Source organism: Balaenoptera physalus (assembly GCF_965194825.1).
Source record: "Balaenoptera physalus genome assembly, contig: HAP1_SCAFFOLD_1962, whole genome shotgun sequence".
Lineage (NCBI taxonomy): Eukaryota > Metazoa > Chordata > Mammalia > Artiodactyla > Balaenopteridae > Balaenoptera > Balaenoptera physalus.
Genome location: NW_028124842.1, coordinates 14,119 through 86,207, shown reverse-complemented (window position 1 = coordinate 86,207; position 72,089 = coordinate 14,119). Strand labels below are relative to the sequence as shown.

Genomic DNA, 72,089 nt, shown 5'->3' with positions numbered 1-72,089 from the left:
GGAAATCATTGCAACATTTCTTACAGACGTTCATTAATATAATTAACTAACAGTTACTTATATTCTACAGAGTATTCTATTTTATGTATCATATACTTAGAGCTATATAGATCTTATTTAACTAGTATCCTTAGGAAGGAAAGAGCCATGTAGTTTGAACTATTACAGTTGTAACTTGGTTAAAGAGCAGGGTGAAGTTTGTTGAGTGTACCCTGTGGAGAATGTTGTGGTCCAAGGCTCTTCTCTTTTAGTTTCTTCTCCTTGACTCCTACCTTCCTTGGGCTGGGCTAGGCTGGGGGCCAGGTTGGACTTGCGACTTAACATTTCTCTTCCGCTTTCTTTTTTTTTTTTTTTTTTCTTCCATTATGGGCATTGCTTCTAGGACAAGCCTTGATCTTGCATTGGATGTTCCTTCCTGTCAACTTCCAGCAGCAGGAGTCTTCTTTTCAGTGCTTGATGCTTCACGAAATAGACTCTGCCCATTGGCAGCAAATACCAGAGAGCCAGGAGACAGAGCTGGTTGCAGACCTTTCCTCTTCCAGCCTTTGGTTGCAATTGTTTTGCCCATGATTTGCTAGCTCTAGTTCCTTGGGCCACACAGGTATCCTGCCATCCAGCTCTTTTTATATGTGAGAAACATTCTGAACACTGTCCCTCTTTCTTTGCACAGAAGTATATACAGTGTGGCAGTTACCGTAATCTCCTCCCCCTTGCAAACAGCCCCTCTAGAATCTCGGACCTCTAGGACTCTCTGTCTTGCATGCTTGGGTGCAAGGCCAAGCACAATGAAGAGGAGAATAATTAGAGAAAGAGGAGGACATTGGTGGAGAACTGGGAGCAGGTAAGGTGAAAGGGCACCGGAGAAAAGAGATGCATGTAGGTTTTTTGGTTTCTGTGGGAAACAAGTTGACACACTTGGGCCTCATTTTGTATTAACAGAACAGAGAGTTGTAGATATAAGTAGCTAGATCGTGCAGCAACTGCCATGAAGTCTGTACACTGAAGAGAACAGTCTCACATCTAGTTTTCATTTTGTTTTATGTCATATTACCTTATTTATAGCATTCACTGGTATGTTTGTAGAACGCAGATGTTTTCAAATGCTCTGGTTTTGTCTACATGGTTATTTCCTTGTCCTATTTGTAAGGAATCCAACATTGTAAGACATATTGCATGTTTTTCTCTTGACGATTGTTTACCTTGAAGCGTCATGAGCTAACTTGAGCTGTTGGATTTTGTGGAGAAACTTTAAAAAGGGTCTGTGAAAAAGGCATTGTGGTGAGTCGCATTATGCACCCGAGCGTAAGGAGCAGATATCTGCCACCAGCCCAGCTTGGCCTGGATTGCCTCTGTGTTAGTTCCCCTGGTTAGTGCTTTTCTCCCTAACCACTCTTGTGACTGTGATAATGTGAGTTAAGGGCTGAGTTGCTAGTGATTTATGTGTGAGGTAGGCTGGTTTGAGGGAGGAAATCTATGGACCTAGTCATTTTCCTTGGTGGTAAGCTTTCAGGGGTGCAAAGATCGATCTTCCTGGGGACTTTTCTGGTACCAGGAAGATATCGCATAGATGGGACCTCCAAAGACACACATTTAATTTTTAGGCCTGTTGTTCCTATTATGGGATGTGAGTTTCTTCACTGATGGGGATGCTGCTTATCTGAGAAGAAACTGTGAAAGGTGGTGTAGTATAGAGGTGTGGCTTAAGCTTTTAAGTTTTCTTCAAGGTTTTTCCCCTAAGCTTCATACTTCAGACGGCCTACTTACATGAGACTAGTATGTGATGTCAGGCTAACAACTTCCTAAATACCTGCAAGCCAGATCAGTGTCTCTTTTCTCTATATTCCCATGGAAATCAAGGGTCCCGCCGAATTTTCCATCGAAACAGTTGATTTGTGCTGTCTCTAGGAATTCTACAGGGCGTACCGTTGCTTCCTAACCGGTGTCATTTGGGAGATCCACCTCTGTACGTTCAAATGATTAATTTTGAGACTCTGCTCATGTGTGCAGTAAACCCTTTAATTCCCTAAGACCTTCCTTTCCTCCATCTCATACCCCATGAAGCCCGCTTCAGTTTATCTCCTGAATTTCTTTGGAATCTGTCAGCTCTCCCTCAACATCCTAATACTGAACTTGCCTGTCTGTTGCGATTAGGTCCTAACTAGTGTCCATATATCTTGTTTCCCTCCAATCCATTCTTCACACAAGAAAGCTTCAAAGCAAGTTGGAACATTGCTCATAAACATCGCTCACAAACATTGTTTTGAGAATAGAAAACACACTGGTGGCCTTTAAGACTCTGCGTGCTCTAGAATCCTCTCTGCTTCTCTAGCCCCATCTTGTGCCACGTTTGCCCTCACTTTCTATGCTTCAGATACACTGAATTAACCTTAGTTCTCACTCATCTGACAGAAGTCAGTTGAGAAATTATTTTTCACTGTGATTCCTAGCATTAAGGAATTTGATGATCAGGTTTTGTATGAGGACTAAAACTAAACTGGGAAGTGGAAGAATTGCGTTTCAACTGTTTCAGTCAACACGCATGTATTAATGATACCTAAGTATTGAACACCGGGCTAGGTTTCATGAGGGATACAGAAGTTCTGGCCATCTCTGGTTTTGGGTATCCCTTATTTGTTGAGACCTTTGCGTTGTTTGGTTGCCTTTTGTCTGTTTTCCAGATGGGAAAACAGGAACAAGGGAAGTATAGGTTATTACTAGGTGGGGTTGAACAAGTGGAGCAGCAAACTGCAAAGCAGAAAGAAGAGGGACGTACTATAGAGGGATGTGATTTCCATTTTCAAGGCGCCTGCGTCCTGTGCAGGGAGACAGCCTAACATAAAATGTGCCTAACAAAAGATCTATTGACTTCTTACTAAAAATCTCCAGTTCATATAACCCAGGGGTTTATACCTTCTCCTTTAAAAGTTCTATTCCTGGGACTTCCCTGGTGGTCCAGTGGTGAAGACTCTGCGCTTCCAATGCAGCAGGCGTGGGTTCAATCCCTGGTTGGGGAGCTAAGATCCCACATGCTGCGCAGCCAAAGAAATTTTTTTCAAAAGTTATACTCCTGTGTTGTTGAATTTAGTGGTTTAGATTTTGTTTGAATGTTAAGAAGATTTCAGTTTATTTACCAGGAACAAACAAAACATAATGTAAAAATAGTTTCCCAGAAACGATTTCCATCGTTCTCTTCTTCCCTTTCTCCCGCAGACTGACTGGTGTTTCATCTTGACAAGTTCTCTGAAGTTCTCTGTCATTCCATAGGAAAGCGGTCTGGCTTGGAGGTTGCAATCCCAGGGAATTTTTCATCAGCGGGGAAGTCTCCATCACTACAGAGGAATCAAGGTTGAAGTCAGTCCCGGCTAAGTGAGATGCTCCCCCTAAACACCAACACAGCAGTCGTGTACCTTTCAAGGGGTTCAGGGGCAAGATGGGCAAGGCATTTCTACTAACTCTTCTTAAGGATCATGGACAGTGTGCCCTATGCTACGAGGTAAGCGGTGACTGTTGTAATTCTTACTGGTGATCATTTCATGTCACTGATCCTTGGCTCTCTTTGTATCTCATAGGACTGTTGTTAAGTCCAATACAAAATGAGTCTTCTTTTTAAAAAACTGAAATGTTTTACAAAGCCTAGCATTCTCATAGAGAGTCCTTTGAATTCTCCCCACTTTCCCGAGAGGCTAAGAACACTTCACACCATGAACTAGGAGAGGGGGTAGAGCCCTTTCTGATGAAATATAGAAACAAAGACAGAGTCTTAGCCTGCTTGCTCTCTGGACAGGATCTCGGACCACAAGGTCTTAAATCCTGGTATAAATGACGGAAGTGAGGACAGTTCAACTGGCACTCTCATAACAAGAGTTCTGAAACACCTTCCAAAGAGACTGTAGCGGTAGACGAGGGAAGGGAGTGCTACAGTGTGGTAGTACAGGGGGAATGCTCGGCTACAGCAGTGAAAAATGTGGTACCTATTGGTGTGCTCTCGGGGTTCTTGTACATGTAGCATAGATGACCTTTACAGTGTCCCTCCCACCTTCCCACCTGCATTAGGTGTTCTGTTTTTTTGTTTGTTTGTTTGTTTTTAATTTACGTTTATTGATTGATTGATTGATTGAACTTATTTATTCTACGTATTTATTTTTTTGGCTGCACTGGGTCCTCATTGCTGTGCACGGGCTTTCTCTAGTTGCGGCTAGCGGGGTCTACTCTTGGTTGCGGTGTGCGGGCTTCTCATCGCGGTGGCCTCTCTTGTTGCGGAGCATGGGCTGTAGGCGCGTGGGCTTCGGTAGTTGCGGCTCACGGGCTCTGGAATGCAGGCTCAGTCGTTGTGGCACATGCGCTTAGTTGCAGCACGGCATGTGGGATCTTCGCAGACCGGGGCTCGAAGCCGTGTCCCCTGCATTGGCAGGCGCCACCAGGGAAGCCCTAGCTGTTCTTACATAGAGTCTAAAAACAGAGAGCACTGAGAGAAGGTAGTGGTTATTAAAGGCTCAGGATCTAAATTCTACCTGTCTCTACACCCCTTCCCAGCTGTCGATTTGACCCCGTTTGTGAATGCCGACCTCATTCTTCAACTTGCTCTGCCGTTTGTATACTCACCTTGAAAACTTGTTTCTGTGATGCGTTGAGCAGACACAGGGTGGCAGATTGCAGAGGTGGAAGCTGGTGGTCGGATATTTGCGGGCTGAATCTCCTTCAGTCCCATTCCCATTTCTGGTTGCGCAGAGGCCCTACTTCCTGTGTATGACGCGGAGCCATAGGATTGCGGGCAGGAGCCAAGTTCTCCATACAGTGAAGACCCCAGTGTGCCTTGGTTATAGTAATATACCTGGCTTCCTTCCTGGTAGGGAAGTGACAGGCGGCTATGCCCCTGATTTGTTCGTGGGCCTCCTGATGCAGCAGTTCCCTTGGCTCTGGCCCTGTCGTCAGCTGCCCCTAGGAGGACTCTGAGCCCTAGCTACTTCTCTGGTAGATTTGCCTATTCCCCCACTATAATCACACCTGAATAAGGCAACTCAAACCTTTCAGAGATGTGTCGTGAACCTCTTGTTTTCTGAAATACCTATCTGGTGGTTGTGAGACTTAAGGCCAACCTCCCCGAGAGACTTTGTTTCTATTTCTCCTAGTAAACCTAGACTCATCTCCTGTCACCTTCAACTCTACTCCAATTGTGTTCTTTCAACCCAGACCCCTGACCCTGCTTTTTGCTTCTGCCATTTCATCCTCACTCCTGCTTCCTTTCCTAAATCCATACGTCTCTTTTGGCCTTCCTAGCCCTGGGCCAAGTTCCTTCCTCTTTCCTCAGTTTTTACCCCTTTCCTTCATTCTCCCATCCAACTTTCAGGCCTTCCTTTCTCACGCCCCAGTTAGCAGCATCTCAAAATTCGAAAGGTTTATTACTCATCTATTAATTCTATTCCATTTACTTATTCGGTTCTATACCTATCTTACCTATGTATGGAAGAACCGCTGGTAGCCAAGGTGGCAGCAAGAATCCTAGCAGCTGTCACCTGACGTATCCGTAGTAGTCAGCAATTTCCATTTCTTTGTCCCTCTGGGTGAAAAATTGCAGCTTCCCCGAAGAGGTGTATCTGGCAGCATTCTCCCGTTGTTGTTGAGCCCGCCTCTTCATGGCCTCTCGCTCTGGCCTCTGCTCTTGTTCGATGGGCTTTGACATGACTGGCTCAGGCACGTTGGGTTCCCTCCATGGAACTCGTTGCTTGCTGAAGTCTTGGAGTAGAAGTTGGGTTTGGAGCTTGGGTGGGGACTGGCGCTTAGTCACAGCAGGGGGAACAGGCTCGCGCTGGAGAGAAGCGCCAGATGAAGTTTTGTAGGGTGCAGGCCTAGGAGCAGCAGGCTGAGGGACACGAGGCTGGGTATGGTTGGTCCAAGCCGGTTGGGTTGGGTTGGCCACAGTTGGCTGAGCTGGTTTGGCGGGACCTGGCAAAGAGGCAGGAGCTGGCTGGGATGAATTGACTGCAGCAGGTTGAGCTGAGTCAGTAGAACCAGGCTGGGCACGGTAAGCCACAGCAGGCCGATGTGAGGCCAGAGACTGTGGCCTCCGAGGAGCGGGTCGAGCTTGAGGCTTGTCCCAGGCAGAAAAAGGCAGAGGTATCAACTTGACCTTCCCAGGAGGAGGCCGCTCACACTGGGATGGAGATGGACACTCTGTTTCAGCACTGCTGTCTGGTTTCTGGGCTTGGACTTGCGTTTTCTCAGGCCTCTTACCCTCACGTGGGGTATGCCGCCGTGGCTGGATCGCTGGGGGTGGCTGGGGGTCTTTGGGGTTGCTTGAATTTCCCAAGAGCCGACAGGAAGAGAGCCCAGTTTTCGTCTCATTCTTCTTCCCCAGCGCATGAAGAACCTTCACAGACTCCAGCATGCGCACGCCAAGGGAGGTTCGAGGCTTTTGAAAGCTCTCTTGGCGAAGCTCAGTTTGGTGTTCCTTTCGCTTCGTGTTGGGGATTGCTGGCTTGTCTTCTGCCTTGACTTTGTTCCCTGACTGCTTGTTCTCTTCAGCCTTGTTTCTTCCTCTGGTCCTTTTGGTCTTTTCCTGCCCATGGCTCTCAGTTTTGCTGATCTTTCCGGATGCAGCTTTCTGAGGTTTGCCTTGAGAGTGCTTGGCCGTGTTCGCAGGAGCCCTGTCACTGACTGCAGCAGTGCATATAACCGCTTCTCCCCCTAACAGGCACTCTGGATCCTTTGGCTGGATTTTGGCCTTGGGAGCACCACCGATAGGCTCAGAGGCTTTCTGTTTGTTCTTCCTGGGTTGATCAGAGGGAACCTTTACGACACTTGGCTTTTCCTGCACCTGATTCACCTTAATGGCTCTGGTGTCTTCAGCTTTGATCACGTTGGGACCTTGGGATCGATCAAGATCTTTCCAAGAATTAAAGAGCTGGGGAAGGTGAATATCCTCCGCCAGTGTAGTAATGTCTGCAAGACCACTGCTAGGTTCAGTCCCATTTTCAAGTGTCCCTAGGTCCTGACGACTCAGGCTGTTCTCTCCCAGATCAGCATTTTCAGAACCAGGCTGCTCCTCTTGGCTGAGGGGATCGGTGCAGGCCAGCGGCTGGGGAATATCAGGGATTCCTAAAGGGAGTAGTGGAGGATCTTGGTTTTCTATTGGGATCTGGTAGGCCTCCAGAGGCTTTGACAGCTTGGTTTTGATATCCTCCACGTTCTTACTCTCTGTTTGTCCCTGGCTTGGAGCTGGAGGCAGGGCCAGGAGACGCCTGGCACTCTGGACTGGAGCTGTCACTGAAATGTCCCCAAGTTCAGATGGTGGGTTACTCTCAAGTATGTGACTGTTTCTGCTACTGCAGGACTTGGGGAGTTCTTGAGTTTGTGTCACACAAAACGTCTGGCTTGGAGGTTGCAATCCCAGGGAATTTTTCATCACCAGGGAAGGCTCCATCACTACAAAGGGATCAAGGGAGAAGTCAGTCCCTGGTAAATGAGATGCTCCCCCTAAACACCAACACAGCAGTCGTGTACCTTTCAAGGGGTTCAGGGGCAAGATGGGCAAGGCATTTCTACTAACTCTTCTTAAGGATCATGGACAGTGCCCTATGCTACGAGGTAAGCGGTGACTGTTGTAATGCTTAACTGGTGATCATTTCATGTCACTGATCCTTGGCTCTCTTTGTATCTCATAGGACTGTTGTAAGTCCAATACAAAATGAGTCTTCTTTTTAAACAACTGAAATGTTTTACAAAGCCTAGCATTCTCATATAGAGTCCTTTCAATTCTCCCCACTTTCCCGAGAGGCTAAGAACACTTCACACCATGAACTAGGAGAGGGGGTAGAGCCCTTTCTGATGAAATACAGAAACAAAGACAGAGTCTTAGCCTGCTTGCTCTCTGGACAGGATCTCGGACCACAAGGTCTTAAATCCTGGTATAAATGACGGAAGTGAGGACACTTCAACTGGCACTCTCATAACAAGAGTTCTGAGACACCTTCCAAAGAGACTGTAGCAGTAGACGAGGGAAGGGAGTGCTACAGTGTGGTAGTACAGGGGGAATGCTCGGCTACAGCAGTGAAAAATGTGGTACCTATTGGTGTGCTCTCGGGGTTCTTGTACATGTAGCATAGATGACCTTTACAGTGTCCCTGCCACCTTCCCACCTGCATTAGGTGTTCTTTTTGTTTTTTTGTTTTTTTTAATTTACGTTTATTTATTGATTGATTGTTTGAACTTATTTATTCTACGTATTTATTTTTTTAGCTGCACAGGGTCTTCATTGCTGTGCACGGGCTTTCTCTAGTTGCGGCTAGCGGTGTCTACTCTTGGTTGCGGTGTGCGGGCTTCTCTTGTTGCGGAGCATGCGCTCTAGGCGCGTGGGCTTCGGTAGTTGCGGCTCACGGGCTCTAGAATGCAGGCTCAGTCGTTGTGGCACATGGGCTTAGTTGCTCCACGGCATGTGGGATCTTCCCAGACCAGGGCTCGAACCAGTGTCCGCCGCATTGCATTGGCAGGCGGATTCTTAACCACGGCGCCACCAGGGAAGCCCTAGGTGTTCTTATATAGAGTCTAAAAACAGAGGGCACTGAGCGAAGGTAGTGGTTACTAAAGGCTCAGGATCTAAATTCTACCTGTCTCTACACCCCTTCCCAGCTGTCGATTTGACCCCATTTGTGAATGCCGACCTCATTCTTCAACTTTCTCTGCCGTTTGTATACTCACCTTGAAAACTTGTTTCTGTGATGCGTTGAGCAGACACAGGGTGGCAGATTGCAGAGGTGGAAGCTGGTGGTCGGATATTTGTGGGCTGAATCTCCTTCAGTCCCATTCCCATTTCTGGTTGCGCAGAGGCCCTACTTCCTGTGTATGACGCGGAGCCATAGGATTGCGGGCAGGAGCCAAGTTCTCCATACAGTGAAGACCCCAGTGTGCCTTGGTTATAGTAATATACCTGGCTTCCTTCCTGGTAGGGAAGTGACAGGCGGCTATGCCCCTGATTTGGAATCTGAGATGGTGCTCCCTGAGCAAGCCTGGCAGAAAGTGATGGATATAGAGGGACCATGTTATTGGCGTCTGAAGTTTTATCATACTGGGCTGCCATAAACATGGAGGAAGCAGCTGGGTGCCGGTCAGTGAGTGCCAGAGTAAAGTCTCCGAGTGAAGAGGAATTCTTTTCAGTGCTTCCTGTGATGTCCCACTCAAGAACACCTGGATAGGAAGGAGCTGAAGTGGAGATCTGGCTGTGGTCAGTAACTCCAGATAACATAGTCGTGCTGGAATGTTGGTAAAGGTAGGCACTACCCATGAGTGTCTGGAAAGAGGTACCGGTAGCCGATGCCGAACTGACGGCAGGGGCAGAGACTCTGGAGAAGTTGCAGACACTTCGTGTTAGGGAAGTTGCATTGCTCACCACAGGAAGACAATGCTGCAGAGAATTTAGAGTTCCAAGTAGAGATGGATTTTGGAAATTTTCTGTAAGAACAAGAGGGTCATGAAAAACTCAGGGAGGTTGAGAAATTCTCACTACGTTTGAGGAACAGCATTATCTTAAGGTTCTTGCTCTCAGGACACCTCTACTATCGACCCTTCCTGAGAAACCCAAAATCAGGCAGTTAATGATGGCTGTAAGGACTGAGCAGTTTTCCACTCTTCTGTATTAACTGCCTGTGCTCCCATCTTGGGCACAGATGGGCAGAAGAGCCAAGTGGTATGGTTCAGACATTGTTCTCTAGGCTGGAAGCAACCTTCTCCCTGCCCTGTCTTTCCCTTCAGCCTGCACTCGTATTGACTTCTATGCTATTTCCTAGACTGGAAGCATTTTAGAACTAGGAGGCCCTTAGAGAACTTTCTCTTTTTTCAGTCTCATTTCACGAGTAAGGAAACTGAGGCTCAGAGAGGTCGGGTTGACTTGTTCAGGTTCTCTCATTATGTTAGTGTCATTACCAGGTTTCAGAACCTAAGTATCCTGACTTCCTTGCCAGGACTCCACTCTGAGCATGATAGTGCCAGAAAGCAGGAGAAATAGAACTTATAATATAAGCATTTTTTTTGTCCATTAGAAAACAGTACGGCCATTACCATTGTCATCTTCAGTGTCTCCCTTTGCTTGTGCAGTTCCCACGCTATTACCTAGAGTTGACGTATAGCTCAGTCCAACTGGTGAACTGAAAGAGTCATTTTTGCCCTCTTCAAGCCTGGTTTCTCATCCTACCTCAAAATGATTACCCGAAAGTGGATTTCTTAAGTGCTTTTGGAAAGAGAAAAGTTATCTGATTACTTCAGATTACTCATCTATAAAGTGGTTATAACACCACCACCAATAATAATAGCAGTAATAATTAATAGATGAATAAGCTGATCTATTGCGTATGATTTATATGGAGGAAGATACAATAAGTTCTAGAAAGACAAAGAAAAATCATGAAAAACATGTTACGTAACGAAAAAGAAATCCATAGATATTAATGAAAACTGGGGTATGTGGGCAAGTATCAAAGCCTAATGAATTTACTAACAAATGACATTCTGTACCATACATGCAATATTATGAAAGTGAATTTTGCCCACTCTATTTTAGTGAATACTATTAACCAAAAAACACGATGGAGGTGATAGAGGTGAATGAATTCCTAGCCAATGCATACAGACAGAGACGATAAATCAGTAAAAAATGCACAACAAGCAACAGAATGCAACAAATGTGAATGTATAGGTAGCCACAACATATATAGACAAGTATTTCAATGAAAACCGGTACAAAGCAGACAGCAAAATAGTAAGTGTAAAAGAGTTTCATTATTGTGCTCATTCATATTTTTACCCAGCAAGTAACAGGTATTAAGCCTAGGAGAAATATATCTTTCCATGAATATAACTCATATAATAAGCAGAAAGGAAGCTTAAAAAGTATCAAGAAGGTTTTTGTATTTATCCTAGAACTTAGAATCATCTTCCACATCCAAGAAGATGACATCCCAAGACCTCAAAAAACCATCATCCCTAGAATCCAATTAAAAAAGATTTTCAAATGTAAGAAAATCCAAAGGACTCCACAACATTGTTTTAGATAAATGTGGATGTTTGTGTTTTCTTTTTTTCTTTTGCCGCGCCGCGTGGCCCTGGCCGTGAAAGCACCGAGTCCTAAAGCGCTGGACCGCCAGGGAATTCCCTAAATGGGGAATTAGAGATGTGGGGCTTGACTTTTTCTTTTTCTTCTCCGGTAGCTAAGATCTACAAGCGAACGATGGCTGTTGATCAATGTGCTCTCTGTGTTAGGAAGGAAATAACTGTAAAAATGAAAAGCAACCTTGCCTTAGAAGCTACATATCACACAAAGGAAATAGTCCTTCTGATTCAATGTAGAAGATATCATTTAAAATGTTTAATTGGTCAAATGTCTACCTAGTTTAAAAATTAGAAAGAATAGAACACTGAAAAGCAGCCCCCTAGATAACCACTTTGGTTTCTGGTTTCTAGGAAGCATCATTTCTAAAACATACTTCTAAAATGTTTCTATTCCAAACTGTCAAGTGCCAGCTGTATTCAGAGAGGCAATAAAAGAAAGAAAACGGAGTATGACTTTTCTGATAGGCTGCCCTTCCTGGTGATCCCCTGTTCTGGCCTTACTTTCCTTCTTAGTCTGTTAACGTAAGGATTTGCTACCATCAGCTTTGTTTTGCCCTGCTCTGAGCAGATTTCCCTCTGTGCTGTTTCTGCTTTAATTTAAAATCTTTGGCTCCCATCAACATTCCATGGCAAACTGCCTCTTTCTTGAGAGCTCCTCTATGCTTTCCCTCTTCATTCTTATATTTTTTTCCCATCTCTTGGTTCCTGTTGGCCTGTGCTAATGAAAACAATCCTAAACTTGCTTACGTTTGACTCTGTGCCTCCCTATATAGCCCAGTACTCTCCATCCTCTCTCCCTATTCTCTCTTTTCAACTAGTCGAAATACTAGTGGAGGGAGACCATTGGAGATGAAACATCTTGGTATATATCGCTAGTTTTCTGTGTCACCTGGCTTTTCTATGTTTCTGTTGAAACACTCTTTTGAGAAGTCTCTGATTTCATTTTCTACATGGGTACCCTTTAAGGCTCAATATTGGAAAAGAAGGGGATCAGAGTGATCAACCCAATGTGGTATCCTAACGTAACAGATAAGGAAAGCAGCAGGCTTTGTGAGGCAGTCAGTGATTTGTCCAAAGTCACACAGACAGTAAACGTCAAAGTCAAAACTGAAATTAGGTCTCCAGACTTGTAGTTCAATACTTTCCCTCATTATTCCACGCTATTTTGAATCTCCTCCTCAATTTAGGGGCAAAAGAAATCGAACGCAAAACTTTCCAAAGTTTCTTTTCTTACCTGACATGGTCAGAGAAGAGGAGACATCAACTGCAGGTACAAGGGATGAGGAGACAACACTAGAGGATGTCTGAGTGGCTGCAGCTGAACGGCGCACGTGTCCAGTACAAAGGTCACTGGTTACTGGTCCAAACGGCTCCACGGAAACCCCAAGACCTCTACCAAGTGGTAGTAGGTTTGGTAGGAGAGTGATGTCACAAAGCAGGCAGTTGAAAGGTATGAGCTAGCCAATAGGGAGGTCCGATCCCCAACAGGAGGGCGGGCTTGGGTGAAGAGAGCGTAGGAGAGCTAAAACAACCCCTCAATTTCTGAGCTCTGGGGAGGAAATCCTAGAAGACAGATTTACCTCCCCCAGGCTCTTCCATTAGGGAAATCATTGCAACATTTCTTACAGACGTTCATTAATATAATTAACTAACAGTTACTTATATTCTACAGAGTATTCTATTTTATGTATCATATACTTAGAGCTATATAGATCTTATTTAACTAGTATCCTTAGGAAGGAAAGAGCCATGTAGTTTGAACTATTACAGTTGTAACTTGGTTAAAGAGCAGGGTGAAGTTTGTTGAGTGTACCCTGTGGAGAATGTTGTGGTCCAAGGCTCTTCTCTTTTAGTTTCTTCTCCTTGACTCCTACCTTCCTTGGGCTGGGCTAGGCTGGGGGCCAGGTTGGACTTGCGACTTAACATTTCTCTTCCGCTTTCTTTTTTTTTTTTTTTTTTCTTCCATTATGGGCATTGCTTCTAGGACAAGCCTTGATCTTGCATTGGATGTTCCTTCCTGTCAACTTCCAGCAGCAGGAGTCTTCTTTTCAGTGCTTGATGCTTCACGAAATAGACTCTGCCCATTGGCAGCAAATACCAGAGAGCCAGGAGACAGAGCTGGTTGCAGACCTTTCCTCTTCCAGCCTTTGGTTGCAATTGTTTTGCCCATGATTTGCTAGCTCTAGTTCCTTGGGCCACACAGGTATCCTGCCATCCAGCTCTTTTTATATGTGAGAAACATTCTGAACACTGTCCCTCTTTCTTTGCACAGAAGTATATACAGTGTGGCAGTTACCGTAATCTCCTCCCCCTTGCAAACAGCCCCTCTAGAATCTCGGACCTCTAGGACTCTCTGTCTTGCATGCTTGGGTGCAAGGCCAAGCACAATGAAGAGGAGAATAATTAGAGAAAGAGGAGGACATTGGTGGAGAACTGGGAGCAGGTAAGGTGAAAGGGCACCGGAGAAAAGAGATGCATGTAGGTTTTTTGGTTTCTGTGGGAAACAAGTTGACACACTTGGGCCTCATTTTGTATTAACAGAACAGAGAGTTGTAGATATAAGTAGCTAGATCGTGCAGCAACTGCCATGAAGTCTGTACACTGAAGAGAACAGTCTCACATCTAGTTTTCATTTTGTTTTATGTCATATTACCTTATTTATAGCATTCACTGGTATGTTTGTAGAACGCAGATGTTTTCAAATGCTCTGGTTTTGTCTACATGGTTATTTCCTTGTCCTATTTGTAAGGAATCCAACATTGTAAGACATATTGCATGTTTTTCTCTTGACGATTGTTTACCTTGAAGCGTCATGAGCTAACTTGAGCTGTTGGATTTTGTGGAGAAACTTTAAAAAGGGTCTGTGAAAAAGGCATTGTGGTGAGTCGCATTATGCACCCGAGCGTAAGGAGCAGATATCTGCCACCAGCCCAGCTTGGCCTGGATTGCCTCTGTGTTAGTTCCCCTGGTTAGTGCTTTTCTCCCTAACCACTCTTGTGACTGTGATAATGTGAGTTAAGGGCTGAGTTGCTAGTGATTTATGTGTGAGGTAGGCTGGTTTGAGGGAGGAAATCTATGGACCTAGTCATTTTCCTTGGTGGTAAGCTTTCAGGGGTGCAAAGATCGATCTTCCTGGGGACTTTTCTGGTACCAGGAAGATATCGCATAGATGGGACCTCCAAAGACACACATTTAATTTTTAGGCCTGTTGTTCCTATTATGGGATGTGAGTTTCTTCACTGATGGGGATGCTGCTTATCTGAGAAGAAACTGTGAAAGGTGGTGTAGTATAGAGGTGTGGCTTAAGCTTTTAAGTTTTCTTCAAGGTTTTTCCCCTAAGCTTCATACTTCAGACGGCCTACTTACATGAGACTAGTATGTGATGTCAGGCTAACAACTTCCTAAATACCTGCAAGCCAGATCAGTGTCTCTTTTCTCTATATTCCCATGGAAATCAAGGGTCCCGCCGAATTTTCCATCGAAACAGTTGATTTGTGCTGTCTCTAGGAATTCTACAGGGCGTACCGTTGCTTCCTAACCGGTGTCATTTGGGAGATCCACCTCTGTACGTTCAAATGATTAATTTTGAGACTCTGCTCATGTGTGCAGTAAACCCTTTAATTCCCTAAGACCTTCCTTTCCTCCATCTCATACCCCATGAAGCCCGCTTCAGTTTATCTCCTGAATTTCTTTGGAATCTGTCAGCTCTCCCTCAACATCCTAATACTGAACTTGCCTGTCTGTTGCGATTAGGTCCTAACTAGTGTCCATATATCTTGTTTCCCTCCAATCCATTCTTCACACAAGAAAGCTTCAAAGCAAGTTGGAACATTGCTCATAAACATCGCTCACAAACATTGTTTTGAGAATAGAAAACACACTGGTGGCCTTTAAGACTCTGCGTGCTCTAGAATCCTCTCTGCTTCTCTAGCCCCATCTTGTGCCACGTTTGCCCTCACTTTCTATGCTTCAGATACACTGAATTAACCTTAGTTCTCACTCATCTGACAGAAGTCAGTTGAGAAATTATTTTTCACTGTGATTCCTAGCATTAAGGAATTTGATGATCAGGTTTTGTATGAGGACTAAAACTAAACTGGGAAGTGGAAGAATTGCGTTTCAACTGTTTCAGTCAACACGCATGTATTAATGATACCTAAGTATTGAACACCGGGCTAGGTTTCATGAGGGATACAGAAGTTCTGGCCATCTCTGGTTTTGGGTATCCCTTATTTGTTGAGACCTTTGCGTTGTTTGGTTGCCTTTTGTCTGTTTTCCAGATGGGAAAACAGGAACAAGGGAAGTATAGGTTATTACTAGGTGGGGTTGAACAAGTGGAGCAGCAAACTGCAAAGCAGAAAGAAGAGGGACGTACTATAGAGGGATGTGATTTCCATTTTCAAGGCGCCTGCGTCCTGTGCAGGGAGACAGCCTAACATAAAATGTGCCTAACAAAAGATCTATTGACTTCTTACTAAAAATCTCCAGTTCATATAACCCAGGGGTTTATACCTTCTCCTTTAAAAGTTCTATTCCTGGGACTTCCCTGGTGGTCCAGTGGTGAAGACTCTGCGCTTCCAATGCAGCAGGCGTGGGTTCAATCCCTGGTTGGGGAGCTAAGATCCCACATGCTGCGCAGCCAAAGAAATTTTTTTCAAAAGTTATACTCCTGTGTTGTTGAATTTAGTGGTTTAGATTTTGTTTGAATGTTAAGAAGATTTCAGTTTATTTACCAGGAACAAACAAAACATAATGTAAAAATAGTTTCCCAGAAACGATTTCCATCGTTCTCTTCTTCCCTTTCTCCCGCAGACTGACTGGTGTTTCATCTTGACAAGTTCTCTGAAGTTCTCTGTCATTCCATAGGAAAGCGGTCTGGCTTGGAGGTTGCAATCCCAGGGAATTTTTCATCAGCGGGGAAGTCTCCATCACTACAGAGGAATCAAGGTTGAAGTCAGTCCCGGGTAAGTGAGATGCTCCCCCTAAACACCAACACAGCAGTCGTGTACCTTTCAAGGGGTTCAGGGGCAAGATGGGCAAGGCATTTCTACTAACTCTTCTTAAGGATCATGGACAGTGTGCCCTATGCTACGAGGTAAGCGGTGACTGTTGTAATTCTTACTGGTGATCATTTCATGTCACTGATCCTTGGCTCTCTTTGTATCTCATAGGACTGTTGTAAGTCCAATACAAAATGAGTCTTCTTTTTAAAAAACTGAAATGTTTTACAAAGCCTAGCATTCTCATAGAGAGTCCTTTGAATTCTCCCCACTTTCCCGAGAGGCTAAGAACACTTCACACCATGAACTAGGAGAGGGGGTAGAGCCCTTTCTGATGAAATATAGAAACAAAGACAGAGTCTTAGCCTGCTTGCTCTCTGGACAGGATCTCGGACCACAAGGTCTTAAATCCTGGTATAAATGACGGAAGTGAGGACAGTTCAACTGGCACTCTCATAACAAGAGTTCTGAAACACCTTCCAAAGAGACTGTAGCGGTAGACGAGGGAAGGGAGTGCTACAGTGTGGTAGTACAGGGGGAATGCTCGGCTACAGCAGTGAAAAATGTGGTACCTATTGGTGTGCTCTCGGGGTTCTTGTACATGTAGCATAGATGACCTTTACAGTGTCCCTCCCACCTTCCCACCTGCATTAGGTGTTCTGTTTTTTTGTTTGTTTGTTTGTTTTTAATTTACGTTTATTGATTGATTGATTGATTGAACTTATTTATTCTACGTATTTATTTTTTTGGCTGCACTGGGTCCTCATTGCTGTGCACGGGCTTTCTCTAGTTGCGGCTAGCGGGGTCTACTCTTGGTTGCGGTGTGCGGGCTTCTCATCGCGGTGGCCTCTCTTGTTGCGGAGCATGGGCTGTAGGCGCGTGGGCTTCGGTAGTTGCGGCTCACGGGCTCTGGAATGCAGGCTCAGTCGTTGTGGCACATGCGCTTAGTTGCAGCACGGCATGTGGGATCTTCGCAGACCGGGGCTCGAAGCCGTGTCCCCTGCATTGGCAGGCGCCACCAGGGAAGCCCTAGCTGTTCTTACATAGAGTCTAAAAACAGAGAGCACTGAGAGAAGGTAATGATTATTAAAGGCTCAGGATCTAAATTCTACCTGTCTCTACACCCCTTCCCAGCTGTCGATTTGACCCCGTTTGTGAATGCCGACCTCATTCTTCAACTTGCTCTGCCGTTTGTATACTCACCTTGAAAACTTGTTTCTGTGATGCGTTGAGCAGACACAGGGTGGCAGATTGCAGAGGTGGAAGCTGGTGGTCGGATATTTGCGGGCTGAATCTCCTTCAGTCCCATTCCCATTTCTGGTTGCGCAGAGGCCCTACTTCCTGTGTATGACGCGGAGCCATAGGATTGCGGGCAGGAGCCAAGTTCTCCATACAGTGAAGACCCCAGTGTGCCTTGGTTATAGTAATATACCTGGCTTCCTTCCTGGTAGGGAAGTGACAGGCGGCTATGCCCCTGATTTGTTCGTGGGCCTCCTGATGCAGCAGTTCCCTTGGCTCTGGCCCTGTCGTCAGCTGCCCCTAGGAGGACTCTGAGCCCTAGCTACTTCTCTGGTAGATTTGCCTATTCCCCCACTATAATCACACCTGAATAAGGCAACTCAAACCTTTCAGAGATGTGTCGTGAACCTCTTGTTTTCTGAAATACCTATCTGGTGGTTGTGAGACTTAAGGCCAACCTCCCCGAGAGACTTTGTTTCTATTTCTCCTAGTAAACCTAGACTCATCTCCTGTCACCTTCAACTCTACTCCAATTGTGTTCTTTCAACCCAGACCCCTGACCCTGCTTTTTACTTCTGCCATTTCATCCTCACTCCTGCTTCCTTTCCTAAATCCATACGTCTCTTTTGGCCTTCCTAGCCCTGGGCCAAGTTCCTTCCTCTTTCCTCAGTTTTTACCCCTTTCCTTCATTCTCCCATCCAACTTTCAGGCCTTCCTTTCTCACGCCCCAGTTAGCAGCATCTCAAAATTCGAAAGGTTTATTACTCATCTATTAATTCTATTCCATTTACTTATTCGGTTCTATACCTATCTTACCTATGTATGGAAGAACCGCTGGTAGCCAAGGTGGCAGCAAGAATCCTAGCAGCTGTCACCTGACGTATCCGTAGTAGTCAGCAATTTCCATTTCTTTGTCCCTCTGGGTGAAAAATTGCAGCTTCCCCGAAGAGGTGTATCTGGCAGCATTCTTCCGTTGTTGTTGAGCCCGCCTCTTCATGGCCTCTCGCTCTGGCCTCTGCTCTTGTTCGATGGGCTTTGACATGACTGGCTCAGGCACGTTGGGTTCCCTCCATGGAACTCGTTGCTTGCTGAAGTCTTGGAGTAGAAGTTGGGTTTGGAGCTTGGGTGGGGACTGGCGCTTAGTCACAGCAGGGGGAACAGGCTCGCGCTGGAGAGAAGCGCCAGATGAAGTTTTGTAGGGTGCAGGCCTAGGAGCAGCAGGCTGAGGGACACGAGGCTGGGTATGGTTGGTCCAAGCCGGTTGGGTTGGGTTGGCCACAGTTGGCTGAGCTGGTTTGGCGGGACCTGGCAAAGAGGCAGGAGCTGGCTGGGATGAATTGACTGCAGCAGGTTGAGCTGAGTCAGTAGAACCAGGCTGGGCACGGTAAGCCACAGCAGGCCGATGTGAGGCCAGAGACTGTGGCCTCCGAGGAGCGGGTCGAGCTTGAGGCTTGTCCCAGGCAGAAAAAGGCAGAGGTATCAACTTGACCTTCCCAGGAGGAGGCCGCTCACACTGGGATGGAGATGGACACTCTGTTTCAGCACTGCTGTCTGGTTTCTGGGCTTGGACTTGCGTTTTCTCAGGCCTCTTACCCTCACGTGGGGTATGCCGCCGTGGCTGGATCGCTGGGGGTGGCTGGGGGTCTTTGGGGTTGCTTGAATTTCCCAAGAGCCGACAGGAAGAGAGCCCAGTTTTCGTCTCATTCTTCTTCCCCAGCGCATGAAGAACCTTCACAGACTCCAGCATGCGCACGCCAAGGGAGGTTCGAGGCTTTTGAAAGCTCTCTTGGCGAAGCTCAGTTTGGTGTTCCTTTCGCTTCGTGTTGGGGATTGCTGGCTTGTCTTCTGCCTTGACTTTGTTCCCTGACTGCTTGTTCTCTTCAGCCTTGTTTCTTCCTCTGGTCCTTTTGGTCTTTTCCTGCCCATGGCTCTCAGTTTTGCTGATCTTTCCGGATGCAGCTTTCTGAGGTTTGCCTTGAGAGTGCTTGGCCGTGTTCGCAGGAGCCCTGTCACTGACTGCAGCAGTGCATATAACCGCTTCTCCCCCTAACAGGCACTCTGGATCCTTTGGCTGGATTTTGGCCTTGGGAGCACCACCGATAGGCTCAGAGGCTTTCTGTTTGTTCTTCCTGGGTTGATCAGAGGGAACCTTTACGACACTTGGCTTTTCCTGCACCTGATTCACCTTAATGGCTCTGGTGTCTTCAGCTTTGATCACGTTGGGACCTTGGGATCGATCAAGATCTTTCCAAGAATTAAAGAGCTGGGGAAGGTGAATATCCTCCGCCAGTGTAGTAATGTCTGCAAGACCACTGCTAGGTTCAGTCCCATTTTCAAGTGTCCCTAGGTCCTGACGACTCAGGCTGTTCTCTCCCAGATCAGCATTTTCAGAACCAGGCTGCTCCTCTTGGCTGAGGGGATCGGTGCAGGCCAGCGGCTGGGGAATATCAGGGATTCCCAAAGGGAGTAGTGGAGGATCTTGGTTTTCTATTGGGATCTGGTAGGCCTCCAGAGGCTTTGACAGCTTGGTTTTGATATCCTCCACGTTCTTACTCTCTGTTTGTCCCTGGCTTGGAGCTGGAGGCAGGGCCAGGAGACGCCTGGCACTCTGGACTGGAGCTGTCACTGAAATGTCCCCAAGTTCAGATGGTGGGTTACTCTCAAGTATGTGACTGTTTCTGCTACTGCAGGACTTGGGGAGTTCTTGAGTTTGTGTCACACAAAACGTCTGGCTTGGAGGTTGCAATCCCAGGGAATTTTTCATCACCAGGGAAGGCTCCATCACTACAAAGGGATCAAGGGAGAAGTCAGTCCCTGGTAAATGAGATGCTCCCCCTAAACACCAACACAGCAGTCGTGTACCTTTCAAGGGGTTCAGGGGCAAGATGGGCAAGGCATTTCTACTAACTCTTCTTAAGGATCATGGACAGTGCCCTATGCTACGAGGTAAGCGGTGACTGTTGTAATGCTTAACTGGTGATCATTTCATGTCACTGATCCTTGGCTCTCTTTGTATCTCATAGGACTGTTGTAAGTCCAATACAAAATGAGTCTTCTTTTTAAACAACTGAAATGTTTTACAAAGCCTAGCATTCTCATATAGAGTCCTTTCAATTCTCCCCACTTTCCCGAGAGGCTAAGAACACTTCACACCATGAACTAGGAGAGGGGGTAGAGCCCTTTCTGATGAAATACAGAAACAAAGACAGAGTCTTAGCCTGCTTGCTCTCTGGACAGGATCTCGGACCACAAGGTCTTAAATCCTGGTATAAATGACGGAAGTGAGGACACTTCAACTGGCACTCTCATAACAAGAGTTCTGAGACACCTTCCAAAGAGACTGTAGCAGTAGACGAGGGAAGGGAGTGCTACAGTGTGGTAGTACAGGGGGAATGCTCGGCTACAGCAGTGAAAAATGTGGTACCTATTGGTGTGCTCTCGGGGTTCTTGTACATGTAGCATAGATGACCTTTACAGTGTCCCTGCCACCTTCCCACCTGCATTAGGTGTTCTTTTTGTTTTTTTGTTTTTTTTAATTTACGTTTATTTATTGATTGATTGTTTGAACTTATTTATTCTACGTATTTATTTTTTTGGCTGCACAGGGTCTTCATTGCTGTGCACGGGCTTTCTCTAGTTGCGGCTAGCGGGGTCTACTCTTGGTTGCGGTGTGCGGGCTTCTCTTGTTGCGGAGCATGCGCTCTAGGCGCGTGGGCTTCGGTAGTTGCGGCTCACGGGCTCTAGAATGCAGGCTCAGTCGTTGTGGCACATGGGCTTAGTTGCTCCACGGCATGTGGGATCTTCCCAGACCAGGGCTCGAACCAGTGTCCGCCGCATTGCATTGGCAGGCGGATTCTTAACCACGGCGCCACCAGGGAAGCCCTAGGTGTTCTTATATAGAGTCTAAAAACAGAGGGCACTGAGCGAAGGTAGTGGTTACTGAAGGCTCAGGATCTAAATTCTACCTGTCTCTACACCCCTTCCCAGCTGTCGATTTGACCCCATTTGTGAATGCCGACCTCATTCTTCAACTTTCTCTGCCGTTTGTATACTCACCTTGAAAACTTGTTTCTGTGATGCGTTGAGCAGACACAGGGTGGCAGATTGCAGAGGTGGAAGCTGGTGGTCGGATATTTGTGGGCTGAATCTCCTTCAGTCCCATTCCCATTTCTGGTTGCGCAGAGGCCCTACTTCCTGTGTATGACGCGGAGCCATAGGATTGCGGGCAGGAGCCAAGTTCTCCATACAGTGAAGACCCCAGTGTGCCTTGGTTATAGTAATATACCTGGCTTCCTTCCTGGTAGGGAAGTGACAGGCGGCTATGCCCCTGATTTGGAATCTGAGATGGTGCTCCCTGAGCAAGCCTGGCAGAAAGTGATGGATATAGAGGGACCATGTTATTGGCGTCTGAAGTTTTATCATACTGGGCTGCCATAAACATGGAGGAAGCAGCTGGGTGCCGGTCAGTGAGTGCCAGAGTAAAGTCTCCGAGTGAAGAGGAATTCTTTTCAGTGCTTCCTGTGATGTCCCACTCAAGAACACCTGGATAGGAAGGAGCTGAAGTGGAGATCTGGCTGTGGTCAGTAACTCCAGATAACATAGTCGTGCTGGAATGTTGGTAAAGGTAGGCACTACCCATGAGTGTCTGGAAAGAGGTACCGGTAGCCGATGCCGAACTGACGGCAGGGGCAGAGACTCTGGAGAAGTTGCAGACACTTCGTGTTAGGGAAGTTGCATTGCTCACCACAGGAAGACAATGCTGCAGAGAATTTAGAGTTCCAAGTAGAGATGGATTTTGGAAATTTTCTGTAAGAACAAGAGGGTCATGAAAAACTCAGGGAGGTTGAGAAATTCTCACTACGTTTGAGGAACAGCATTATCTTAAGGTTCTTGCTCTCAGGACACCTCTACTATCGACCCTTCCTGAGAAACCCAAAATCAGACAGTTAATGATGGCTGTAAGGACTGAGCAGTTTTCCACTCTTCTGTATTAACTGCCTGTGCTCCCATCTTGGGCACAGATGGGCAGAAGAGCCAAGTGGTATGGTTCAGACATTGTTCTCTAGGCTGGAAGCAACCTTCTCCCTGCCCTGTCTTTCCCTTCAGCCTGCACTCGTATTGACTTCTATGCTATTTCCTAGACTGGAAGCATTTTAGAACTAGGAGGCCCTTAGAGAACTTTCTCTTTTTTCAGTCTCATTTCACGAGTAAGGAAACTGAGGCTCAGAGAGGTCGGGTTGACTTGTTCAGGTTCTCTCATTATGTTAGTGTCATTACCAGGTTTCAGAACCTAAGTATCCTGACTTCCTTGCCAGGACTCCACTCTGAGCATGATAGTGCCAGAAAGCAGGAGAAATAGAACTTATAATATAAGCATTTTTTTTGTCCATTAGAAAACAGTACGGCCATTACCATTGTCATCTTCAGTGTCTCCCTTTGCTTGTGCAGTTCCCACGCTATTACCTAGAGTTGACGTATAGCTCAGTCCAACTGGTGAACTGAAAGAGTCATTTTTGCCCTCTTCAAGCCTGGTTTCTCATCCTACCTCAAAATGATTACCCGAAAGTGGATTTCTTAAGTGCTTTTGGAAAGAGAAAAGTTATCTGATTACTTCAGATTACTCATCTATAAAGTGGTTATAACACCACCACCAATAATAATAGCAGTAATAATTAATAGATGAATAAGCTGATCTATTGCGTATGATTTATATGGAGGAAGATACAATAAGTTCTAGAAAGACAAAGAAAAATCATGAAAAACATGTTACGTAACGAAAAAGAAATCCATAGATATTAATGAAAACTGGGGTATGTGGGCAAGTATCAAAGCCTAATGAATTTACTAACAAATGACATTCTGTACCATACATGCAATATTATGAAAGTGAATTTTGCCCACTCTATTTTAGTGAATACTATTAACCAAAAAACACGATGGAGGTGATAGAGGTGAATGAATTCCTAGCCAATGCATACAGACAGAGACGATAAATCAGTAAAAAATGCACAACAAGCAACAGAATGCAACAAATGTGAATGTATAGGTAGCCACAACATATATAGACAAGTATTTCAATGAAAACCGGTACAAAGCAGACAGCAAAATAGTAAGTGTAAAAGAGTTTCATTATTGTGCTCATTCATATTTTTACCCAGCAAGTAACAGGTATTAAGCCTAGGAGAAATATATCTTTCCATGAATATAACTCATATAATAAGCAGAAAGGAAGCTTAAAAAGTATCAAGAAGGTTTTTGTATTTATCCTAGAACTTAGAATCATCTTCCACATCCAAGAAGATGACATCCCAAGACCTCAAAAAACCATCATCCCTAGAATCCAATTAAAAAAGATTTTCAAATGTAAGAAAATCCAAAGGACTCCACAACATTGTTTTAGATAAATGTGGATGTTTGTGTTTTCTTTTTTTCTTTTGCCGCGCCGCGTGGCCCTGGCCGTGAAAGCACCGAGTCCTAAAGCGCTGGACCGCCAGGGAATTCCCTAAATGGGGAATTAGAGATGTGGGGCTTGACTTTTTCTTTTTCTTCTCCGGTAGCTAAGATCTACAAGCGAACGATGGCTGTTGATCAATGTGCTCTCTGTGTTAGGAAGGAAATAACTGTAAAAATTGAAAAGCAACCTTGCCTTAGAAGCTACATATCACACAAAGGAAATAGTCCTTCTGATTCAATGTAGAAGATATCATTTAAAATGTTTAATTGGTCAAATGTCTACCTAGTTTAAAAATTAGAAAGAATAGAACACTGAAAAGCAGCCCCCTAGATAACCACTTTGGTTTCTGGTTTCTAGGAAGCATCATTTCTAAAACATACTTCTAAAATGTTTCTATTCCAAACTGTCAAGTGCCAGCTGTATTCAGAGAGGCAATAAAAGAAAGAAAACGGAGTATGACTTTTCTGATAGGCTGCCCTTCCTGGTGATCCCCTGTTCTGGCCTTACTTTCCTTCTTAGTCTGTTAATGTAAGGATTTGCTACCATCAGCTTTGTTTTGCCCTGCTCTGAGCAGATTTCCCTCTGTGCTGTTTCTGCTTTAATTTAAAATCTTTGGCTCCCATCAACATTCCATGGCAAACTGCCTCTTTCTTGAGAGCTCCTCTATGCTTTCCCTCTTCATTCTTATATTTTTTTCCCATCTCTTGGTTCCTGTTGGCCTGTGCTAATGAAAACAATCCTAAACTTGCTTACGTTTGACTCTGTGCCTCCCTATATAGCCCAGTACTCTCCATCCTCTCTCCCTATTCTCTCTTTTCAACTAGTCGAAATACTAGTGGAGGGAGACCATTGGAGATGAAACATCTTGGTATATATCGCTAGTTTTCTGTGTCACCTGGCTTTTCTATGTTTCTGTTGAAACACTCTTTTGAGAAGTCTCTGATTTCATTTTCTACATGGGTACCCTTTAAGGCTCAATATTGGAAAAGAAGGGGATCAGAGTGATCAACCCAATGTGGTATCCTAACGTAACAGATAAGGAAAGCAGCAGGCTTTGTGAGGCAGTCAGTGATTTGTCCAAAGTCACACAGACAGTAAACGTCAAAGTCAAAACTGAAATTAGGTCTCCAGACTTGTAGTTCAATACTTTCCCTCATTATTCCACGCTATTTTGAATCTCCTCCTCAATTTAGGGGCAAAAGAAATCGAACGCAAAACTTTCCAAAGTTTCTTTTCTTACCTGACATGGTCAGAGAAGAGGAGACATCAACTGCAGGTACAAGGGATGAGGAGACAACACTAGAGGATGTCTGAGTGGCTGCAGCTGAACGGCGCACGTGTCCAGTACAAAGGTCACTGGTTACTGGTCCAAACGGCTCCACGGAAACCCCAAGACCTCTACCAAGTGGTAGTAGGTTTGGTAGGAGAGTGATGTCACAAAGCAGGCAGTTGAAAGGTATGAGCTAGCCAATAGGGAGGTCCGATCCCCAACAGGAGGGCGGGCTTGGGTGAAGAGAGCGTAGGAGAGCTAAAACAACCCCTCAATTTCTGAGCTCTGGGGAGGAAATCCTAGAAGACAGATTTACCTCCCCCAGGCTCTTCCATTAGGGAAATCATTGCAACATTTCTTACAGACGTTCATTAATATAATTAACTAACAGTTACTTATATTCTACAGAGTATTCTATTTTATGTATCATATACTTAGAGCTATATAGATCTTATTTAACTAGTATCCTTAGGAAGGAAAGAGCCATGTAGTTTGAACTATTACAGTTGTAACTTGGTTAAAGAGCAGGGTGAAGTTTGTTGAGTGTACCCTGTGGAGAATGTTGTGGTCCAAGGCTCTTCTCTTTTAGTTTCTTCTCCTTGACTCCTACCTTCCTTGGGCTGGGCTAGGCTGGGGGCCAGGTTGGACTTGCGACTTAACATTTCTCTTCCGCTTTCTTTTTTTTTTTTTTTTTTCTTCCATTATGGGCATTGCTTCTAGGACAAGCCTTGATCTTGCATTGGATGTTCCTTCCTGTCAACTTCCAGCAGCAGGAGTCTTCTTTTCAGTGCTTGATGCTTCACGAAATAGACTCTGCCCATTGGCAGCAAATACCAGAGAGCTAGGAGACAGAGCTGGTTGCAGACCTTTCCTCTTCCAGCCTTTGGTTGCAATTGTTTTGCCCATGATTTGCTAGCTCTAGTTCCTTGGGCCACACAGGTATCCTGCCATCCAGCTCTTTTTATATGTGAGAGACATTCTGAACACTGTCCCTCTTTCTTTGCACAGAAGTATATACAGTGTGGCAGTTACCGTAATCTCCTCCCCCTTGCAAACAGCCCCTCTAGAATCTCGGACCTCTAGGACTCTCTGTCTTGCATGCTTGGGTGCAAGGCCAAGCACAATGAAGAGGAGAATAATTAGAGAAAGAGGAGGACATTGGTGGAGAACTGGGAGCAGGTAAGGTGAAAGGGCACCGGAGAAAAGAGATGCATGTAGGTTTTTTGGTTTCTGTGGGAAACAAGTTGACACACTTGGGCCTCATTTTGTATTAACAGAACAGAGAGTTGTAGATATAAGTAGCTAGATCGTGCAGCAACTGCCATGAAGTCTGTACACTGAAGAGAACAGTCTCACATCTAGTTTTCATTTTGTTTTATGTCATATTACCTTATTTATAGCATTCACTGGTATGTTTGTAGAACGCAGATGTTTTCAAATGCTCTGGTTTTGTCTACATGGTTATTTCCTTGTCCTATTTGTAAGGAATCCAACATTGTAAGACATATTGCATGTTTTTCTCTTGACGATTGTTTACCTTGAAGCGTCATGAGCTAACTTGAGCTGTTGGATTTTGTGGAGAAACTTTAAAAAGGGTCTGTGAAAAAGGCATTGTGGTGAGTCGCATTATGCACCCGAGCGTAAGGAGCAGATATCTGCCACCAGCCCAGCTTGGCCTGGATTGCCTCTGTGTTAGTTCCCCTGGTTAGTGCTTTTCTCCCTAACCACTCTTGTGACTGTGATAATGTGAGTTAAGGGCTGAGTTGCTAGTGATTTATGTGTGAGGTAGGCTGGTTTGAGGGAGGAAATCTATGGACCTAGTCATTTTCCTTGGTGGTAAGCTTTCAGGGGTGCAAAGATCGATCTTCCTGGGGACTTTTCTGGTACCAGGAAGATATCGCATAGATGGGACCTCCAAAGACACACATTTAATTTTTAGGCCTGTTGTTCCTATTATGGGATGTGAGTTTCTTCACTGATGGGGATGCTGCTTATCTGAGAAGAAACTGTGAAAGGTGGTGTAGTATAGAGGTGTGGCTTAAGCTTTTAAGTTTTCTTCAAGGTTTTTCCCCTAAGCTTCATACTTCAGACGGCCTACTTACATGAGACTAGTATGTGATGTCAGGCTAACAACTTCCTAAATACCTGCAAGCCAGATCAGTGTCTCTTTTCTCTATATTCCCATGGAAATCAAGGGTCCCGCCGAATTTTCCATCGAAACAGTTGATTTGTGCTGTCTCTAGGAATTCTACAGGGCGTACCGTTGCTTCCTAACCGGTGTCATTTGGGAGATCGATCCCCCTCTGTACGTTCAAATGATTAATTTTGAGACTCTGCTCATGTGTGCAGTAAACCCTTTAATTCCCTAAGACCTTCCTTTCCTCCATCTCATACCCCATGAAGCCCGCTTCAGTTTATCTCCTGAATTTCTTTGGAATCTGTCAGCTCTCCCTCAACATCCTAATACTGAACTTGCCTGTCTGTTGCGATTAGGTCCTAACTAGTGTCCATATATCTTGTTTCCCTCCAATCCATTCTTCACACAAGAAAGCTTCAAAGCAAGTTGGAACATTGCTCATAAACATCGCTCACAAACATTGTTTTGAGAATAGAAAACACACTGGTGGCCTTTAAGACTCTGCGTGCTCTAGAATCCTCTCTGCTTCTCTAGCCCCATCTTGTGCCACGTTTGCCCTCACTTTCTATGCTTCAGATACACTGAATTAACCTTAGTTCTCACTCATCTGACAGAAGTCAGTTGAGAAATTATTTTTCACTGTGATTCCTAGCATTAAGGAATTTGATGATCAGGTTTTGTATGAGGACTAAAACTAAACTGGGAAGTGGAAGAATTGCGTTTCAACTGTTTCAGTCAACACGCATGTATTAATGATACCTAAGTATTGAACACCGGGCTAGGTTTCATGAGGGATACAGAAGTTCTGGCCATCTCTGGTTTTGGGTATCCCTTATTTGTTGAGACCTTTGCGTTGTTTGGTTGCCTTTTGTCTGTTTTCCAGATGGGAAAACAGGAACAAGGGAAGTATAGGTTATTACTAGGTGGGGTTGAACAAGTGGAGCAGCAAACTGCAAAGCAGAAAGAAGAGGGACGTACTATAGAGGGATGTGATTTCCATTTTCAAGGCGCCTGCGTCCTGTGCAGGGAGACAGCCTAACATAAAATGTGCCTAACAAAAGATCTATTGACTTCTTACTAAAAATCTCCAGTTCATATAACCCAGGGGTTTATACCTTCTCCTTTAAAAGTTCTATTCCTGGGACTTCCCTGGTGGTCCAGTGGTGAAGACTCTGCGCTTCCAATGCAGCAGGCGTGGGTTCAATCCCTGGTTGGGGAGCTAAGATCCCACATGCTGCGCAGCCAAAGAAATTTTTTTCAAAAGTTATACTCCTGTGTTGTTGAATTTAGTGGTTTAGATTTTGTTTGAATGTTAAGAAGATTTCAGTTTATTTACCAGGAACAAACAAAACATAATGTAAAAATAGTTTCCCAGAAACGATTTCCATCGTTCTCTTCTTCCCTTTCTCCCGCAGACTGACTGGTGTTTCATCTTGACAAGTTCTCTGAAGTTCTCTGTCATTCCATAGGAAAGCGGTCTGGCTTGGAGGTTGCAATCCCAGGGAATTTTTCATCAGCGGGGAAGTCTCCATCACTACAGAGGAATCAAGGTTGAAGTCAGTCCCGGGTAAGTGAGATGCTCCCCCTAAACACCAACACAGCAGTCGTGTACCTTTCAAGGGGTTCAGGGGCAAGATGGGCAAGGCATTTCTACTAACTCTTCTTAAGGATCATGGACAGTGTGCCCTATGCTACGAGGTAAGCGGTGACTGTTGTAATTCTTACTGGTGATCATTTCATGTCACTGATCCTTGGCTCTCTTTGTATCTCATAGGACTGTTGTAAGTCCAATACAAAATGAGTCTTCTTTTTAAAAAACTGAAATGTTTTACAAAGCCTAGCATTCTCATAGAGAGTCCTTTGAATTCTCCCCACTTTCCCGAGAGGCTAAGAACACTTCACACCATGAACTAGGAGAGGGGGTAGAGCCCTTTCTGATGAAATATAGAAACAAAGACAGAGTCTTAGCCTGCTTGCTCTCTGGACAGGATCTCGGACCACAAGGTCTTAAATCCTGGTATAAATGACGGAAGTGAGGACAGTTCAACTGGCACTCTCATAACAAGAGTTCTGAAACACCTTCCAAAGAGACTGTAGCGGTAGACGAGGGAAGGGAGTGCTACAGTGTGGTAGTACAGGGGGAATGCTCGGCTACAGCAGTGAAAAATGTGGTACCTATTGGTGTGCTCTCGGGGTTCTTGTACATGTAGCATAGATGACCTTTACAGTGTCCCTCCCACCTTCCCACCTGCATTAGGTGTTCTGTTTTTTTGTTTGTTTGTTTGTTTTTAATTTACGTTTATTGATTGATTGATTGATTGAACTTATTTATTCTACGTATTTATTTTTTTGGCTGCACTGGGTCCTCATTGCTGTGCACGGGCTTTCTCTAGTTGCGGCTAGCGGGGTCTACTCTTGGTTGCGGTGTGCGGGCTTCTCATCGCGGTGGCCTCTCTTGTTGCGGAGCATGGGCTGTAGGCGCGTGGGCTTCGGTAGTTGCGGCTCACGGGCTCTGGAATGCAGGCTCAGTCGTTGTGGCACATGCGCTTAGTTGCCGCACGGCATGTGGGATCTTCGCAGACCGGGGCTCGAAGCCGTGTCCCCTGCATTGGCAGGCGCCACCAGGGAAGCCCTAGCTGTTCTTACATAGAGTCTAAAAACAGAGAGCACTGAGAGAAGGTAGTGGTTATTAAAGGCTCAGGATCTAAATTCTACCTGTCTCTACACCCCTTCCGAGCTGTCGATTTGACCCCGTTTGTGAATGCCGACCTCATTCTTCAACTTGCTCTGCCGTTTGTATACTCACCTTGAAAACTTGTTTCTGTGATGCGTTGAGCAGACACAGGGTGGCAGATTGCAGAGGTGGAAGCTGGTGGTCGGATATTTGCGGGCTGAATCTCCTTCAGTCCCATTCCCATTTCTGGTTGCGCAGAGGCCCTACTTCCTGTGTATGACGCGGAGCCATAGGATTGCGGGCAGGAGCCAAGTTCTCCATACAGTGAAGACCCCAGTGTGCCTTGGTTATAGTAATATACCTGGCTTCCTTCCTGGTAGGGAAGTGACAGGCGGCTATGCCCCTGATTTGTTCGTGGGCCTCCTGATGCAGCAGTTCCCTTGGCTCTGGCCCTGTCGTCAGCTGCCCCTAGGAGGACTCTGAGCCCTAGCCACTTCTCTGGTAGATTTGCCTATTCCCCCACTATAATCACACCTGAATAAGGCAACTCAAACCTTTCAGAGATGTGTCGTGAACCTCTTGTTTTCTGAAATACCTATCTGGTGGTTGTGAGACTTAAGGCCAACCTCCCCGAGAGACTTTGTTTCTATTTCTCCTAGTAAACCTAGACTCATCTCCTGTCACCTTCAACTCTACTCCAATTGTGTTCTTTCAACCCAGACCCCTGACCCTGCTTTTTACTTCTGCCATTTCATCCTCACTCCTGCTTCCTTTCCTAAATCCATACGTCTCTTTTGGCCTTCCTAGCCCTGGGCCAAGTTCCTTCCTCTTTCCTCAGTTTTTACCCCTTTCCTTCATTCTCCCATCCAACTTTCAGGCCTTCCTTTCTCACGCCCCAGTTAGCAGCATCTCAAAATTCGAAAGGTTTATTACTCATCTATTAATTCTATTCCATTTACTTATTCGGTTCTATACCTATCTTACCTATGTATGGAAGAACCGCTGGTAGCCAAGGTGGCAGCAAGAATCCTAGCAGCTGTCACCTGACGTATCCGTAGTAGTCAGCAATTTCCATTTCTTTGTCCCTCTGGGTGAAAAATTGCAGCTTCCCCGAAGAGGTGTATCTGGCAGCATTCTCCCGTTGTTGTTGAGCCCGCCTCTTCATGGCCTCTCGCTCTGGCCTCTGCTCTTGTTCGATGGGCTTTGACATGACTGGCTCAGGCACGTTGGGTTCCCTCCATGGAACTCGTTGCTTGCTGAAGTCTTGGAGTAGAAGTTGGGTTTGGAGCTTGGGTGGGGACTGGCGCTTAGTCACAGCAGGGGGAACAGGCTCGCGCTGTAGAGAAGCGCCAGATGAAGTTTTGTAGGGTGCAGGCCTAGGAGCAGCAGGCTGAGGGACACGAGGCTGGGTATGGTTGGTCCAAGCCGGTTGGGTTGGGTTGGCCACAGTTGGCTGAGCTGGTTTGGCGGGACCTGGCAAAGAGGCAGGAGCTGGCTGGGATGAATTGACTGCAGCAGGTTGAGCTGAGTCAGTAGAACCAGGCTGGGCACGGTAAGCCACAGCAGGCCGATGTGAGGCCAGAGACTGTGGCCTCCGAGGAGCGGGTCGAGCTTGAGGCTTGTCCCAGGCAGAAAAAGGCAGAGGTATCAACTTGACCTTCCCAGGAGGAGGCCGCTCACACTGGGATGGAGATGGACACTCTGTTTCAGCACTGCTGTCTGGTTTCTGGGCTTGGACTTGCGTTTTCTCAGGCCTCTTACCCTCACGTGGGGTATGCCGCCGTGGCTGGATCGCTGGGGGTGGCTGGGGGTCTTTGGGGTTGCTTGAATTTCCCAAGAGCCGACAGGAAGAGAGCCCAGTTTTCGTCTCATTCTTCTTCCCCAGCGCATGAAGAACCTTCACAGACTCCAGCATGCGCACGCCAAGGGAGGTTCGAGGCTTTTGAAAGCTCTCTTGGCGAAGCTCAGTTTGGTGTTCCTTTCGCTTCGTGTTGGGGATTACTGGCTTGTCTTCTGCCTTGACTTTGTTCCCTGACTGCTTGTTCTCTTCAGCCTTGTTTCTTCCTCTGGTCCTTTTGGTCTTTTCCTGCCCATGGCTCTCAGTTTTGCTGATCTTTCCGGATGCAGCTTTCTGAGGTTTGCCTTGAGAGTGCTTGGCCGTGTTCGCAGGAGCCCTGTCACTGACTGCAGCAGTGCATATAACCGCTTCTCCCCCTAACAGGCACTCTGGATCCTTTGGCTGGATTTTGGCCTTGGGAGCACCACCGATAGGCTCAGAGGCTTTCTGTTTGTTCTTCCTGGGTTGATCAGAGGGAACCTTTACGACACTTGGCTTTTCCTGCACCTGATTCACCTTAATGGCTCTGGTGTCTTCAGCTTTGATCACGTTGGGACCTTGGGATCGATCAAGATCTTTCCAAGAATTAAAGAGCTGGGGAAGGTGAATATCCTCCGCCAGTGTAGTAATGTCTGCAAGACCACTGCTAGGTTCAGTCCCATTTTCAAGTGTCCCTAGGTCCTGACGACTCAGGCTGTTCTCTCCCAGATCAGCATTTTCAGAACCAGGCTGCTCCTCTTGGCTGAGGGGATCGGTGCAGGCCAGCGGCTGGGGAATATCAGGGATTCCCAAAGGGAGTAGTGGAGGATCTTGGTTTTCTATTGGGATCTGGTAGGCCTCCAGAGGCTTTGACAGCTTGGTTTTGATATCCTCCACGTTCTTACTCTCTGTTTGTCCCTGGCTTGGAGCTGGAGGCAGGGCCAGGAGACGCCTGGCACTCTGGACTGGAGCTGTCACTGAAATGTCCCCAAGTTCAGATGGTGGGTTACTCTCAAGTATGTGACTGTTTCTGCTACTGCAGGACTTGGGGAGTTCTTGAGTTTGTGTCACACAAAACGTCTGGCTTGGAGGTTGCAATCCCAGGGAATTTTTCATCACCAGGGAAGTCTCCATCACTACAAAGGGATCAAGGGAGAAGTCAGTCCCTGGTAAATGAGATGCTCCCCCTAAACACCAACACAGCAGTCGTGTACCTTTCAAGGGGTTCAGGGGCAAGATGGGCAAGGCATTTCTACTAACTCTTCTTAAGGATCATGGACAGTGCCCTATGCTACGAGGTAAGCGGTGACTGTTGTAATGCTTAACTGGTGATCATTTCATGTCACTGATCCTTGGCTCTCTTTGTATCTCATAGGACTGTTGTAAGTCCAATACAAAATGAGTCTTCTTTTTAAACAACTGAAATGTTTTACAAAGCCTAGCATTCTCATATAGAGTCCTTTCAATTCTCCCCACTTTCCCGAGAGGCTAAGAACACTTCACACCATGAACTAGGAGAGGGGGTAGAGCCCTTTCTGATGAAATACAGAAACAAAGACAGAGTCTTAGCCTGCTTGCTCTCTGGACAGGATCTCGGACCACAAGGTCTTAAATCCTGGTATAAATGACGGAAGTGAGGACACTTCAACTGGCACTCTCATAACAAGAGTTCTGAGACACCTTCCAAAGAGACTGTAGCAGTAGACGAGGGAAGGGAGTGCTACAGTGTGGTAGTACAGGGGGAATGCTCGGCTACAGCAGTGAAAAATGTGGTACCTATTGGTGTGCTCTCGGGGTTCTTGTACATGTAGCATAGATGACCTTTACAGTGTCCCTGCCACCTTCCCACCTGCATTAGGTGTTCTTTTTGTTTTTTTGTTTTTTTAATTTACGTTTATTTATTGATTGATTGTTTGAACTTATTTATTCTACGTATTTATTTTTTTGGCTGCACAGGGTCTTCATTGCTGTGCACGGGCTTTCTCTAGTTGCGGCTAGCGGGGTCTACTCTTGGTTGCGGTGTGCGGGCTTCTCTTGTTGCGGAGCATGCGCTCTAGGAGCGTGGGCTTCGGTAGTTGCGGCTCACGGGCTCTAGAATGCAGGCTCAGTCGTTGTGGCACATGGGCTTAGTTGCTCCACGGCATGTGGGATCTTCCCAGACCAGGGCTCGAACCCGTGTCCCCCGCATTGCATTGGCAGGCGGATTCTTAACCACGGCGCCACCAGGGAAGCCCTAGGTGTTCTTATATAGAGTCTAAAAACAGAGGGCACTGAGCGAAGGTAGTGGTTACTAAAGGCTCAGGATCTAAATTCTACCTGTCTCTACACCCCTTCCCAGCTGTCGATTTGACCCCATTTGTGAATGCCGACCTCATTCTTCAACTTTCTCTGCCGTTTGTATACTCACCTTGAAAACTTGTTTCTGTGATGCGTTGAGCAGACACAGGGTGGCAGATTGCAGAGGTGGAAGCTGGTGGTCGGATATTTGTGGGCTGAATCTCCTTCAGTCCCATTCCCATTTCTGGTTGCGCAGAGGCCCTACTTCCTGTGTATGACGCGGAGCCATAGGATTGCGGGCAGGAGCCAAGTTCTCCATACAGTGAAGACCCCAGTGTGCCTTGGTTATAGTAATATACCTGGCTTCCTTCCTGGTAGGGAAGTGACAGGCGGCTATGCCCCTGATTTGGAATCTGAGATGGTGCTCCCTGAGCAAGCCTGGCAGAAAGTGATGGATATAGAGGGACCATGTTATTGGCGTCTGAAGTTTTATCATACTGGGCTGCCATAAACATGGAGGAAGCAGCTGGGTGCCGGTCAGTGAGTGCCAGAGTAAAGTCTCCGAGTGAAGAGGAATTCTTTTCAGTGCTTCCTGTGATGTCCCACTCAAGAACACCTGGATAGGAAGGAGCTGAAGTGGAGATCTGGCTGTGGTCAGTAACTCCAGATAACATAGTCGTGCTGGAATGTTGGTAAAGGTAGGCACTACCCATGAGTGTCTGGAAAGAGGTACCGGTAGCCGATGCCGAACTGACGGCAGGGGCAGAGACTCTGGAGAAGTTGCAGACACTTCGTGTTAGGGAAGTTGCATTGCTCACCACAGGAAGACAATGCTGCAGAGAATTTAGAGTTCCAAGTAGAGATGGATTTTGGAAATTTTCTGTAAGAACAAGAGGGTCATGAAAAACTCAGGGAGGTTGAGAAATTCTCACTACGTTTGAGGAACAGCATTATCTTAAGGTTCTTGCTCTCAGGACACCTCTACTATCGACCCTTCCTGAGAAACCCAAAATCAGACAGTTAATGATGGCTGTAAGGACTGAGCAGTTTTCCACTCTTCTGTATTAACTGCCTGTGCTCCCATCTTGGGCACAGATGGGCAGAAGAGCCAAGTGGTATGGTTCAGACATTGTTCTCTAGGCTGGAAGCAACCTTCTCCCTGCCCTGTCTTTCCCTTCAGCCTGCACTCGTATTGACTTCTATGCTGTTTCCTAGACTGGAAGCATTTTAGAACTAGGAGGCCCTTAGAGAACTTTCTCTTTTTTCAGTCTCATTTCACGAGTGAGGAAACTGAGGCTCAGAGAGGTCGGGTTGACTTGTTCAGGTTCTCTCATTATGTTAGTGTCATTACCAGGTTTCAGAACCTAAGTATCCTGACTTCCTTGCCAGGACTCCACTCTGAGCATGATAGTGCCAGAAAGCAGGAGAAATAGAACTTATAATATAAGCATTTTTTTTGTCCATTAGAAAACAGTACGGCCATTACCATTGTCATCTTCAGTGTCTCCCTTTGCTTGTGCAGTTCCCACGCTATTACCTAGAGTTGACGTATAGCTCAGTCCAACTGGTGAACTGAAAGAGTCATTTTTGCCCTCTTCAAGCCTGGTTTCTCATCCTACCTCAAAATGATTACCCGAAAGTGGATTTCTTAAGTGCTTTTGGAAAGAGAAAAGTTATCTGATTACTTCAGATTACTCATCTATAAAGTGGTTATAACACCACCACCAATAATAATAGCAGTAATAATTAATAGATGAATAAGCTGATCTATTGCGTATGATTTATATGGAGGAAGATACAATAAGTTCTAGAAAGACAAAGAAAAATCATGAAAAACATGTTACGTAACGAAAAAGAAATCCATAGATATTAATGAAAACTGGGGTATGTGGGCAAGTATCAAAGCCTAATGAATTTACTAACAAATGACATTCTGTACCATACATGCAATATTATGAAAGTGAATTTTGCCCACTCTATTTTAGTGAATACTATTAACCAAAAAACACGATGGAGGTGATAGAGGTGAATGAATTCCTAGCCAATGCATACAGACAGAGACGATAAATCAGTAAAAAATGCACAACAAGCAACAGAATGCAACAAATGTGAATGTATAGGTAGCCACAACATATATAGACAAGTATTTCAATGAAAACCGGTACAAAGCAGACAGCAAAATAGTAAGTGTAAAAGAGTTTCATTATTGTGCTCATTCATATTTTTACCCAGCAAGTAACAGGTATTAAGCCTAGGAGAAATATATCTTTCCATGAATATAACTCATATAATAAGCAGAAAGGAAGCTTAAAAAGTATCAAGAAGGTTTTTGTATTTATCCTAGAACTTAGAATCATCTTCCACATCCAAGAAGATGACATCCCAAGACCTCAAAAAACCATCATCCCTAGAATCCAATTAAAAAAGATTTTCAAATGTAAGAAAATCCAAAGGACTCCACAACATTGTTTTAGATAAATGTGGATGTTTGTGTTTTCTTTTTTTCTTTTGCCGCGCCGCGTGGCCCTGGCCGTGAAAGCACCGAGTCCTAAGCGCTGGACCGCCAGGGAATTCCCTAAATGGGGAATTAGAGATGTGGGGCTTGACTTTTTCTTTTTCTTCTCCGGTAGCTAAGATCTACAAGCGAACGATGGCTGTTGATCAATGTGCTCTCTGTGTTAGGAAGGAAATAACTGTAAAAATTGAAAAGCAACCTTGCCTTAGAAGCTACATATCACACAAAGGAAATAGTCCTTCTGATTCAATGTAGAAGATATCATTTAAAATGTTTAATTGGTCAAATGTCTACCTAGTTTAAAAATTAGAAAGAATAGAACACTGAAAAGCAGCCCCCTAGATAACCACTTTGGTTTCTGGTTTCTAGGAAGCATCATTTCTAAAACGTACTTCTAAAATGTTTCTATTCCAAACTGTCAAGTGCCAGCTGTATTCAGAGAGGCAATAAAAGAAAGAAAACGGAGTATGACTTTTCTGATAGGCTGCCCTTCCTGGTGATCCCCTGTTCTGGCCTTACTTTCCTTCTTAGTCTGTTAATGTAAGGATTTGCTACCATCAGCTTTGTTTTGCCCTGCTCTGAGCAGATTTCCCTCTGTGCTGTTTCTGCTTTAATTTAAAATCTTTGGCTCCCATCAACATTCCATGGCAAACTGCCTCTTTCTTGAGAGCTCCTCTATGCTTTCCCTCTTCATTCTTATATTTTTTTCCCATCTCTTGGTTCCTGTTGGCCTGTGCTAATGAAAACAATCCTAAACTTGCTTACGTTTGACTCTGTGCCTCCCTATATAGCCCAGTACTCTCCATCCTCTCTCCCTATTCTCTCTTTTCAACTAGTCGAAATACTAGTGGAGGGAGACCATTGGAGATGAAACATCTTGGTATATATCGCTAGTTTTCTGTGTCACCTGGCTTTTCTATGTTTCTGTTGAAACACTCTTTTGAGAAGTCTCTGATTTCATTTTCTACATGGGTACCCTTTAAGGCTCAATATTGGAAAAGAAGGGGATCAGAGTGATCAACCCAATGTGGTATCCTAACGTAACAGATAAGGAAAGCAGCAGGCTTTGTGAGGCAGTCAGTGATTTGTCCAAAGTCACACAGACAGTAAACGTCAAAGTCAAAACTGAAATTAGGTCTCCAGACTTGTAGTTCAATACTTTCCCTCATTATTCCACGCTATTTTGAATCTCCTCCTCAATTTAGGGGCACAAGAAATCGAACGCAAAACTTTCCAAAGTTTCTTTTCTTACCTGACATGGTCAGAGAAGAGGAGACATCAACTGCAGGTACAAGGGATGAGGAGACAACACTAGAGGATGTCTGAGTGGCTGCAGCTGAACGGCGCACGTGTCCAGTACAAAGGTCACTGGTTACTGGTCCAAACGGCTCCACGGAAACCCCAAGACCTCTACCAAGTGGTAGTAGGTTTGGTAGGAGAGTGATGTCACAAAGCAGGCAGTTGAAAGGTATGAGCTAGCCAATAGGGAGGTCCGATCCCCAACAGGAGGGCGGGCTTGGGTGAAGAGAGCGTAGGAGAGCTAAAACAACCCCTCAATTTCTGAGCTCTGGGGAGGAAATCCTAGAAGACAGATTTACCTCCCCCAGGCTCTTCCATTAGGGAAATCATTGCAACATTTCTTACAGACGTTCATTAATATAATTAACTAACAGTTACTTATATTCTACAGAGTATTCTATTTTATGTATCATATACTTAGAGCTATATAGATCTTATTTAACTAGTATCCTTAGGAAGGAAAGAGCCATGTAGTTTGAACTATTACAGTTGTAACTTGGTTAAAGAGCAGGGTGAAGTTTGTTGAGTGTACCCTGTGGAGAATGTTGTGGTCCAAGGCTCTTCTCTTTTAGTTTCTTCTCCTTGACTCCTACCTTCCTTGGGCTGGGCTAGGCTGGGGGCCAGGTTGGACTTGCGACTTAACATTTCTCTTCCGCTTTCTTTTTTTTTTTTTTTTTTCTTCCATTATGGGCATTGCTTCTAGGACAAGCCTTGATCTTGCATTGGATGTTCCTTCCTGTCAACTTCCAGCAGCAGGAGTCTTCTTTTCAGTGCTTGATGCTTCACGAAATAGACTCTGCCCATTGGCAGCAAATACCAGAGAGCCAGGAGACAGAGCTGGTTGCAGACCTTTCCTCTTCCAGCCTTTGGTTGCAATTGTTTTGCCCATGATTTGCTAGCTCTAGTTCCTTGGGCCACACAGGTATCCTGCCATCCAGCTCTTTTTATATGTGAGAAACATTCTGAACACTGTCCCTCTTTCTTTGCACAGAAGTATATACAGTGTGGCAGTTACCGTAATCTCCTCCCCCTTGCAAACAGCCCCTCTAGAATCTCGGACCTCTAGGACTCTCTGTCTTGCATGCTTGGGTGCAAGGCCAAGCACAATGAAGAGGAGAATAATTAGAGAAAGAGGAGGACATTGGTGGAGAACTGGGAGCAGGTAAGGTGAAAGGGCACCGGAGAAAAGAGATGCATGTAGGTTTTTTGGTTTCTGTGGGAAACAAGTTGACACACTTGGGCCTCATTTTGTATTAACAGAACAGAGAGTTGTAGATATAAGTAGCTAGATCGTGCAGCAACTGCCATGAAGTCTGTACACTGAAGAGAACAGTCTCACATCTAGTTTTCATTTTGTTTTATGTCATATTACCTTATTTATAGCATTCACTGGTATGTTTGTAGAACGCAGATGTTTTCAAATGCTCTGGTTTTGTCTACATGGTTATTTCCTTGTCCTATTTGTAAGGAATCCAACATTGTAAGACATATTGCATGTTTTTCTCTTGACGATTGTTTACCTTGAAGCGTCATGAGCTAACTTGAGCTGTTGGATTTTGTGGAGAAACTTTAAAAAGGGTCTGTGAAAAAGGCATTGTGGTGAGTCGCATTATGCACCCGAGCGTAAGGAGCAGATATCTGCCACCAGCCCAGCTTGGCCTGGATTGCCTCTGTGTTAGTTCCCCTGGTTAGTGCTTTTCTCCCTAACCACTCTTGTGACTGTGATAATGTGAGTTAAGGGCTGAGTTGCTAGTGATTTATGTGTGAGGTAGGCTGGTTTGAGGGAGGAAATCTATGGACCTAGTCATTTTCCTTGGTGGTAAGCTTTCAGGGGTGCAAAGATCGATCTTCCTGGGGACTTTTCTGGTACCAGGAAGATATCGCATAGATGGGACCTCCAAAGACACACATTTAATTTTTAGGCCTGTTGTTCCTATTATGGGATGTGAGTTTCTTCACTGATGGGGATGCTGCTTATCTGAGAAGAAACTGTGAAAGGTGGTGTAGTATAGAGGTGTGGCTTAAGCTTTTAAGTTTTCTTCAAGGTTTTTCCCCTAAGCTTCATACTTCAGACGGCCTACTTACATGAGACTAGTATGTGATGTCAGGCTAACAACTTCCTAAATACCTGCAAGCCAGATCAGTGTCTCTTTTCTCTATATTCCCATGGAAATCAAGGGTCCCGCCGAATTTTCCATCGAAACAGTTGATTTGTGCTGTCTCTAGGAATTCTACAGGGCGTACCGTTGCTTCCTAACCGGTGTCATTTGGGAGATCGATCCCCCTCTGTACGTTCAAATGATTAATTTTGAGACTCTGCTCATGTGTGCAGTAAACCCTTTAATTCCCTAAGACATTCCTTTCCTCCATCTCATACCCCATGAAGCCCGCTTCAGTTTATCTCCTGAATTTCTTTGGAATCTGTCAGCTCTCCCTCAACATCCTAATACTGAACTTGCCTGTCTGTTGCGATTAGGTCCTAACTAGTGTCCATATATCTTGTTTCCCTCCAATCCATTCTTCACACAAGAAAGCTTCAAAGCAAGTTGGAACATTGCTCATAAACATCGCTCACAAACATTGTTTTGAGAATAGAAAACACACTGGTGGCCTTTAAGACTCTGCGTGCTCTAGAATCCTCTCTGCTTCTCTAGCCCCATCTTGTGCCACGTTTGCCCTCACTTTCTATGCTTCAGATACACTGAATTAACCTTAGTTCTCACTCATCTGACAGAAGTCAGTTGAGAAATTATTTTTCACTGTGATTCCTAGCATTAAGGAATTTGATGATCAGGTTTTGTATGAGGACTAAAACTAAACTGGGAAGTGGAAGAATTGCGTTTCAACTGTTTCAGTCAACACGCATGTATTAATGATACCTAAGTATTGAACACCGGGCTAGGTTTCATGAGGGATACAGAAGTTCTGGCCATCTCTGGTTTTGGGTATCCCTTATTTGTTGAGACCTTTGCGTTGTTTGGTTGCCTTTTGTCTGTTTTCCAGATGGGAAAACAGGAACAAGGGAAGTATAGGTTATTACTAGGTGGGGTTGAACAAGTGGAGCAGCAAACTGCAAAGCAGAAAGAAGAGGGACGTACTATAGAGGGATGTGATTTCCATTTTCAAGGCGCCTGCGTCCTGTGCAGGGAGACAGCCTAACATAAAATGTGCCTAACAAAAGATCTATTGACTTCTTACTAAAAATCTCCAGTTCATATAACCCAGGGGTTTATACCTTCTCCTTTAAAAGTTCTATTCCTGGGACTTCCCTGGTGGTCCAGTGGTGAAGACTCTGCGCTTCCAATGCAGCAGGCGTGGGTTCAATCCCTGGTTGGGGAGCTAAGATCCCACATGCTGCGCAGCCAAAGAAATTTTTTTCAAAAGTTATACTCCTGTGTTGTTGAATTTAGTGGTTTAGATTTTGTTTGAATGTTAAGAAGATTTCAGTTTATTTACCAGGAACAAACAAAACATAATGTAAAAATAGTTTCCCAGAAACGATTTCCATCGTTCTCTTCTTCCCTTTCTCCCGCAGACTGACTGGTGTTTCATCTTGACAAGTTCTCTGAAGTTCTCTGTCATTCCATAGGAAAGCGGTCTGGCTTGGAGGTTGCAATCCCAGGGAATTTTTCATCAGCGGGGAAGTCTCCATCACTACAGAGGAATCAAGGTTGAAGTCAGTCCCGGGTAAGTGAGATGCTCCCCCTAAACACCAACACAGCAGTCTTGTACCTTTCAAGGGGTTCAGGGGCAAGATGGGCAAGGCATTTCTACTAACTCTTCTTAAGGATCATGGACAGTGTGCCCTATGCTACGAGGTAAGCGGTGACTGTTGTAATTCTTACTGGTGATCATTTCATGTCACTGATCCTTGGCTCTCTTTGTATCTCATAGGACTGTTGTAAGTCCAATACAAAATGAGTCTTCTTTTTAAAAAACTGAAATGTTTTACAAAGCCTAGCATTCTCATAGAGAGTCCTTTGAATTCTCCCCACTTTCCCGAGAGGCTAAGAACACTTCACACCATGAACTAGGAGAGGGGGTAGAGCCCTTTCTGATGAAATATAGAAACAAAGACAGAGTCTTAGCCTGCTTGCTCTCTGGACAGGATCTCGGACCACAAGGTCTTAAATCCTGGTATAAATGACGGAAGTGAGGACAGTTCAACTGGCACTCTCATAATAAGAGTTCTGAAACACCTTCCAAAGAGACTGTAGCGGTAGACGAGGGAAGGGAGTGCTACAGTGTGGTAGTACAGGGAGAATGCTCGGCTACAGCAGTGAAAAATGTGGTACCTATTGGTGTGCTCTCGGGGTTCTTGTACATGTAGCATAGATGACCTTTACAGTGTCCCTCCCACCTTCCCACCTGCATTAGGTGTTCTGTTTTTTTGTTTGTTTGTTTGTTTTTAATTTACGTTTATTGATTGATTGATTGATTGAACTTATTTATTCTACGTATTTATTTTTTTGGCTGCACTGGGTCCTCATTGCTGTGCACGGGCTTTCTCTAGTTGCGGCTAGCGGGGTCTACTCTTGGTTGCGGTGTGCGGGCTTCTCATCGCGGTGGCCTCTCTTGTTGCGGAGCATGGGCTGTAGGCGCGTGGGCTTCGGTAGTTGCGGCTCACGGGCTCTGGAATGCAGGCTCAGTCGTTGTGGCACATGCGCTTAGTTGCAGCACGGCATGTGGGATCTTCGCAGACCGGGGCTCGAAGCCGTGTCCCCTGCATTGGCAGGCGCCACCAGGGAAGCCCTAGCTGTTCTTACATAGAGTCTAAAAACAGAGAGCACTGAGAGAAGGTAGTGATTATTAAAGGCTCAGGATCTAAATTCTACCTGTCTCTACACCCCTTCCCAGCTGTCGATTTGACCCCGTTTGTGAATGCCGACCTCATTCTTCAACTTGCTCTGCCGTTTGTATACTCACCTTGAAAACTTGTTTCTGTGATGCGTTGAGCAGACACAGGGTGGCAGATTGCAGAGGTGGAAGCTGGTGGTCGGATATTTGCGGGCTGAATCTCCTTCAGTCCCATTCCCATTTCTGGTTGCGCAGAGGCCCTACTTCCTGTGTATGACGCGGAGCCATAGGATTGCGGGCAGGAGCCAAGTTCTCCATACAGTGAAGACCCCAGTGTGCCTTGGTTATAGTAATATACCTGGCTTCCTTCCTGGTAGGGAAGTGACAGGCGGCTATGCTCCTGATTTGGAATCTGAGATGGTGTTACCTAAGCAAGCCTGGCAGTAAGTGATGGATATAGAGGGACCATGTTATTGGCATCTGAAGTTTTATCATACTGGGCTGCCATAAACATGGAGGAAGCAGCTGGGTGCCGGTCAGTGAGTGCCAGAGTAAAGTCTCCGAGTGAAGAGGAATTCTTTTCAGTGCTTCCTGTGATGTCCCACTCAAGAACAGCTAGATAGGAAGGAGCTGAAGTGGAGATCTGGCTGTGGTCAGTAACTCCAGGTAACATAGTCGTGCTAGAATGTTGGTAAAGGTAGGCACTACCCATGAGTGTCTGGAAAGAGGTACCGGTAGCCGATGCCGAACTGACGGCAGGAGCAGGGACTCTGGAGAAGTTGCAGACGCTTCGTGTTAGGGAAGTTGCATTGCTACAACAGATTTTTCAGCAACAGAGCAATCCAGCCAAGTTTATATTTTAGAGAGAGAACATCTTCCATATGGAGGATCAGTTGAAATAGAAGAGATTGTTAGAATTGTAGGGTGGTAGTAATCCAGGCAGGAGATGACGAATGCCAGACACCACCTAGTCACAGACATAGCTTTTGCAGCGATCAGCTACATGTTGTTGTTTTTTATTTACTCTCTCATATAATTTTTTTTAAGTCCTGGACCACAAAATACTGTGGCATAGTTGGAAAAATCTGAGACTCGATTCTAGTCTTTTTTCTGTTTGCCTGCTGTGCAGCTTGGGCTTACGTCTCGAGCCTTACTTTTTCATTGTGAAACAAGAACAGTGCTACTTAACCCGAGAACTCCACAGGCACATAAACCCGTGGCGTGTGAGGAGCAGTGAAGGAGAGAAGGAATGGAAGTGCTTTGGGGGACCCCAAGAGCCCTTCAGAAACCGTTTGTTCTTTTTATTATTGAGCATTAAAAGTGAAGGCATTCCATTTGTTTCACTCAGAAACAAATTCTGTTCTTCTGATAGCCTGTTTTTTTTTTCCACTCCCTTTTTCTGTAGTCAGATCAGTTCCTGATGGGCATTCTCCAGTCCACACTATTGCATCTGATTGGAGGCTATGCAAAATTTCCCAGAGACAATGAATTTTGACTGTATAGTAGTTAATTCTTTATAGTACGTTCCTGCAAAAACACTCTTTTCTTCAGAGTTTTTCCTTTTCAGGATAGTGGTAGTGTTGTGGTAACTAATAAAGGCTACTCTTGAGAAAATTGTCTAACTTGTTTTTAGTGTATCTACTTCGCTTACTTAATTCCATATTCCCTGTTTTCTAGACAGACTTCTTGGTGTCCACTGTACCCATGGTTTCAACAGGACTGGCTACCTCATGTGCAGGTGAGTTGCCAACCCCAAGAGGCAGAGCATGTTTAAATTGTTCTGTTTACAATAGTAATGTAAGCTAATGTAAGCTGAATGCAAAAAATGCAGTCAGAGAAGTGTATGAAGTGGAAGGCAATTTTGCCCCCTACTCAGATGTTACCACCAGTAATAATTTAGCACATATTTTTTCAGACGTAAAAAATGCAGATATAAGCATATACAATGGTCCCTTGGTATCTGCAGGGGGATTGGTTTTAGGACTCCCCATGGATCCGAAAATCCTCGGATGCTCAAGTCCCGTATGTAAAATGGTGTAGTACAGTCGGGCTTCCATATCTGCAGGTTATGGAACCGTTGGATATACAGAACTGACTGTACATGTGATTTAATGGTATAGTGTTTTAGACATTCTGGTTTATAATTTAATATATGGAGGACATCTTCCTCTGACAATATTTGGAGACCTCATTCTTATTTATTTATTATTCTTTTTTTTCCTCCAAATTTGCTTTATGTAGTTGGATATAAATAAATGAGCACAAACTTAAGCAAGATACATGTAACAATTTAATAGAACCTGATACTCTAATTCTTTCAGTGTTTCTCCAACTCATCATGGGGCTCGTAAGAAAAGTAACCAACATGGATACTACTACAGTTGAATGTCAAATCTTTAAGTGCTTATGACATACTAAATCCTTGTATAATGCACTTATGAAGAACCCTTCAAGGGACTTGTGTTTTGTATGTAGCAAAAAGTGTTAAGAGTCAAATATTCAACTCAATATAAAATAATAAGAAACACTTCTGATTTGTTAGGTTGAGATTGCTTCTCCTTTTACTAATGAATGATTTTTTTAGCTGTAATATCACTGAGCTGAACAAATATGTCACCTTGGAGTACATAAGGAAAAATAAACACATGCTAAATGGGTAAAACATTACAACTACATCTTTACTAGACCATCTCTACTAACGCTTCAGAAGCTTAGAGATTCAGAGTGTTCTTACGTTATGTGCAAGAAAAATAGAAAGAGAGAAATTCCTTCTTTTTTGAGATCACAGCTGTGAAGTCGTGATTATACAGATTCTTCATTTGTGTGCGAAACATGAAACACATTTCTCTAAATTCTCCCTGCTTAGAATTGTCAGTCAACTAGCAGGACTTTCCTTCCAAGAAACAGAGACTGAGATGTGTTTTATATAACTTCAATAACCTCAGCACTACCGTAAGAAGACATGCAGTATCCTTTTGCTGTGCTTCAAGACAACAGGGAAGGAGGTCACAGGAAAGAATAAATCAAAATTGTTACAACTGAGAAACTTTTCTCAGTTTAACCATGGTGCCACTTTCATTTTTACATAAGCATGGTGGCATAAGTCAAGCTCCATACATCAGAATTCTTAATATTTAAAATTTACCTTGACTTTTAATTATCACCATGTTAACCACCAAAATAATTTGACGAAACTCATAAGAAAGGGTAATGTTAAACCCCACTTTACTAGAGTTAGTTTCTGGACACATTAGCTCATTTTTTTTATAGAAGAGGGACAGTGAATCTCAGTTTGCCTACAAGCTAGGAGATCACTTTGAATTCTGCATTTCTTAACTGCAAACAGATACAGCACTTGTAACAGGTTATAACTGGTTTTCAGCTGGTTTTCAAGCACAGAGCCAGCCCCAACAGTAATAGTACACTATTTAAAAAGACCTAAGGCAATGAATTCCATTTCCAGTGGAAAGAAAGAATCGTATGGTCTTGGACAAACAATTCTGATGGTTCACTTAACAGTCACTTAGTAGTTCTTCCTTGCTCATAGAACTTTATGACTTTTTTGAGGAGTGAAGCATTCAGCTTGAGTGGATAAATCCTTGTTAGGCTAAGACAATCATTCTCATATCCCTCTTTGCCATGAATTGTCTTATGAATGGTCATATCAGTCTGTTTTGGCAAATGAGTAATTAAGGGAAGGCTGTTATTGTGCTTATGAGAATGATATTTTTCTCTGACAAAAGATAAATAGGCATTAGGAAAATGACCATTTGGGCTCTTTTTCTGCTTCCTCCTTGTTTTGTGAGAATATGATGTTTGGTTTTACAGCAGCCATCTTGTGACCCTGAGATGATCATATGCCAATAATGACAAATGGTAGATTAGAAAGAACCAGCAAAGACAGAAAACAGCAACATCAGTAGTAACAACAATCACAGCAAAAGAACAATGGGACCTTAACTTGTAGAGTTCCTATAAAGTAAAAAATAAGTGCTCTATGTTTATTCTAAAACAAAAAAAGAACTATGCAAACCAGCTTAAAACTCCTTTTTTTGTGCCAGTGTTCTAAAATGTGGCTTTTAATAAAACCTTGACCCAAATGCCAGCAACTTCAGAAAAGAATTTGGGTAGGGGGAAGAAGAAAGTTATCTCACTTAGGAAAAACAACCACTATCTTTATCCTAATCTTTGACACACAATTGAAACATATATAGCTGCTGTAACACTTTACACAATTCCTATGTACTGGAGGAATAACAAGATCTAAATAACAATTATATTTTTCAACACGGGGTGAAGGCTTTACATAAAAATACCATCCTACTTTTTCCCCCTAAATTTCTAAAATATCACGTGCTTTTCCCCAACATCTGCAGCCGTTCAGGAATTTTTAGGAAACTTTCATGCATGATCTTAATTCCTAATCCCTGGCTCTTTGGGCTCAACGACAAAAGATCAAAACCACCAAAAATGATGGTTCACTTGAAGTCAGGTGAGAGACACTGGCTCAGTTAGTCTCGTAGGACAAAAGCAGTGCTGCATCAACTGTCTCCATGCAGGAGGGGCACGTGAAGGATCTCATCAGCCAGTCATCTGTACAGCCCAGGTGATCTGCATACACAGCAGAAATCAAATTGGGTTCTCATAAACAAAGTGCATCATACAGATCACACACTCCCCGATCTGTTTTTTAAATATTTGTTTTATTTTATTTATTCATTTATTTGGTTGCGCCGGGTCTTAATTGCAGTCGGTGGGCTCCTTAGTTGTGGCATGCAAACTCTTAGTTGCGGCATGGATGTGGGATCTAGTTCCCTGACCAGGGAACGAACCCGGGCCCCCTGCATTGGGAGTGTGGAGTCTTTAGCCGCTGCACCACCAGGGAAGTCCCCCGGATCCTTTTTTCTGATCCGTTTCTTCCAGGGTCATAAACTCCTTCAGGCTGATGCTGTATGAGGCCTATTCTTTGAGCTATCCTAATTTGCTCCTCTCAGCTGAGGTGCTAGGCGAGTCTGACTAGGTGTTGGATGAGAGACCAAAACTGGAACTTGATCCAGATATGGCAGCAGCAGCTCCTGATCCAGCTCCGTCCCCTTGCCAAAGCTAGCCCAGTCGGACTGAGACTTGTGAGGCAGGGAGATGTCATCCGAAGTGGGGGACTTAAGGCAGTTCCCCATCTTCCGGGACTTGAGTGTGTGATCTGTGTGCTGTTTTGACAGTCTCCCAACCTCATTCTTTTTTTTTTTTTTTTTTTTTTTAATTAATTAGTTTATTTATTTATTTATTTTTGAATTTTTAAAATTTATTTATTTTTTATACAGCAGGTTCTTATTAGTTATCTGTTTTATACATATTAGTGTATATATGTCAATCCCAATCTCCCAATTCATCTCACCACCACCGGCCCCCGCCCTGCCCCGCTTTCCCCCCTTGATGTCCATACGTTTGTTCTCTACATCTGTGTCTCTATTTCTGCCTTGCAAACCGGTTCTTCTGTACCACTTTTCTAGATTCCACATATATGCATTAATATATAATATTTGTTTTTCTCTTTCTGACTTACTTCACTCTGTATGACAGTCTCTAGGTCCATCCACGTCTCTACAAATGACCCAAGTTCGTTCTTTTTTATCGCTGAGTAATATTCCATTGTATATGCGTACCACATCTTCTTTGTCCGTGCATCTGTCGATGGGCGTTTAGGTTGCTTCCGTGACCTAGCTATTGCGAATAGTGCTGCAGTGAACATTGGGGTGCATATGTCTTTTTGAATTATGGTTTTCTCTGGGTATATGCCCAGTAGTGGGATTGCTGGGTCATATGGTAATTCTATTTTTAGTTTTTAAGGAACCTGCATACTGTTCTCCATAGTGGCTGTATCAGTTTACATTCCCACCAGCAGTGCAAGAGGGTTCCCTTTCCTCACATCCTCTCCAGCATTTGCTGTTTGTAGATTCTCTGATGATGCCCATTCTAAGCGGTGTGAGGTGATACCTCATTGTAGTTTTGATTTGCATTTCTTTAATAATTAGTGATGTTGAGCAGCTTTTCGTGTGCCTCTTGGCCATCTGTATGTCTTCTTTGGAGAAATGTCTATTTAGGTCTTCTGCCCATTTTTTGATTGGGTTGTTTGTGTTTTTAATAGTGAGCTGCATGACCTATTTATATATTTTGGAGATTAATCCTTTGTCTGTTGATTGGTTTATTTATTATTTTTTTAAGGCTGCATTGTTCCTTTGCTTACTGATGAACATGTACAAGTCAGAAGTTTTTGATATTATAAAACGTCAAAGTAATGAACATTCCTGTGTGAACATCTTTGAATATATATGCTTTGTCTCAGTTAACTTCACTCAGAATGGGACTTCTGCATCAAGGAGTTTATGCCCTTATGCTTTTTGTGGGTGTTGCTACACTGTACCAATGTATGGTTGTTCGTGCAGGAAATACTTATTGAGCATCTGTTATGTTTAAGCACTGTGCTGGGTGCTAGCAAAAAGACTTGAGAAATTTTGTGAGTGAGGAGACTTGACCTGCCCTTTGTGAATTCTAGCAGTCCAGAGAGGGAATAGATATTCAAGTATCACACTCTGCATGTAGAATTACAACTCTGACAAGTGCCAAGGAGAGGGACATGGTACCATGAGAGCATATTTTAGGGAGGATTTGATCTCATCATGGAGATTAGAGAAGGTTTAGGGATGTTTCAGCTGATATCTGAAGGATGAGTAGGTATTAACCCGATAGGGACGTTGGGGAGAGATTTCTGAGCATAAGGAATAGCAAAAGACCCTATAAGAGGAAAGCATATGCTGTGTTGGAGGAACTGGCCAGGAAGGTGGGGCCGTTGGGGGAGCATGTCATTATAATGGAGCTGCAAGTGTGGGTAGGAGCTCGATCGTGCAGGCTTATGTTTAAGGTTTCAGACTTGAAGAGTAATAGAAAACCATTGAACTTTTTTTTGTTGAAGGTGAGTGTGTGGAACATACCCAGTTGCATTTTCAACCTATCGTTTTGCTACCGAGTGGAGAATACACTGCAGGGAGAAAGAGTGGAAGCGAGGAAACAAGTTAGGAGACTTGTGTAGAAATTGGGCATAATGGTGGCTTGGACCAGGGTATGGTGGTCATTTTGGTGGAAAGATGTGGACAGATTCTAGAGGTATGTAGGCAGTATCATTGTCAGCACTGGTGGTGGGTTGAGGATGAGGGTGAGGGAGAAATAGCTGTCAGTGATGGTGATGCCTAAGTTTCTGGCTCCTATGGTTGGTTAGATGGGGTTTTTTTAGATATGATGTTAATATTTGTCCTAATTTGTCTTTTGTTATTTGTTGGTTCTTGATGAATACTCTGTCATATTAAGTCTCCTGTTTTTAGTGTACAAAGCATTTTGACCGAAACTGACCCGTTGTATGTTATCAGATAACTTTTTAACATCTGCCAGTTTGGTCCTGTATTTTATTCTCTTTCATTTATTAATTAAATTGTTGTATTAATGTAAATAACTATATTAATAGATTTTCTAAAGTTGCGTTATCCTTGCATCCTTGGTCCTTGGAATAAAGCCTTTTTTTTTTTTTTTTTTTTTTTTTTTTTTTTGGCTGTGTTGGGTCTTTGTTTCTATGCGAGCGCTTTCCCTAGTTGCGGCAAGCGGGGGCCACTGTTCATCGCGGTGGGCGGGCCTCTCACTATCGCGGCCTCTCTTGTTGCAGAGCACAGGCTCCAGACGCGCAGGCTCAGTAGTTGTGGCTCACGGACCCAGTCGCTCCGGGGCATGTGCGATCTTCCCAGACCAGAGCTCGAATCCGTGTCCCGTGCATTGGCAGGCAGATTCTCAACACTGCGCCACCAGGGAAACTCCGGAATAAAGCCTTTTTGTAGTCATGGTATATATCATTCTTTAATAATTATTGATTAGATATGCTGATATTTTCTTAGGATTTTTCTATCTATATTTGTAAAGCACAATTGGACCCTTTTTTGTAAAAACTTGATTTTCTTTCCTTTTTATTTACAAATGACTCGAATTTTGTTGTTTTGTAGATATTTGATTGATGTAGAAGGCATGTGGCCAGATGATGCAATTGAATGTAAGTATAAGGGTTGTCACTACTTTTCCCTTGTTATAAAATTTGAAGGGAGAAATGTAAGGGAATTTCTCAAATTTTGGAAAAATAGAAAAGTCTGTAATTCATTTGTTCTGATATACGATAACCTTTTACCAAAAGTTTATAAAGGGATGTATCTGGAAATAGCAAGATATAATAGCCTGAATAATTAGTCAGTGGATTTCAGCATTTTTTTTCTTTTTTAAATTTATTTAATTAATTAATTTACTTTTGATATTATATCCACTGCCCCACCAAGGAAGTCCCTTTTTCTTCCTTCCTTCCTTCCTTCCTCCCTTCCTTCCTTCCTTCCTTTAAAGCTCCAAGTCATTTAAAATACATGACTTCTCACTAAAAATCTCCAGTTCATGTAACCAAGGGGTTTATAACTTCTCCTTTAAAAGTTATATTCCTGGGACTTCCCTGGTCGTCCAGTGGTGAAGACTCTGCGCTTCCAATGCAGCAGGCCTGGGTTCAGTCCCTAGTTGGGGAGCTAAGATCCCACGTGCTACGCAGCCAAAGAAATTTTTTTTAAAAGTTATATTCCTGTATTATTGAATTTAGTGGTTTAGTTTTTTTTTTAATGTTTAGAAGATTTCAGTTTCTTTACCAGGAACAAACAAAACGTAATGTAAAACTAGTTTTCCAGAAACGATTTCCATCATTCTCTTCTTCCCTTTCTCCTGCAGACTGGTGTTTTATCTTTACAAGTTCTCCATCATTCCATAAGAAAGCTGCTCGTCTTCTGGTTTCATAAGAGATGGTGAACAGTGGTAAAATATCGAGTTGACCGAAATTTCTAGAGTACACTTCAGGGAGCGAATGATGGGGTGGAATGTTGGGGCAGAGTGAGAGATACAGATTCTGGTGAGACTGAGAGTCATGCACAAAAATTACTGGGCTGTGGTGAAGGGAGAACAAAACTAAATCAGGTTCCTGCTGGTGGACAGGAAGCCAAAATGAAGAAGAATGGTGCGTAGCTGGGCAGTGTAATTAGGCCCCTAAGTGCTGTGTCTTCTGATAGTAATTATGAACAGAAACCAAATAATAGTTACTAATAACATGGAGGTGACCAATCCTTGAGAGCTGAGGCAGAGAGAAGGAAAGATGGCATTATGCCTTGTCTCTGGTTCCTTGAGTTTCCCAGGCTGGTTTGTGACCAATCTTGGGTGAAATCATAACTAAGTCATTTCTGCTAAGGTGATCAGCTTTCGTGGGGTCCTTTCTCTGCACTCTGTCCAATGATAAAGCCCACTGGTTTATGCCTCCTGGAAAACAGTTATTCCAAAGCAGTATAAGTGAAGCATTGATGAAACAGCCATGAAGAACATGTTTCCACATGGCCTCGCACCACCTTTTCAAAGTGCTGTAAAACTTTTTTCACCCAAAAATCAGTAACAGAAAAGGATTGGGATCAAATCCCGTACAGAGGTAGTGTAAGAAAAAAGAGAATAAGGAGCAGAATAGCATGTCTTCAGACAATAAAATCAAGTTGGAAAAGACAGGTCCACAAAACAGATCAAAACTGTAACCTATTATTTCAAAGTAGGCTAAAAGACGTTAGGAAAAACAATGCGAAAGATGAAAGAACATGGATCGAGGAGGGAATGGGAAGTTATTGTTTAGTGGCTATAGAGTCTCTGTTTGGGATGGTGAAAAAGTTCTGGAAATGGTAAATGCTGATAAATGCCACCTATGGGTGTTTGGTTTTAGTTGATCTTCTTCCATGAAAGGGTTTGGAGAGATTCAGAAACTATGCTGCTGCCTCCATCTTTCTGATGTCCTGCTCAATCTTTTGACATAATTATTTTGAATTTGCACAGTGGTGATGGTTGCACAGCATTGTGAATGTATTTAATGTCACTGAATTGTATACTTGAAAATGGTTGAAATAATAAATTTTGTTTTATGTATATTTTACCATAATAAAAAAAAGATGAAAGAACAGCATAAACCAGAATTAGGTAAGATGATAGAACTCAAGACAGAATTCAAAATAAAAGAAAAAAGTTTCAGAAGTGAGGACTAAATTTAAAATAATACAAGAGTGGGGACTTCCCTGGTTGTCCAGTGGTTAAGAATCCACCTTGCAATGCAGGGGATGCAGGTTCGGTCCCTGGTTGGGGAACTGAGATCCCACATGCTGCAGGGCAACTAAGCCCGCACGCCGCAACTACTGAGCCCACGTGCTCTGGAGCCCACGCGCCACAACTGGAGAGCCCACGAGCCGCAAGGAAGAGCCCACGCACTGCAACAAAGAGCCCACGTGCTGCAACTAATACCCGACACCTCCAAAAATAAATAAGTTAATTAATTAAATTAAATAAAATAATACGAGTGAATGAACATAATGGATAATGCCTTAAGAGAAACAAACAAGAAGAGGAAAAAATTTTTTTAAATCTAAAAGAAGATAAAAAGAATTTTAGAGAAATGGCAAACATAACAGATAGGCAAAAAAGAGTCAGGACAGCTCTGAAAAGAGTAAATACGTATAAGGGGCTTTCCTGGTGGTGCAGTGGTTAAGAACCCTCCTGCCAATGCAGGGGATATGGGTTCGATCCCTGGCCCAGGAAGATCCCACATGCCGTGGAGAAGCTAAGCCCGTGAGACACAACTACTGAGCCTGTGTGCCACAACTACTGAAGCCCACGCGCCTAGAGCCCGTGCTCGGCAACACGAGGAGCCACCGCAATGAGAAGCCCGCTTGCCGCAACTAGAGAAAGCCTGCGCACAGCAACAAAGACCCAAAGCAGCCAAAAATAAATAAATAAATACATTTATATATATATATATATATATATATATATATATATATATATATATATATATATGTATAAGAATTTGTTATACCATAAAAGTGACATTTCAAATCAGTGGGACAGATTAGTCAGTAAATTGTGATACATAAATGTTGGGGTATAAATATTTCTCTGGAAGGATCCACAGCACGGCCAAAGCAGATGTCTCTGAGGAGGGAAATGTGTGGCTGGGGAACGTGGGGAAAAGGGTCACTTTTCATTGAATACCCTTGTGTACCTTTTCTAGTGTTCTGTCATGTGAATCTATTACCTGTGAAGTTTGCCTGAGTTCAAACCCCAGTTCCCCCAATTGCTAGCTCTTAATCTTGGGCAAACTCTTCACACTCTCCAAGCCTCTTTATCTGTGAAGTAAGGTCAGTAACTTAGCCTGGTGCTGCCTGGCACAGAATAAACTCTCAAAAAATGGACATTATTAGTGAAAAAAGCCCAAATGCCCATCAGTGGATGAATGGATTTTTAAAATGTGGTGTATATGTGAAATATTATACAGCCATAAAAAGGAATGAAGTACTAACACATGCTACAACATGGACGAACTTGAAAACATTATGCTAAGTGAAAGAAGCCAGAGACAGCGGTCACATTTGTATTATTTCATGAAATGTCCAGAAAAGGCAAAAACCATAGCGACAGAAAGCAAATTAATGGTTGCCAGGACTGAAGGAAGAGGGGATGAAGAGTGCCTGCTGATGCTTAAGGGGGCTTCTTTTTGGGGTGATGAAAACGTGATGGGTTAGATGCCGGTGATGGTTGCATAGGCTTGTGGATGTACTAAATGACACTGAATTTGCAGTTTCAGAAGGTGAATTTTATGGCATGTGAATGACATCTCAAAAAAATAATTTTGAAAATGAAAATTGCCCGTTTTCCCATAGTCACTATCCACTGTCTCCATCTCTCCCTTCTCCCCACTGCATTCCTTTTCACGCCCACCCCTGCCGCTCTCTCCCATCGTCACTCCCTCGAGCTGCCCCACGAGGCCTCCCAGGGAGCCTCTGAACCCCTGGGCGCCTGCGTCCTGTGGCTGTTGGAGCTGCTGCCCAGTGCGCGTGCCCCCACCACTCTCACCCGTGAGAGTGGACGCTTCCGTCGGATTTTTTCTCATGCGTTTCAGTTGATGGTGATGTTTACAAAAGGCGGCACGTGCCCTGCTCAATGGAGGAAGCCCCTCAAGTTAATATTTAGGCGCGTGCAGAAGTTTGATCTCGTCCACCAGTAACCTCAGGATGCTGTGCTCTGAAAGCCAGGTTGGCCGCCTACGGGCATCTGCAAATACAGAGGACTTCAGAGGCATTTGGGCCTCAAGTTGAGTCCTTGTACCTCCACATGGGATGTGACCTCAGCCCTTTGCTGCACCTCTGTAAGTGAAGTGGCACAGGAATACCGGCCTTGCCCGTCGTTGCCAAGGTTAACTGAATAGTGCATTCGCTCCCCTCGTGCTTAGGTGTTGAGTACATCGTGATTTACATACCAGGCCCTATTCGTGGGCCTCCTGATGCAGCAGTTCCCTTGGCTCTGCCCCTGTCGTCAGCTGCCCCTAGGATAACTCTGAGCCCTAGCCACTTCTCTGGTAGATTTCCCTATTCCCCCACTATAATCACACCTGAATAGGGCAACTCAAACCTTTCAGAGATGTGTCGTGAACCTCTTGTTTTCTGAAATACCTATCTGGTGGTTGTGAGACTTAAGGCCAACCTCCCCGAGAGACTTTGTTTCTATTTCTCCTAGTAAACCTAGACTCATCTCCTGTCACCTTCAACTCTACTCCAATTGTGTTCTTTCAACCCAGACCTCTGACCCTGCTTTTTACTTCTGCCATTTCATCCTCACTCCTGCTTCCTTTCCTAAATCCATACATCTCTTTTGGCCTTCCTAGACCTGGGCCAAGTTCCTTCCTCTTTCCTCAGTTTTTACCCCTTTCCTTCATTCTCCCATCCAACTTTCAGGCCTTCCTTTCTCACGCCCCAGTTAGCAGCATCTCAAAATTCGAAAGGTTTATTACTCATCTATTAATGGTATTCCATTCACTTATTCAGTTCTATACCTATCTTACCTATGTATGGAAGAACCGCTGGTAGCCAAAGTGGCACCAAGAATCCTAGCAGCTGTCACCTGACGTATCCGTAGTAGTCAGCAATTTCCATTTCTTTGTCCCTCTCAGTGAAAAATTGCAGCTTCCCCGAAGAGGTGTATCTGGCAGCATTCTCCCGTTGTTGAGCCCGCCTCTTCATGGCCTCTCGCTCTGGCCTCTGCTCTTGTTCGATGGGCTTTGACATGACTGGCTCAGGCACATTGGGTTCCCTCCATGGAATTCGTTGCTTGCTGAAGTCTTGGCATAGAAGTTGGGTTTGGAGCTTGGGTGGGGACTGGCGCTTAGTCACAGCAGGGGGAACAGGCTCGCGCTGGAGAGAAGCGCCAGATGAAGTTTTGTAGGGTGCAGGCCTAGGAGCAGCAGACTGAGGGGACACTAGGCTGGGTATGGTTGGTCCAAGCCGGTTGGGTTGGGTTGGTCACAGTTCGCTGAGCTGGTTTGGCAGGACCTGGCAGAGAGGCAGGAGCTGGCTGGGATGAATTGACTGCAGCAGGTTGAGCTGAGTCAGTAGAACCAGGCTGGGCACGGTAAGCCACAGCAGGCCGATGTGAGGCCAGAGACTGTGGCCTCTGAGGAGCGGGTCGAGCTTGAGGCTTGTCCCAGGCAGAAAAAGGCAGAGGTATCAACTTGACCGTCTCAGGAGGAGGCAGCTCATACTGGAATGGAGATGGACACTCTGTTTCAGCACTGCTGTCTGGTTTCTGGGCTTCGACTTGAGTTTTCTCAGCACTCTTACCCTCACGTGGGGTATGCCGCCATGGCTGGATAGCTGGGGGTGGCTGGGGGTCTTTGGGGTTGCTTGAATTTCCCAAGACCCGACAGGAAGAGAGCCCAGTTTTCTTATCATCCTTCTTCCCCAGCGCATGAAGAACCTTCACAGACTCCAGCATGCGCACGCCAAGGGAGGTTCGAGGCTTTTGAAAGCTCAGTTTGGTGTTTCTTTCGCTTCGTCTCGGGAATAGTTGGCTTCTCTTCTGCCTTGACTTTGTTCCCTGACTGCTTGTTCTCTTCAGCCTTGTTTCTTCCTCTGGTCCTTTTGGTCTTTTCCTGCCCATGGCTCTCAGTTTTGCTGATCTTTCTGGATGCAGCTTTCTGAGGTTTGCCTTTAGAGTGCTTGGCCGTGTTCACAGGAGCCCTGTCACTGACTGCAGCGTTGCATATAACCACTTCTCCCCCTAACAGGCACTCTGGATTCTTTGGCTGGATTTTGGCCTTGGGAGCACCACGGATAGGCTCAGAGGCTTTCTGTTTGTTCTTCCTGGGTTGATCAGAGGGAACCTTTATGACACTTGGCTTTTCCTGCACCTGATTCACCTTAAAGGCTCTGGTATCTTTGGCTTTGATCCCGTTGGAACCTTGGGATTGATCAAGATCTTTCCAAGAACTAAAGAGCTGGGGAAGGTGAATATCCTCCGCCAGTGTAGTAATGTCTGCAAAACCACTGCTAGATTCGATCCCATTTTCAAGCGTCCCTAGGTCCTCACGACTCAGGCTGTTCTTTCCCAGATCAGCATTTTCAGATCCAGGCTGCTTCTCTTGGCCGAGGGGATCGGTGTAGGCCAGCGGCTGGTGAATATCAGGGATTTCTAAAGGGAGTAGTGGAGGATCTTGGTTTTCTTTTGGGATGTGTTAGGCATCCAGAATCTTTGAAAGCTTGGTTTTAATATCATCCACGTTCTTACTCTCTATTTGTCCCTGGCTTGGAGCTGGAGACAGGGCCAGGAGACGACTGGCACTCTGGGCTGGAGCTGTCACTGAAATGTCCCCAAGTTCAGGTGTCGGGTTACTCTTAAGTATCTGAATATTTCTGCTACTTCAGGGCTTGGGGAGTTCTTGAGTTTGTGTCACACAAAATGTCTGGCTTGGAGGTTGCAATCCCAGGGAATTTTTCATCACCTGGGAAGTCTCCATCACTACAAAGAAATCAAGGTAAAAGTCAGTCCCTGGTAAGTGAGATGCTCCCGCTAAACTCCAACACAGCAATCATGTACCGTTCAAGGTACATGATTGCTGTGTTGGTGTTTAGGGGCAGGATGGGCGAGGCATTTCTAGTAACTCTTCTTAAGGATCATGGACAATGCCCTATGCTACGAGATAAGCGGTGACTGTTGTAATTCTTACTGGTGATCATTTCATGTCACTGATTCTTGGCTTTCTTTGTATTTCATAGGATTGTTATAAGTCCAATACAAAATGAGTCTTATTTTTAAAAAACTGAAGTGTTTTACAAAGCCTAGCATTCTCATGTAGAGTCCTTCCAATTCTCCCCACTTTCCTGAGAGGCTAAGAACACTTCACACCATGAACTAAGAGAGGGAGTAGAGCCCTTTCTGATGAAATATAGAAACAAAGACAGAGTCTTAGCCTGCTTGCTCTGGACAGGATCTCGGACCACAAGGTCTTATATCCTGGTATAAATGAAGGAAGTGAGGACAGTTCAACTGGCACTCTCATAACAAGAGTTCTGAAACACCTTCCAAAGAGACTATAGCAGTAGATCAGGGAAGGGAGTGCTACAGTGTGGTAGTACAGGAGGAATGCTCGGCTACAGCAGTGAAAAATGTGGTACCTATTGGTGTGCTCTCGGGGTTCTTGTACATGTAGCATAGATGACCTTTACAGTGTCCCTCCCACCTTCCCACCTGCATTAGGTGTACTGTTTTTTTTTTTTAATTTGTTTATTTTTTGAACTTATTTATTTTATGTATTAGTTTTTTTGGCTGCACTGGGTCTTCATTGCTGTGCACGGGCTTTCTCTAGTTGCGGCTAGCGGGGGCTACTCTTGGTTGCGGTGTGCGGGTGTCTCATTGCGGTGGCTTCTCTTGTTGCGGAGTATGGGCTCTAGGCGCGTGGGCTTCAGTAGTTGTGGCTCACGGGCTCTAGAATGCAGGCTCCGTAGCTGTGGCACATGCGCTTAGTTGCTGCACGGCATGTGGGATCTTCCCTGACTAGGCCTCGAACCCGTGTCCCCTGCCTTGGCAGGCCGATTCTTAACCACGGCGCCACCAGGGAAGCCCTAGGTGTTCTTATATAGAGTCTAAAAACAGAGAGCACTGAGCGAATGTAGTGCTTATTAAAGGCTCAGGATCTACATTCTACCTGTCTGTACACCCCTTCCCAGCTGTAGATGTGACCCCATTTTTGAATGCTGACCTCATTCTTCAACTTTCTTGCTGTTTGTGGGGCTTGCCCTTTGGCATTTTCTTAAAAGCTAAACATAAACTTACCATATGACCCAGCAATTCCAATCCTACGTATATATGCAAAAGAAATGAAAACATATGTCCACAGAAAAACTTTTACAAAAATGTTCATAGCAGCATGATTCACGTTATCCGAAAAAGAAAAAAAATGAAACAATCCAAATGTCCAACAACTGGCAACGGGATAAACAAAATGTGGTAGAGCTATACAATGGAATACTAACCAGCAATAAAAAGGAGTACTGGTACACACTATAACAAGGATGAATCTTGAAAACATCATGCTAAGAAGCTAGATGCAAAGACTAGATATTATATAATTCTATTTACGTGAAATGTGCAGAAAAGGAAAAAGGCAGATTGGAGGTTGTCTGGGGCTGGGAATGTGGATTGATTGCAAACAGGTATAAGGGACTTTTCTGGGTAACAGAAGTGTTCTAAAACTGGATTGTGGTGATGATTGCACAGCTCTGTAAATTTACTAAAAATAATTGAATTGTATACTTAAAATGGATGTATTTTATGGTATGTAAATTAAACTTCTATAAAGTGTTTTAAAAATCTCTGTAAAGATATGCAAGAACAAGTCACACTGAGTAGCTCTGGAAAAGAAAGATGGGTGCCTGGGAAACGGGAGAGGGAAGACACTTTATCAAATACTCCTTTATATATTTTTAATTTTGTACCATGTATTATCAGTTTAAGAAATGAGAATAAACAAAACAAAAACTTACAAGGAAGAGTGTGGCAATAAAGGTTTAATGGCTTTGGTGAGTTCAATAGGAGTAAAACATATGTAAGGCCATAGAAATGTTCTAGCTTACAGAAAGGAAGATGATAGATCCTCTGTCACCATCTGAAGCACAACATGCTTAGTTCAAAGGGACATGCTTAAAAACAGGATGTCAACAAATAGACCCAGAAGCTGTCAACTTAGGAAAGGGGAGTAGAAAGGATGACCTGTGAGAAATGGTTCAAAGAGTGAAGACCTGAGGGGAAATACTTCAGGGAAGGAAGTGGGGACCTGAGAGGTAGAAGATTAGGTCTCTTTTGTGCCTTCAGAGAGCAGAACTGGAAGCAGAGCCAGGAAATCTAGTACAGGCAGATTTTGGATCTTTTTAAGTTTTAAAACCTTTGCCAGCTGGAGCCTTAGACAAATGAAACAAGTTGCCAATGAGCGGCAAGTGAGTGGTGGAGCTGTTGAAGCAGAGGCTGGAGCACCCTGTGGAGCAGAGGCCGCGGGAGTGTTGACGGTCCCTTCCGAGAACGAGTCTGAGAACCTCTGGCACTTCCAGAGGACATGGTATGCACCGCTGGGTGTAAAGCACACACGTTTACATCGGATTAAATGAGGAGCCTTGGTGTGTGTGTTTCTGCTTCTAGTTTCAATCTTTCTGATTAAGTTCATTCCTGCCTATAAAACGGTAAACATTTAAAAATAGAAAATAGTCTAAAAATAAATTCTTTCTCAACAAAATGTATCTAGTTAGCCCTCTAGGATGGTGAAAATCAAAAGGACAGACGACAACAAGTGTTTTCAAGGATGTGGAGAAATGGGAACCTTCACACATTGCTGCTAGGAATGCAAAATGGTAACAATACTTTGCGTAACAGTCTGGTAGTTCCTCAAATGGTTAAATATAGAGTTAACCGTATTATCCAGAGTATATCCATTCGTCGGCATATGCCCAAAAGAAATGTAAAATACGTCCACACAAAAACTTGTACATGGATGTTCACAGCAGCTTTGTTAATAGTAGCCAAGCAGTGGAAGAAATGCAAATGTCCAGTAACTGATGAATAGATAAGTGAAATATGAGCATTCATACAGTGGAATATGATTTGGTCATAAAAAGGAATGAATACATGCTACAATGTAGATGAACTCTGAAAATATTAAGTGAAAGAAGCCAGTCACAAAAGATCACATGTTGTATGATTCCATTTACATGAAATGTCCAGAATAATGAAATCTATAGAGACAGAAAGCAGATTAGTAACCACAGCCGGGGCAGGGGCTGGGGCAGCGGTGGGAGATTGGGAGAAATGAGTGACTGCTAATGTACATAGTGTGCTTATGGTACGTGTTGAAAATGTCTTAAAATTAAATTGGGGTGATGGTTGCACAACTCGGTGAATACACTAAAACACACTTAACTGTACGCTTTAAATAGGTGACTTTTATGGTATGTTAAGGATCTCAAGAAAGCTATAACAATGTGTTTATTCATGTACGCAAACTGAAATACATGTCGATTATGAAGCCTTATTTGGAGAAAAAAGCTTCTCGGGCTCTCAGTTCTTACATCTTCTGTTACTGAATCAGGGGTACAAGAACAATGGAAGGTGACCAACAGCGTCATTTCCATTTAACAGTGGACAGTCCGAACAAAAATGTGGGCGCTGGGTATTGTACGTTTGGTGCAGCGCTACACACACTACGGCTAGCGCTAAGTGCAAACCGTCAGAACCGTGCCGTCACGCTAATTTGGCCTCCACAGATTGAATCAGTAACCACAATTCACAGGTCTGCACTGTGTGTGACAATTTGTGCTGAGGACCCACCATGGGCTAGAACATAGAATTGTTGCTGAATTCATTTACAGATGCTGTCGGTAAACCACAACAATCCACTTTCCTTAGTCCGTGGGAGAGTCTCAGGCATTTCCTCTAATGATCTCATCATCCCTGAGCGCCTGGATGTGAATCAACCCACTCTGTTCTCTGCAACTGGGCTTACACATAAAGATTGAAGTGACTACAAGTCAACTCACATTATCAGCTACCATGATTTAAGCTTTCTGTTGCAGAGCGTCTTGAAAGGAGATACACACTGGCTGGCTTCTTCTGTTATAATTTCTATTATTGTGAGAGTAAACTCACCTGTTAATGCCTTATTACAACTGGGGGAAAAGTAACTGCCACCATCTCAGAGATGTTTCAGGCTTTTTGTAGTACTTTTTAGTTTAATTAAAATCTAGGTGAAATTCATTCCCGTGTTCATTGATCAGACAAACCATCATAGAGACCCGGGGGGGGGGGGGGGAGAAAGCTTTTCAATTAAATAATGACTTCTTAGATGGAAACTGAACTTAGGAAAACATCTCTAATATAGGAAAAAGGCTGTATTTTCTTACATCACCGTATACAGCTATTCTTCATGTATGAAGATTGTTATTGCCGACCTGCTGCCAGCAAGGTGCCTGCCGAAAGATGCTTTTCTTTCAGAAAAATGGGTTTATGCTAATTTACTTATAACCACTAAAGTTTAGGACCAGAGATACACATTGATAAGACAGAGTCAAAATTAGAAATACAGTCGATGGCACCAAAAGACAGTCTTTTCTTGTGAAAAGTTTTTAGCTATGCACAGTTCAAACTGGCAACTGGCGTTTCAGTACCAAAACTTACTAGCTTGTCTGCCCCCAAAATAACATTTTGACGTAGATTTAATTCTGAAAGGCAAGATTAGAACTTCTAAAAGCAGGAACTAAGGTGATAACTGTCTATTAGTCACCATCAGAAAATCAGAACTGGTCAATTATTTCTGCAAGTGTGGTAGATGATAACTCTAATATATCCTCCCCCTCAAATCAAAAATGCATTGCGCCTGCAGAATGGTCCTCAGAAAATTTCTTTTCATACATGAATGAGTAAAGATTGCAGAGACATAACGAATCTGAATAATGCCAAAATTCAAAGTATGGCCATGAGACTGTAGAGTTAAAATGTAATGGAAGTACTTGTCATTAGAACCGAGGTCAAGAAACTAACAGGATGGTAAGGTTCCCAGATAGTGGCTGGGTTTGGGGTAGAAAAGAAAGAAAATCAAGAGCTAAAGTCCTCAATTAATATACAGGAAAAACTGGAAGGTTAGCAAATGATCATTAAAATCTTGTAGAGGGTGGTAGAGCTAGATGACTTAAGTCCCAAAGGATTTTCTATCAGGTTTGAAAAATTATGGTCTGGAAGTGACCCTCTCACTCTCTTTTCTTCTCTGCATTCTCTGAAATCTTTCCTCTTAGCTTTAGTATTTGTGAGGATTATGATCACCTTTTTTACATGGATGGCTCTAAAATCTTTATTCCACTCATGACATACTCATGAGGTCATACGTAGCTATGTTTTTAGATATTTTCACTTGGATGTTTTGATCTAACTTCAACTTTAATCAATAAAACTCCTTCATATTTCAGTCAGAATTAGTTTCCTCTTCCAATCTCTCCATTTTGATAAGGTGTTTGCATAGTATTTTAGTTGCTTTGGGTAGAAATTTCCAAAGAACCACGGCTATTAATTACCAAGTCCAAGTGACGAGAGTCCAGCTTAGTTTCTTCTCATAAATTAATTTATGAGTATCACTTTCTTACTTAAAAATCTCTACTGACAATTAGCTAAACATTTGGCAATAAAATTATATCTAGACACACAAAATAAATTCCATGTGGATTAAGTGTTTAAATGCATTGCCCTCCACCCTAAATAAGTATTAAAAAAAAAAAAAAAGGAGAATACTTTTTTATAATCTTGTGGTTGGGGACATCTTTCTTAGCATGGAAAAAAGAAAGAAGTTGAGTACACAACAATGCTATTACACTATTAATGCAATATAAATAATGCTCAAGAATTAATAAGAAAAATTCTTCAGAGAAAAATGGGCATGTAAATTATATCCTTCAGAGGATATAAGCAGCTAATTCTCAAAACAGGAAATGTAAAGAGCAATCTCTGAAACCTAATATTTAAAAAATGCAACTTAAAGCAATGAGTTTTTTCACACATTAGATTAGCAAATATTAAAAAGACTGATACTACCCATAGTTGGCAAAGGAATGAAGAAACACATCCTCTCATACTTTTGGTGGGCACATATATTTGTACAAAATTCCTGGAGGGCACATAGTTAGAGGTGGGGAGGTCTACAGATTACTGACAGTCTTTTAAATTTCTATTATTAATGATCTACTTAGGATTTAAAACTTCTTGGTCAATTCTGTTCATTTATATTTTCTTAGAAAATCACCCATCTAATTTAGGTTTTAAAATATATCAGCCTAGGGCTTCCCTGGTGGCGCAGTGGTTGAGAATCTGCCTGCCAATGCAGGGGACACGGGTTCGAGCCCTGGTCTGGGAGGATCCCACATGCCGCAGAGCAACTAGGCCCGTGAGCCACAACTACTGAGCCTGCGCGTCTGGAGCCTGTGCCCCGCAACAAGAGAGGCCGCGACAGTGAAAAGCCCGCGCACTGCGACGAAGAGTGGCCCCCGCTTGCCCCAACTAGAGAAAGCCCTCGCGTAGAAACGAAGACCCAACACAGCCAAAAAAATAAAATAAATAAATAAATAAAATCCAGCCATTCATATTTAAAAAAAAAAAAAAAAGGAAAAAAAAATATATATCAGCCTAAAATTGCATACAGTAATCTTTTTTAAAAAAACACTTCTTTGACTGTGGTTATACCCTTCCATACTATTAGTGTTGATCCTTTTCCTCATGGTCAGAATAACCAGAGATTTGGTCTGTTTTTTTTTTTCAAAGAACCAGATCTTGGTTAAATCGATCAATTCTGGGGACTCATTTATAGAATGCTTATTTCAATTATTTCCTAGTTGAGTTTGTTGAACTAAAATATCATTGAAGGCTATACATTTTCCTCTCAATATAGATTTAGTCACATCCCGTAAGTTTTGGATATGTGCTTTTACTGTCATTAATGAAAAAAATTCTATAATCTCAATTTTTAGTTGTCCTATAGCCCAGAAGTTTAGAATGTTTTAAAATGTTTATTTAAGGAAAAAGTTATAGTTGTTAAATTCCAACCTTATTGTACTGTGGTTAGAGAATATAAGCTTAGTTAGAAATGTTCTACTTTGCGGATTTATCAACATTTTGCCTAAATGTACAGTTAATTTTTGTAAATACTCCGTGGGCATTTGGAACAACTGTGGATGCTGTGTTTTGGGAATAAAGTTTTCTATAGATACTTTAAATCAAACTTCTTAATATTGCTATTCAAATCTTCCATATCTTTTATCTGTTATATGTCAAAATCTGATAAAAACAATGAAAATATCCCATTCTTGTACTTTTGTCACGTTGTATATTGTAATTATGTCTGGATGAACATATGAATGCACTCTGGTTGAAAGCACAGCAGTAATTTTGGAAGTGTCTGAAAGACTCTTTCTTCCCTTGGAAATTACAGAGTGGAGATAGGGTAGATTCTCAAGACAAGTAACATTTAATTAAAAATGACCCAAAAACCCTACCTTTCCATGGTATGGAAACTTGTATTTCTAATCCGGAAAAACTATAAATTATTGGCAGAAAGGTGGAAGTATAGGAATTTTCATGCATTGCAGGGAGGAATATAGACTGGAAATTAATTTGGTACTAATGTAGAAAATTAAGTATACATATAGCTTATGATCCAAGATTTCCACTTGTGGGTCTGTGCAACAAAGGTAGTCTCACAAGGTCCATAAGGCAATGTGGACAAGGATGTGCACTGCTGGTGTTTTGCCTTGTTGGGAATTGACGGCGACCTGGGTGTCCATTACAGGGAAAGTGCATAGGTAAATTGGTAGATGCACTCCATGGAGTACTATGCAGTGATCAGAAACCTGAATTAGATGTATGTATAGCAATGTGATGAATCTTAAAAATACAAGCTTAGTGAAAATAACAAAAATAATGACATACCTTTTATATAAGTTGAAAATACATGACAACACAGAATACATATTTTGTAAGAACTCTTGTAAGCCAAAAGATATTTACATAACATGGCCAGTTCCGATGGGAGGACAGGAATGAGGATGGGATCTGGGAATGAAATTTTAAAAAGAGAGGCCATGAACCTAGGAGTATACTTAACTCAACTCTTGGCAGCTGAAGTTAAAAAAAATTTTTTAACTTTATCTTGGCATAGAAACTGCGTACTAATTCTATGCTTTCGCTCTGCTTCTAGAAGGATTTGTTATGACTAGATTGGAGGTTCAAATAGGTACTTTAGGCAGAAACTAGAACACAATGAAAACTTGAGAATTCTCTCTTCCAGCTCATAACTAACGTTTTATGTTTGATCAGTCTGGCTGAGGTCACTTTTTAATTAATGTCACAAAGAAATTTTTATGGTTTCATATTAGAAAAGATGTGCTGCTTGTTTAAAAAAATACATGAAAAATTAAAAAGAAAAAATGTATAATCCCATAATCTTAAAATAATCTGCTAATATTTAATTTTGATCCAGTCATATAAATACATGTAAATATTATATCTTGCTTTTTACCTCTTAGCATATAATGAAATTTATCCTTGGGTTCCAAGATACTGCTTTGGACTGTTGTTTCTCTCCATATATGTGTGATTGTGAAGAGTGATACGAAATTAGCCTGTTTTATAAAAATGTAAGAAACACTGGTAAACATTTAATTAAATATTACTAAAGCTCTCATTTTATTCTCTCATGGAGGTCTCTTTGTTTGGTAGTTAGTTTGTGTTGTTCATTTGCCCCACTGCTGAAAACGTGGGCAACTGGAAATAATGAGAGGTCAAAAATACAGAGAAATTATTCATCTTCAGCTTTTTCTCCGTAAACAAAAACTGATAAATATGGCTTCTTTTGTACTGACAGTAGTAAACTATCCCTTTTCTTTGATCCCAGTATACACCCAGACATTGAGAGAAAAAGATGGGAAAGGGAGGGGGGGAAAGAAAGAAAAAACAGGGAGAGAGAGAAAGAGCACAGAGACAAACACAAGCAAGAACATGAGAGAAGGAGAGGAGAAAAGGAGTAAGCAGAAGAACAAGAGAGATACACAGCAGAGACAGTGAGACAAGAGACAGCATGGGGTGGGGTGGAGGAGAGCACAAGTGCACAGAATGCGGGTGCACAGAGGCAGAGAGAAAGAACACAGAAGCAGACAGGGTGCAAAGACACTGTAATAAGAGAAAAGCATGAACTATAGAGCCTGGGGACAGCCTGCATAGACACAGCAGAGAGAGGCACAGAAAGAATGAGTCAAAGAAAGAGTAGGTGTAATCAAAGGAAGAAGGGAAGAACAAGCAGGCAGTTGCACTTATTCCCTTATATTCACTCTTAACCCCTCAAATGTACATGTCCTGGGTACACATGTTCAGGGAAAAAAAGCATTAGCATATCTAAGGAAACCTGGGTTAAAGATAAGATAGGCAGTTCAAAAAAGAAGAAATACGGTCGATCAACACACAAAAGAAACTAAAAACTCCGTGTGATTAAAGAAATGTGGATCAGGATAGATACCATATTTCTGGCCTATGTGGCAAGTATTAACAAGAATGCTGTTGGCAGGTATTGACCAAAATATTATTGCACATTACTGGTGAACAAATAATTGAATCAACATTTCAGAAGGACAATTTAGTAGTGTGGCTTAAACATTTTTAATGTGCCTACTTGGTAACCCAGAAATTCCATGTTTAGAAATGTTTCTCAAGGAAATTGAAAAATTCAGAAAGATGTAACAAGACTACCCATCGAAGTGCGGATTATGATAAAGAAAATTTCCAAAAAAACTTAAATATCTGTCATTTGGAACTAACTAACTATTATATTTATACAATGGAACCCATAAAGCTATTAACAATGACTACATAAATCTTTATTTACTGCATAGAAAGATGTCTATGATATACTAAGTGCAGAGCTTCAAAACAATATACATAGTATGATTTCATTTTTTTGGACTGTTGTTTCTCTCCATATATGAACATGATTGTGAAGACTGGTATGAAATCGGCCTGTTTTATAAAAGTGTAAGAAACACTGGTAAACATTTAATTAAACATTAAAAAAGCTCTCATTTTATGCTCTCATGGAGTTCTTCATTTGATATTTAGCTTCATTAGATTGCAGACCTAATAAAATAGATCCAAGATAGGCAGTAGGTATGAGAATCATAAAATATAAACCTGGAAGCTTATCTGTAATGTTAATCACGACTATTTCAGGATGGTGAGAATTATGGGTGATTTCCAAGGTCTTTATATTTTATATATTATCTAAACTCTTTATATTTAGTTATCTTTTTACTTTTACACTCAAAAGTAATAAAACATCTTTTTTGACAAAAGTATTTAGTAATAAAGAGAAGAGAGAGATGTAAAGTGGTAGAAGCATCAACCACAGGCAAGCCCTCCACTCCCCAGTCTATGATAAGGAGAGACATAAGCATGGTTCTAGCTGAGAGGAAGGAGCCTACAGAAAAGGAAGAAATCGAATATAAAAGAGAGAGAGAAAACAAAACTGAGAAAACAGATAATGGATTTTAGAAAATATGACAGCACAGAGACCTTAATGAACCTTTTCTTTCATAACTGAGAGACACAAACAAAAAACATCAAAAAGTAAAAGAAACAGGGCTTCTCTGGTGGCACAGTGGTTGAGAATCCACCTGCCAAGACAGGGGACATGGGTTCGAGCCCTGGTCAGGGAAGATCCCACATGCCGTGGAGCAACTAAGCCCGTGTGCCACAGCTACTGAGCCTGCGCTCTAGAGCCCACGAGCCATAACTACTGAGCCCATGTGCCACAACTACTGAAGCCCACATGCCTAGAGCCCGTGCTCCACAACAAGAGAAGCCACCACGATGAGAAGCCCGCGCACCACAACGAAGAGTAACCCCCCCCTCACCACAACCAGAGAAAGCCCGTGCACAAAGACCCAACGCAGCCAAAATAACTAACTACATAAATAAACAAATTTATTTAAAAAGTAAAAAAATATTCAGAATGTAGGGAACAGACTCAACTCACACCACAAAATCCCAGAAATAATATCTAAAGAAACAACTGGGAATAAATATAAGGAGCCACCACAAAGCTCTTCCTACACAAAGGACCATACAGCAGAAGGGTAAAAGGTGAGTCAACAATTCAAAATATCCCACTGGTATCTCAGAAAAGGGACTGAGGTGATAAGTGGCCCAGGAGAAAGATAAATGTCCCAATTGGAGACATGTTCCCTGTGAAAAAATAGCTCCTTATGTCCTTGCCAGAATGGTTTACTGTATGCCTGCTCTGGCCAGGAAGAAGTCAGAAAAAGGGATGGGAAATAACCTTTTAAGTCTAAATATCTTAGTTTTATTACTAAGATTTGCTAGAAAAAAATAAGGCCTCAGCCATATCACTGCCCACACAACAATGCTATGAAAGCAGCTGCCAGGTGACTTTACAGTAGTGTAATAGCAAAACCCCAAGGGCATGTCCTATAGAACAAGATACTTTCCTCACCTCCACACTTGATAAGGTGGCCATCAATTTATGAGTTTCACAACAATGGCAGAGAAAAATGTCACCTACTGTAGCTGTCCAGAGTCCTAGAATCAATTACTATCTTTCTGCCTTTCCCAAACTCTGAGGGGCAAAAGAAATACAAGCCATACACAATGAGCCTTCAAGTTCATGTCCTAGGAAGGGGACTCAAGCAGTATCTTGTAAATAGGTAATAAGGTCATCAAATGTGATCAAATAAATGGTTGTGATCAAATAAATGGCTTCCACAGAATGTTTTGAGACAAAGGTCATCTGAAAACAAAAGAGAAGGATTTATGAAAATATTCTATAGCATTAAAGTGGAAGAAAGGGGGCTTCCCTGGTGGCGCAGTGGTTAAGAATCCGCCTGCCAATGCAGGGGACACGGGTTCGAGCCCTGGTCTGGGAAGGTCCCATATGCCACGGAGCAAAAAAGCCAAGGTGCCACAATTACTGAGCCTGTGCTCTAGAGCCTGTGAGCCACAACTACTGAGCTCACGTGCCACAACTACTGAAGCCTGCGTGCCTAGAGCCCGTGCGCCACAACAAGAGGAGCCACGGCAATGAGAAGCTCCCGCACCACAATGAAGAGTAGCCCTCGCTCACCACAACTAGAGAAAGCCTGGGTGCAGCAATGAAGGCCCAACGCAGCCAAAAATAAATAAATAAAATAAATAAATTTATAAAGAAACAAGTGGAAGAAAGGAAGGAAAAAAAGAAGGGAAAGAGAAAGAATTTATTTTGCCCGAAGGTTTACCCATTTTAGTCAATAAAGAATTTGTAGTCTCACTCTAGAGAAAATTGAAAAAGAACATGGACTTAATGAAATGGATCCAAGATAAGCTAGGACAATACAGGGAGACTAAAAGGTAGTTGACAAATTCACACACTTCATCCAAAAATTAATGAATGTCTGCCATGTGTTGGAAAACCAAGGACAGGTACCAAAGGAAAAGAACTGACAGAAATGAAGGGAGACATAGACAATTCAATAGTAATAGCTGGAGACTGCAATAGTACACTTTCAAAATGGGTAGAAAAACTCGACAGACCAATAAGGAAATAGAAGGCTTGAACAACACTATAATCCAACTAGACCTAAAGACATATACATAATACTCCAACCAACAGAAGCAGAATACACATTCTTCTGAGGGAACATAATAATGTTCTCCAGGAGAGACCATGTGCTAGGCCACAAAACAAGTCACAATATATTTACAAATTATACAAAGTATGTTTTCTGACCACAATGGAATGAAACTAGAAATCAATAAGGAAATTTGGGAAATTCAAAAATATAGAGAAATTAAATGACACACTCTTAACTACCAATGTTCAAAGAAGAAATCACAAGGGCAATTAGAAAATACTTTGAGATGAATGAAAATGAAAGCAAAACATACCAAAACCTTTGGGATGCAGTGAAGGCAGAGCTTACAGATATTTGTATCTGTAAATGTCCATATTAAAAGAAGAAAGATTTCGAAACTATAACCTCACCTTCAACCTTAAGAAACCAGAAAAAGAAGACCAAATAAAACCCAAAGCAGGCAAAATGAAGGAAATTATATAGATTAGAATGAAAATAAATGAATCAGAGAATCAAAAAAAGAGAAAAATCAAAGAAATCAAAAGTTGGTTCTTGGAAAAGGTCAACAAAAATGGACAAATCTTTAGCTAGAATTCACCAAAGGCAAAAAGGGGAAAACTCAAATCATTTACATTAAGAATGAACCAGGGGATGTTACTACCAATCACACAGAAATTAAAAAGGATCATAAGGGAATATTATGAACAATCACATGTCAACAAATTAGGTAACCTAGATGAAATAGACAAATTCCTAGAAAAACAACCTAGCAAAACTGACTCAAGCAAAAATAGAAAATCTGAACAAACCTATAATAAGGACAGAGGCTGAGACAGTAATCAGAAAACACCCCCCAAAGAAAAGCCCAGGCCCAAACTGGTGAATTCTAAAAAACATTTAAAGTAGAATTAACAACAACCATTCACAAACTCAAAAAACAACATCATCATCAAAACAAAATGAGAAGAAGGATTACTTCCCAATTCTTTCTATAAGGAGATTATTACCCTGATAAAAAAGGCAAAGATACAGTAAAACTACAGACCAATACCCCTTATGAATATAGAAGGAAAATCCTCAACAAAATACTAGCAAACTGAATCCAGCAACACAGAAGAGGGATTGATTATACATTAAGACCAAGAGGAATTTATCCCAAGAAGGCAAAGTTGGTTCAATATATGATTATCAATCAACGTAACACACCATCTTCATAAAGAAAACATAGGATCATTTCACTATACATAGAACAAGCATATGGCAAAACCCAAAACCCTTCCATAATAAAAACACTCAACAAAACAGGAATAGAAGTTCCTCAACCTGATAAAGGGCATTTATAAAAAAAACTCACAGCTAACATCATGCTTAATGACCAGAAAGATTTCTCCTTAAAATCAGGAACAAGACAAGGATACTCATTCTTAACACTTCTATTCAACACAGTACTGGAGGTTCTAGCAAGGGCAACTAGGGAAGAAAAAGAGATAAATGACATGATATCGGAAAGAAGAAGGAAAACTATCTCTATTTGCAAATGACACAATATTTTATATAGAAAACACTAAGGAACACACAAACACAAATTACTCAAACTTATAAGCAAGTTCAGCAAAGTTGCAGGAACCAAAATACATACAAAAACCAGTAATATTCCTGTACCACAAGGAAAATTCCCAAAATGAACTTAAGAAACCAATACTAGTTACACTGGTATCAAAAAGAATAAAATACTCAGGGATACTTTTAACAACAGAAGTGCCAAACTACAAAGAAGTGGAACCCACAAACATCGTTGAAGAAATTAAAGATGACCTAAATAAATGGAAAAACACCCCAGTTCATGGATTAGAAGATTTAATATCGTTATGACAGCAGTACTCCCTAAATTTTTCTACAGTTT

At 43.2% G+C, this 72,089-nt stretch overlaps 1 long non-coding RNA gene and 1 pseudogene across 13 annotated transcripts; one reads left to right on the top strand and one right to left on the bottom strand.

The window, feature by feature from the left end:
* The first annotated feature begins 32,765 nt into the window (after positions 1-32,765).
* Positions 32,766-52,595, top strand: LOC309654107. 12 transcript variants are annotated; one of them, XR_014259863.1, is made up of 5 exons: positions 32,766-32,856; positions 44,253-44,313; positions 50,287-50,460; positions 50,618-50,664; positions 51,372-52,595. It is a non-coding gene; the product is annotated as an uncharacterized lncRNA (long non-coding RNA). The 12 variants fall into 12 exon arrangements; XR_014259865.1 differs by having other exon boundaries at positions 32,839-32,856; positions 44,257-44,313; XR_014259866.1 differs by lacking the exon at positions 32,766-32,856 and adding an exon at positions 32,971-32,985.
* Positions 46,204-48,455, bottom strand: LOC309654106 (RING finger protein 11-like; annotated as a pseudogene). The gene is made up of 2 exons: positions 47,473-48,455; positions 46,204-47,258 (listed from the first exon to the last, which is right to left on the bottom strand). The product of its transcript is annotated as an RING finger protein 11-like (transcript).
* Positions 52,596-72,089: the final 19,494 nt, after the last annotated feature.